Source organism: Pezoporus flaviventris, unplaced genomic scaffold (genome assembly GCF_033815535.1).
Source record: "Pezoporus flaviventris isolate CSIRO_AGI_PZ_B2104156 unplaced genomic scaffold, CSIRO_AGI_Pfla_v1 ptg000078l, whole genome shotgun sequence".
Classification (NCBI taxonomy): Eukaryota; Metazoa; Chordata; class Aves; order Psittaciformes; family Psittacidae; genus Pezoporus; species Pezoporus flaviventris.
This window is the reverse complement of record NW_026892626.1, coordinates 240,426-310,232: the sequence shown is the minus strand read 5'-3', so window position 1 is coordinate 310,232 and position 69,807 is coordinate 240,426.

Here is a 69,807-nt window from a genome sequence, read left to right as displayed (position 1 = left end):
GGATTAGAAGCCAAATTTTCCTACTCTACTCACTGTGCTGCTGGGCAGCAGAGTGCAGGCCTCCGTGAGGTTTCACTCAAATGCTGTTTCAGGTATGAAAGTGAGCAGTGAAAGCAATGATGGAGGCCCCGTTGCAAAGTTGTCTGTGTGGTGAAGAATCCCAGCACCAGCTTTCCCTCCTAGCTCTTCGGCTGTGGGAGTAGAGGCCAAACATTCGTGCTATACTCACGGTGCTGCTGGGCTGCAGAGAGCAGTCTCCGGATGGGTTGCATTCAAATGCACTTTCCTGTATAAAAGTGAGCAGCGAAAGCAATGATGGACGCACCGTTGTAAAGCTGACTAGCAGACTGTGTGCTGAAGATCATTTGCAGCAGCTTTCCTTCCTGGCTCTTCTGCTGTGGGAGCAGAACCCAAACGTTCGTTCTCTACTCACGGTGCTGCAGGGCAGCAGAGAGCAGCCTCTTTAGAGGTTGCATTCAAATGCACTTTTGGGTTTGAAAGCTAGGAGCGACAGCACTGATGGTGACACCGTTGCAAAGCTGACTGTGTGCTGAAGATTCCCAGCACCAACTTTCCCACCTGGCTATTTGGCTGTGAGAACAGAGGCCAAACGTTGGTGTTCCACTCAGTGTGCTGCTGGGCAGCCGAGTGCAGGCTTCAGAGAGGCTGCATTCAAAAGCAGCCTCACGTATGAAAGTGAGCCCTGACAGGACTGATGGAGGTACCGCTGCAAACCTGACTCTGTTCTGGAGATCACTAGGACCATCTTTCCCTCCTGGCTCTGCGGCTCTGGGAGCAAAGGGCAAACGTTTATGCTCGACTCACTGTGTTGATGGCAGCAGAGTGCAGGCTTCGGAGAGGTTTCAATGAAACTCTCTTTCAGGTGTGAAAGTGAGCCGGGACAGCAATGCTGCAGGTACCGTTGCAAAGCTGACTGTATGCTGAAGAGGACAAGCGGGGCTTTCCCTCCTGGCTCTTCTGCTGTGGGTGTTGAGGCCAAACGTTCGTGCTCTTCTCACTGTGCTGCTGCGCAGCTGAGAGCGACCACCAGAGAATTTGTATTCAAATGGTGTTTTAGGTATTAAACGGAGGAGAGACTGCAATGATGGTGACACCGTTGCAAAGCTGACTGTGTGCTGAAGAGCCCAGCACAAGCTTTCCTTCCTGGCTCTTCTGCGGTGGGAGCAGAGGCCAAACGTTCATGCCCTGCTCATAGTGTTGCTGCGCAGCAAAGAGCAAGCTCTGGAGAGATCACATTAAAATGCTTTCCATGTCTGAAAGTGGGCAGTGACACCAATAACGGAGGCACCGTTGCAAAGCTGACGGTGTGCTGAAGAGCCCAGCACAAGCTTTCCTTCCTGGCTCTTCTGCGGTGGGAGCAGAGGCCAAACGTTCATGCCCTGCTCATAGTGTTGCTGCGCAGCAAAGAGCAAGCTCTGGAGAGATCGCATTAAAATGCTTTCCATGTCTGAAAGTGGGCAGTGACACCAGTAACGGAGGCACCGTTGCAAAGCTGACGGTGTGCTGAAGATCACTGGAAGCAGCTTTCCCTCCTGGCTCTTCTGCTGTGGAAGTAGAGCCCAAACGTTCATGCTCTACTCCCTGCGCTGCTGCCTGGCAGCAGCGTGCAGGTTCAGAGGCATTGCATTCAAAAGCTCTTTCAGGTATGAAAGTGAAGGGTGACAGCAAGGATGGTGACCCAGTTGAAAGCTGAGTGTGAGCTGAATAATCCCAGCACAGGTTTCCCTCCTGGCTCTTCTGCCGTGCGAGCAGAGGCCAAACGTTCATACTCTACTCCCTGTGCTGCTGCTGGGGAGCAGAGTGCGGCATTCAGAGACATTGCATTCAAAAGCTCCTTCAGGTATGAAAGTGAACAGTGACAACAATGATTGTGACAGAGTGCAAAACTGAGTATGAGCTGAATAAGCCCAGCACCAGGTTACCCTCCTGGCTCTTCTGCTGTGGAAGCAGAGGCCAAATGTTCGTGCGCTACTCACTGTGTTGCTGGGCAGCAGAGAGCAGGCTTCGGAGAGGTTTCCGCCAAACTCAGGTATGCAAGTGAGCCAAGACAGCACTGATGGAGGCACAGTTGCAAAGCTGTCTGTGTGCTGAAGAAGCCCAGCAACGGCTTTCCCTCCTGGCTCTTCGGCTGTGGAAATAGAGGCCAAAAGTTCGTGCTCTACTCTCTGTGCTGCTGCGCAGCTGAGAGCGACCACCAGAGAATTTGTATTCAAATGGTATTTTAGGTAATAAACGGAGGACTTACGGCAATGACGGTGACGCAAAAAAGTTGAGTGTGAGCTGAATAACGCCAGCAGCAGCTTTTCCTCCTGGTTCTTCCGCTGTGGGATTAGAAGCCAAATTTTCCTACTCTACTCACTGTGCTGCTGGGCAGCAAGAGTGCAGGCCTCCATGAGGTTTCACTCAAATGCTGTTTCAGGTATGAAAGTGAGCAGTGAAAGCAATGATGGAGGCCCCGTTGCAAAGTTGTCTGTGTGGTGAAGAATCCCAGCACCAGCTTTCCCTCCTAGCTCTTCGGCTGTGGGAGTAGAGGCCAAACGTTCGTGCTATACTCACGGTGCTGCTGGGCAGCAGAGAGCAGTCTCCGGATGGGTTGCATTCAAATGCACTTTCCTGTATAAAAGTGAGCAGCGAAAGCAATGATGGACGCACCGTTGTAAAGCTGACTAGCAGACTGTGTGCTGAAGATCATTTGCAGCAGCTTTCCTTCCTGGCTCTTCTGCTGTGGGAGCAGAACCCAAACGTTCGTTCTCTACTCACGGTGCTGCAGGGCAGCAGAGAGCAGCCTCTTTAGAGGTTGCATTCAAATGCACTTTTGGGTTTGAAAGCTAGGAGCGACAGCACTGATGGTGACACCGTTGCAAAGCTGACTGTGTGCTGAAGATTCCCAGCACCAACTTTCCCACCTGGCTATTTGGCTGTGAGAACAGAGGCCAAACGTTGGTGTTCCACTCAGTGTGCTGCTGGGCAGCCGAGTGCAGGCTTCAGAGAGGCTGCATTCAAAAGCAGCCTCACGTATGAAAGTGAGCCCTGACAGGACTGATGGAGGTACCGCTGCAAACCTGACTCTGTTCTGGAGATCACTAGGACCATCTTTCCCTCCTGGCTCTGCGGCTCTGGGAGCAAAGGGCAAACGTTTATGCTCGACTCACTGTGTTGATGGCAGCAGAGTGCAGGCTTCGGAGAGGTTTCAATGAAACTCTCTTTCAGGTGTGAAAGTGAGCCGGGACAGCAATGCTGCAGGTACCGTTGCAAAGCTGACTGTATGCTGAAGAGGACAAGCGGGGCTTTCCCTCCTGGCTCTTCTGCTGTGGGTGTTGAGGCCAAACGTTCTTGCTCTTCTCACTGTGCTGCTGCGCAGCTGAGAGCGACCACCAGAGAATTTGTATTCAAATGGTGTTTTAGGTATTAAACGGAGGAGAGACTGCAATGATGGTGACACCGTTGCAAAGCTGACTGTGTGCTGAAGAGCCCAGCACAAGCTTTCCTTCCTGGCTCTTCTGCGGTGGGAGCAGAGGCCAAACGTTCATGCCCTGCTCATAGTGTTGCTGCGCAGCAAAGAGCAAGCTCTGGAGAGATCACATTAAAATGCTTTCCATGTCTGAAAGTGGGCAGTGACACCAATAACGGAGGCACCGTTGCAAAGCTGACGGTGTGCTGAAGATCACTGGAAGCAGCTTTCCCTCCTGGCTCTTCTGCTGTGGAAGTAGAGCCCAAACGTTCATGCTCTACTCCCTGCGCTGCTGCCTGGCAGCAGCGTGCAGGTTCAGAGGCATTGCATTCAAAAGCTCTTTCAGGTATGAAAGTGAAGGGTGACAGCAAGGATGGTGACCCAGTTGAAAGCTGAGTGTGAGCTGAATAATCCCAGCGCAGGTTTCCCTCCTGGCTCTTCTGCCGTGCGAGCAGAGGCCAAACGTTCATACTCTACTCCCTGTGCTGCTGCTGGGGAGCAGAGTGCGGGATTCAGAGACATTGCATTCAAAAGCTCCTTCAGGTATGAAAGTGAACAGTGACAACAATGATTGTGACAGAGTGCAAAACTGAGTATGAGCTGAATAAGCCCAGCACCAGGTTACCCTCCTGGCTCTTCTGCTGTGGAAGCAGAGGCCAAACGTTCGTGCGCTACTCACTGTGTTGCTGGGCAGCAGAGAGCAGGCTTCGGAGAGGTTTCCGCCAAACTCAGGTATGCAAGTGAGCCAAGACAGCACTGATGGAGGCACAGTTGCAAAGCTGTCTGTGTGCTGAAGAAGCCCAGCAACGGCTTTCCCTCCTGGCTCTTCGGCTGTGGAAATAGAGGCCAAAAGTTTGTGCTCTACTCTCTGTGCTGCTGCGCAGCTGAGAGCGACCACCAGAGAATTTGTATTCAAATGGTATTTTAGGTAATAAACGGAGGACATACGGCAATGACGGTGACGCAAAAAAGTTGAGTGTGAGCTGAATAACGCCAGCAGCAGCTTTTCCTCCTGGTTCTTCCGCTGTGGGATTAGAAGCCAAATTTTCCTACTCTACTCACTGTGCTGCTGGGCAGCAAGAGTGCAGGCCTCCGTGAGGTTTCACTCAAATGCTGTTTCAGGTATGAAAGTGAGCAGTGAAAGCAATGATGGAGGCCCCGTTGCAAAGTTGTCTGTGTGGTGAAGAATCCCAGCACCAGCTTTCCCTCCTAGCTCTTCGGCTGTGGGAGTAGAGGCCAAACATTCGTGCTATACTCACGGTGCTGCTGGGCAGCAGAGAGCAGTCTCCGGATGGGTTGCATTCAAATGCACTTTCCTGTATAAAAGTGAGCAGCGAAAGCAATGATGGACGCACCGTTGTAAAGCTGACTAGCAGACTGTGTGCTGAAGATCATTTGCAGCAGCTTTCCTTCCTGGCTCTTCTGCTGTGGGAGCAGAACCCAAACGTTCGTTCTCTACTCACGGTGCTGCAGGGCAGCAGAGAGCAGCCTCTTTAGAGGTTGCATTCAAATGCACTTTTGGGTTTGAAAGCTAGGAGCGACAGCACTGATGGTGACACCGTTGCAAAGCTGACTGTGTGCTGAAGATTCCCAGCACCAACTTTCCCACCTGGCTATTTGGCTGTGAGAACAGAGGCCAAACGTTGGTGTTCCACTCAGTGTGCTGCTGGGCAGCCGAGTGCAGGCTTCAGAGAGGCTGCATTCAAAAGCAGCCTCACGTATGAAAGTGAGCCCTGACAGGACTGATGGAGGTACCGCTGCAAACCTGACTCTGTTCTGGAGATCACTAGGACCATCTTTCCCTCCTGGCTCTGCGGCTCTGGGAGCAAAGGGCAAACGTTTATGCTCGACTCACTGTGTTGATGGCAGCAGAGTGCAGGCTTCGGAGAGGTTTCAATGAAACTCTCTTTCAGGTGTGAAAGTGAGCCGGGACAGCAATGCTGCAGGTACCGTTGCAAAGCTGACTGTATGCTGAAGAGGACAAGCGGGGCTTTCCCTCCTGGCTCTTCTGCTGTGGGTGTTGAGGCCAAACGTTCGTGCTCTTCTCACTGTGCTGCTGCGCAGCTGAGAGCGACCACCAGAGAATTTGTATTCAAATGGTGTTTTAGGTATTAAACGGAGGAGAGACTGCAATGATGGTGACACCGTTGCAAAGCTGACTGTGTGCTGAAGAGCCCAGCACAAGCTTTCCTTCCTGGCTCTTCTGCGGTGGGAGCAGAGGCCAAACGTTCATGCCCTGCTCATAGTGTTGCTGCGCAGCAAAGAGCAAGCTCTGGAGAGATCACATTAAAATGCTTTCCATGTCTGAAAGTGGGCAGTGACACCAATAACGGAGGCACCGTTGCAAAGCTGACGGTGTGCTGAAGATCACTGGAAGCAGCTTTCCCTCCTGGCTCTTCTGCTGTGGAAGTAGAGCCCAAACGTTCATGCTCTACTCCCTGCGCTGCTGCCTGGCAGCAGCGTGCAGGTTCAGAGGCATTGCATTCAAAAGCTCTTTCAGGTATGAAAGTGAAGGGTGACAGCAAGGATGGTGACCCAGTTGAAAGCTGAGTGTGAGCTGAATAATCCCAGCACAGGTTTCCCTCCTGGCTCTTCTGCCGTGCGAGCAGAGGCCAAACGTTCATACTCTACTCCCTGTGCTGCTGCTGGGGAGCAGAGTGCGGCATTCAGAGACATTGCATTCAAAAGCTCCTTCAGGTATGAAAGTGAACAGTGACAACAATGATTGTGACAGAGTGCAAAACTGAGTATGAGCTGAATAAGCCCAGCACCAGGTTACCCTCCTGGCTCTTCTGCTGTGGAAGCAGAGGCCAAACGTTCGTGCGCTACTCACTGTGTTGCTGGGCAGCAGAGAGCAGGCTTCGGAGAGGTTTCCGCCAAACTCAGGTATGCAAGTGAGCCAAGACAGCACTGATGGAGGCACAGTTGCAAAGCTGTCTGTGTGCTGAAGAAGCCCAGCAACGGCTTTCCCTCCTGGCTCTTCGGCTGTGGAAATAGAGGCCAAAAGTTCGTGCTCTACTCTCTGTGCTGCTGCGCAGCTGAGAGCGACCACCAGAGAATTTGTATTCAAATGGTATTTTAGGTAATAAACGGAGGACTTACGGCAATGACGGTGACGCAAAAAAGTTGAGTGTGAGCTGAATAACGCCAGCAGCAGCTTTTCCTCCTGGTTCTTCCGCTGTGGGATTAGAAGCCAAATTTTCCTACTCTACTCACTGTGCTGCTGGGCAGCAAGAGTGCAGGCCTCCGTGAGGTTTCACTCAAATGCTGTTTCAGGTATGAAAGTGAGCAGTGAAAGCAATGATGGAGGCCCCGTTGCAAAGTTGTCTGTGTGGTGAAGAATCCCAGCACCAGCTTTCCCTCCTAGGTCTTCGGCTGTGGGAGTAGAGGCCAAACGTTCGTGCTATACTCACGGTGCTGCTGGGCAGCAGAGAGCAGTCTCCGGATGGGTTGCATTCAAATGCACTTTCCTGTATAAAAGTGAGCAGCGAAAGCAATGATGGACGCACCGTTGTAAAGCTGACTAGCAGACTGTGTGCTGAAGATCATTTGCAGCAGCTTTCCTTCCTGGCTCTTCTGCTGTGGGAGCAGAACCCAAACGTTCGTTCTCTACTCACGGTGCTGCAGGGCAGCAGAGAGCAGCCTCTTTAGAGGTTGCATTCAAATGCACTTTTGGGTTTGAAAGCTAGGAGCGACAGCACTGATGGTGACACCGTTGCAAAGCTGACTGTGTGCTGAAGATTCCCAGCACCAACTTTCCCACCTGGCTATTTGGCTGTGAGAACAGAGGCCAAACGTTGGTGTTCCACTCAGTGTGCTGCTGGGCAGCCGAGTGCAGGCTTCAGAGAGGCTGCATTCAAAAGCAGCCTCACGTATGAAAGTGAGCCCTGACAGGACTGATGGAGGTACCGCTGCAAACCTGACTCTGTTCTGGAGATCACTAGGACCATCTTTCCCTCCTGGCTCTGCGGCTCTGGGAGCAAAGGGCAAACGTTTATGCTCGACTCACTGTGTTGATGGCAGCAGAGTGCAGGCTTCGGAGAGGTTTCAATGAAACTCTCTTTCAGGTGTGAAAGTGAGCCGGGACAGCAATGCTGCAGGTACCGTTGCAAAGCTGACTGTATGCTGAAGAGGACAAGCGGGGCTTTCCCTCCTGGCTCTTCTGCTGTGGGTGTTGAGGCCAAACGTTCGTGCTCTTCTCACTGTGCTGCTGCGCAGCTGAGAGCGACCACCAGAGAATTTGTATTCAAATGGTGTTTTAGGTATTAAACGGAGGAGAGACTGCAATGATGGTGACACCGTTGCAAAGCTGACTGTGTGCTGAAGAGCCCAGCACAAGCTTTCCTTCCTGGCTCTTCTGCGGTGGGAGCAGAGGCCAAACGTTCATGCCCTGCTCATAGTGTTGCTGCGCAGCAAAGAGCAAGCTCTGGAGAGATCGCATTAAAATGCTTTCCATGTCTGAAAGTGGGCAGTGACACCAATAACGGAGGCACCGTTGCAAAGCTGACGGTGTGCTGAAGATCACTGGAAGCAGCTTTCCCTCCTGGCTCTTCTGCTGTGGAAGTAGAGCCCAAACGTTCATGCTCTACTCCCTGCGCTGCTGCCTGGCAGCAGCGTGCAGGTTCAGAGGCATTGCATTCAAAAGCTCTTTCAGGTATGAAAGTGAAGGGTGACAGCAAGGATGGTGACCCAGTTGAAAGCTGAGTGTGAGCTGAATAATCCCAGCACAGGTTTCCCTCCTGGCTCTTCTGCCGTGCGAGCAGAGGCCAAACGTTCATACTCTACTCCCTGTGCTGCTGCTGGGGAGCAGAGTGCGGGATTCAGAGACATTGCATTCAAAAGCTCCTTCAGGTATGAAAGTGAACAGTGACAACAATGATTGTGACAGAGTGCAAAACTGAGTATGAGCTGAATAAGCCCAGCACCAGGTTACCCTCCTGGCTCTTCTGCTGTGGAAGCAGAGGCCAAACGTTCGTGCGCTACTCACTGTGTTGCTGGGCAGCAGAGAGCAGGCTTCGGAGAGGTTTCCGCCAAACTCAGGTATGCAAGTGAGCCAAGTCAGCACTGATGGAGGCACAGTTGCAAAGCTGTCTGTGTGCTGAAGAAGCCCAGCAACGGCTTTCCCTCCTGGCTCTTCGGCTGTGGAAATAGAGGCCAAAAGTTCGTGCTCTACTCTCTGTGCTGCTGCGCAGCTGAGAGCGACCACCAGAGAATTTGTATTCAAATGGTATTTTAGGTAATAAACGGAGGACTTACGGCAATGACGGTGACGCAAAAAAGTTGAGTGTGAGCTGAATAACGCCAGCAGCAGCTTTTCCTCCTGGTTCTTCCGCTGTGGGATTAGAAGCCAAATTTTCCTACTCTACTCACTGTGCTGCTGGGCAGCAAGAGTGCAGGCCTCCGTGAGGTTTCACTCAAATGCTGTTTCAGGTATGAAAGTGAGCAGTGAAAGCAATGATGGAGGCCCCGTTGCAAAGTTGTCTGTGTGGTGAAGAATCCCAGCACCAGCTTTCCCTCCTAGGTCTTCGGCTGTGGGAGTAGAGGCCAAACGTTCGTGCTATACTCACGGTGCTGCTGGGCAGCAGAGAGCAGTCTCCGGATGGGTTGCATTCAAATGCACTTTCCTGTATAAAAGTGAGCAGCGAAAGCAATGATGGACGCACCGTTGTAAAGCTGACTAGCAGACTGTGTGCTGAAGATCATTTGCAGCAGCTTTCCTTCCTGGCTCTTCTGCTGTGGGAGCAGAACCCAAACGTTCGTTCTCTACTCACGGTGCTGCAGGGCAGCAGAGAGCAGCCTCTTTAGAGGTTGCATTCAAATGCACTTTTGGGTTTGAAAGCTAGGAGCGACAGCACTGATGGTGACACCGTTGCAAAGCTGACTGTGTGCTGAAGATTCCCAGCACCAACTTTCCCACCTGGCTATTTGGCTGTGAGAACAGAGGCCAAACGTTGGTGTTCCACTCAGTGTGCTGCTGGGCAGCCGAGTGCAGGCTTCAGAGAGGCTGCATTCAAAAGCAGCCTCACGTATGAAAGTGAGCCCTGACAGGACTGATGGAGGTACCGCTGCAAACCTGACTCTGTTCTGGAGATCACTAGGACCATCTTTCCCTCCTGGCTCTGCGGCTCTGGGAGCAAAGGGCAAACGTTTATGCTCGACTCACTGTGTTGATGGCAGCAGAGTGCAGGCTTCGGAGAGGTTTCAATGAAACTCTCTTTCAGGTGTGAAAGTGAGCCGGGACAGCAATGCTGCAGGTACCGTTGCAAAGCTGACTGTATGCTGAAGAGGACAAGCGGGGCTTTCCCTCCTGGCTCTTCTGCTGTGGGTGTTGAGGCCAAACGTTCGTGCTCTTCTCACTGTGCTGCTGCGCAGCTGAGAGCGACCACCAGAGAATTTGTATTCAAATGGTGTTTTAGGTATTAAACGGAGGAGAGACTGCAATGATGGTGACACCGTTGCAAAGCTGACTGTGTGCTGAAGAGCCCAGCACAAGCTTTCCTTCCTGGCTCTTCTGCGGTGGGAGCAGAGGCCAAACGTTCATGCCCTGCTCATAGTGTTGCTGCGCAGCAAAGAGCAAGCTCTGGAGAGATCACATTAAAATGCTTTCCATGTCTGAAAGTGGGCAGTGACACCAATAACGGAGGCACCGTTGCAAAGCTGACGGTGTGCTGAAGATCACTGGAAGCAGCTTTCCCTCCTGGCTCTTCTGCTGTGGAAGTAGAGCCCAAACGTTCATGCTCTACTCCCTGCGCTGCTGCCTGGCAGCAGCGTGCAGGTTCAGAGGCATTGCATTCAAAAGCTCTTTCAGGTATGAAAGTGAAGGGTGACAGCAAGGATGGTGACCCAGTTGAAAGCTGAGTGTGAGCTGAATAATCCCAGCACAGGTTTCCCTCCTGGCTCTTCTGCCGTGCGAGCAGAGGCCAAACGTTCATACTCTACTCCCTGTGCTGCTGCTGGGGAGCAGAGTGCGGGATTCAGAGACATTGCATTCAAAAGCTCCTTCAGGTATGAAAGTGAACAGTGACAACAATGATTGTGACAGAGTGCAAAACTGAGTATGAGCTGAATAAGCCCAGCACCAGGTTACCCTCCTGGCTCTTCTGCTGTGGAAGCAGAGGCCAAACGTTCGTGCGCTACTCACTGTGTTGCTGGGCAGCAGAGAGCAGGCTTCGGAGAGGTTTCCGCCAAACTCAGGTATGCAAGTGAGCCAAGACAGCACTGATGGAGGCACAGTTGCAAAGCTGTCTGTGTGCTGAAGAAGCCCAGCAACGGCTTTCCCTCCTGGCTCTTCGGCTGTGGAAATAGAGGCCAAAAGTTCGTGCTCTACTCTCTGTGCTGCTGCGCAGCTGAGAGCGACCACCAGAGAATTTGTATTCAAATGGTATTTTAGGTAATAAACGGAGGACTTACGGCAATGACGGTGACGCAAAAAAGTTGAGTGTGAGCTGAATAACGCCAGCAGCAGCTTTTCCTCCTGGTTCTTCCGCTGTGGGATTAGAAGCCAAATTTTCCTACTCTACTCACTGTGCTGCTGGGCAGCAAGAGTGCAGGCCTCCGTGAGGTTTCACTCAAATGCTGTTTCAGGTATGAAAGTGAGCAGTGAAAGCAATGATGGAGGCCCCGTTGCAAAGTTGTCTGTGTGGTGAAGAATCCCAGCACCAGCTTTCCCTCCTAGGTCTTCGGCTGTGGGAGTAGAGGCCAAACGTTCGTGCTATACTCACGGTGCTGCTGGGCAGCAGAGAGCAGTCTCCGGATGGGTTGCATTCAAATGCACTTTCCTGTATAAAAGTGAGCAGCGAAAGCAATGATGGACGCACCGTTGTAAAGCTGACTAGCAGACTGTGTGCTGAAGATCATTTGCAGCAGCTTTCCTTCCTGGCTCTTCTGCTGTGGGAGCAGAACCCAAACGTTCGTTCTCTACTCACGGTGCTGCAGGGCAGCAGAGAGCAGCCTCTTTAGAGGTTGCATTCAAATGCACTTTTGGGTTTGAAAGCTAGGAGCGACAGCACTGATGGTGACACCGTTGCAAAGCTGACTGTGTGCTGAAGATTCCCAGCACCAACTTTCCCACCTGGCTATTTGGCTGTGAGAACAGAGGCCAAACGTTGGTGTTCCACTCAGTGTGCTGCTGGGCAGCCGAGTGCAGGCTTCAGAGAGGCTGCATTCAAAAGCAGCCTCACGTATGAAAGTGAGCCCTGACAGGACTGATGGAGGTACCGCTGCAAACCTGACTCTGTTCTGGAGATCACTAGGACCATCTTTCCCTCCTGGCTCTGCGGCTCTGGGAGCAAAGGGCAAACGTTTATGCTCGACTCACTGTGTTGATGGCAGCAGAGTGCAGGCTTCGGAGAGGTTTCAATGAAACTCTCTTTCAGGTGTGAAAGTGAGCCGGGACAGCAATGCTGCAGGTACCGTTGCAAAGCTGACTGTATGCTGAAGAGGACAAGCGGGGCTTTCCCTCCTGGCTCTTCTGCTGTGGGTGTTGAGGCCAAACGTTCGTGCTCTTCTCACTGTGCTGCTGCGCAGCTGAGAGCGACCACCAGAGAATTTGTATTCAAATGGTGTTTTAGGTATTAAACGGAGGAGAGACTGCAATGATGGTGACACCGTTGCAAAGCTGACTGTGTGCTGAAGAGCCCAGCACAAGCTTTCCTTCCTGGCTCTTCTGCGGTGGGAGCAGAGGCCAAACGTTCATGCCCTGCTCATAGTGTTGCTGCGCAGCAAAGAGCAAGCTCTGGAGAGATCACATTAAAATGCTTTCCATGTCTGAAAGTGGGCAGTGACACCAATAACGGAGGCACCGTTGCAAAGCTGACGGTGTGCTGAAGATCACTGGAAGCAGCTTTCCCTCCTGGCTCTTCTGCTGTGGAAGTAGAGCCCAAACGTTCATGCTCTACTCCCTGCGCTGCTGCCTGGCAGCAGCGTGCAGGTTCAGAGGCATTGCATTCAAAAGCTCTTTCAGGTATGAAAGTGAAGGGTGACAGCAAGGATGGTGACCCAGTTGAAAGCTGAGTGTGAGCTGAATAATCCCAGCACAGGTTTCCCTCCTGGCTCTTCTGCCGTGCGAGCAGAGGCCAAACGTTCATACTCTACTCCCTGTGCTGCTGCTGGGGAGCAGAGTGCGGGATTCAGAGACATTGCATTCAAAAGCTCCTTCAGGTATGAAAGTGAACAGTGACAACAATGATTGTGACAGAGTGCAAAACTGAGTATGAGCTGAATAAGCCCAGCACCAGGTTACCCTCCTGGCTCTTCTGCTGTGGAAGCAGAGGCCAAACGTTCGTGCGCTACTCACTGTGTTGCTGGGCAGCAGAGAGCAGGCTTCGGAGAGGTTTCCGCCAAACTCAGGTATGCAAGTGAGCCAAGACAGCACTGATGGAGGCACAGTTGCAAAGCTGTCTGTGTGCTGAAGAAGCCCAGCAACGGCTTTCCCTCCTGGCTCTTCGGCTGTGGAAATAGAGGCCAAAAGTTCGTGCTCTACTCTCTGTGCTGCTGCGCAGCTGAGAGCGACCACCAGAGAATTTGTATTCAAATGGTATTTTAGGTAATAAACGGAGGACATACGGCAATGACGGTGACGCAAAAAAGTTGAGTGTGAGCTGAATAACGCCAGCAGCAGCTTTTCCTCCTGGTTCTTCCGCTGTGGGATTAGAAGCCAAATTTTCCTACTCTACTCACTGTGCTGCTGGGCAGCAAGAGTGCAGGCCTCCGTGAGGTTTCACTCAAATGCTGTTTCAGGTATGAAAGTGAGCAGTGAAAGCAATGATGGAGGCCCCGTTGCAAAGTTGTCTGTGTGGTGAAGAATCCCAGCACCAGCTTTCCCTCCTAGCTCTTCGGCTGTGGGAGTAGAGGCCAAACATTCGTGCTATACTCACGGTGCTGCTGGGCTGCAGAGAGCAGTCTCCGGATGGGTTGCATTCAAATGCACTTTCCTGTATAAAAGTGAGCAGCGAAAGCAATGATGGACGCACCGTTGTAAAGCTGACTAGCAGACTGTGTGCTGAAGATCATTTGCAGCAGCTTTCCTTCCTGGCTCTTCTGCTGTGGGAGCAGAACCCAAACGTTCGTTCTCTACTCACGGTGCTGCAGGGCAGCAGAGAGCAGCCTCTTTAGAGGTTGCATTCAAATGCACTTTTGGGTTTGAAAGCTAGGAGCGACAGCACTGATGGTGACACCGTTGCAAAGCTGACTGTGTGCTGAAGATTCCCAGCACCAACTTTCCCACCTGGCTATTTGGCTGTGAGAACAGAGGCCAAACGTTGGTGTTCCACTCAGTGTGCTGCTGGGCAGCCGAGTGCAGGCTTCAGAGAGGCTGCATTCAAAAGCAGCCTCACGTATGAAAGTGAGCCCTGACAGGACTGATGGAGGTACCGCTGCAAACCTGACTCTGTTCTGGAGATCACTAGGACCATCTTTCCCTCCTGGCTCTGCGGCTCTGGGAGCAAAGGGCAAACGTTTATGCTCGACTCACTGTGTTGATGGCAGCAGAGTGCAGGCTTCGGAGAGGTTTCAATGAAACTCTCTTTCAGGTGTGAAGGTGAGCCGGGACAGCAATGCTGCAGGTACCGTTGCAAAGCTGACTGTATGCTGAAGAGGACAAGCGGGGCTTTCCCTCCTGGCTCTTCTGCTGTGGGTGTTGAGGCCAAACGTTCGTGCTCTTCTCACTGTGCTGCTGCGCAGCTGAGAGCGACCACCAGAGAATTTGTATTCAAATGGTGTTTTAGGTATTAAACGGAGGAGAGACTGCAATGATGGTGACACCGTTGCAAAGCTGACTGTGTGCTGAAGAGCCCAGCACAAGCTTTCCTTCCTGGCTCTTCTGCGGTGGGAGCAGAGGCCAAACGTTCATGCCCTGCTCATAGTGTTGCTGCGCAGCAAAGAGCAAGCTCTGGAGAGATCACATTAAAATGCTTTCCATGTCTGAAAGTGGGCAGTGACACCAATAACGGAGGCACCGTTGCAAAGCTGACGGTGTGCTGAAGATCACTGGAAGCAGCTTTCCCTCCTGGCTCTTCTGCTGTGGAAGTAGAGCCCAAACGTTCATGCTCTACTCCCTGCGCTGCTGCCTGGCAGCAGCGTGCAGGTTCAGAGGCATTGCATTCAAAAGCTCTTTCAGGTATGAAAGTGAAGGGTGACAGCAAGGATGGTGACCCAGTTGAAAGCTGAGTGTGAGCTGAATAATCCCAGCACAGGTTTCCCTCCTGGCTCTTCTGCCGTGCGAGCAGAGGCCAAACGTTCATACTCTACTCCCTGTGCTGCTGCTGGGGAGCAGAGTGCGGGATTCAGAGACATTGCATTCAAAAGCTCCTTCAGGTATGAAAGTGAACAGTGACAACAATGATTGTGACAGAGTGCAAAACTGAGTATGAGCTGAATAAGCCCAGCACCAGGTTACCCTCCTGGCTCTTCTGCTGTGGAAGCAGAGGCCAAACGTTCGTGCGCTACTCACTGTGTTGCTGGGCAGCAGAGAGCAGGCTTCGGAGAGGTTTCCGCCAAACTCAGGTATGCAAGTGAGCCAAGACAGCACTGATGGAGGCACAGTTGCAAAGCTGTCTGTGTGCTGAAGAAGCCCAGCAACGGCTTTCCCTCCTGGCTCTTCGGCTGTGGAAATAGAGGCCAAAAGTTCGTGCTCTACTCTCTGTGCTGCTGCGCAGCTGAGAGCGACCACCAGAGAATTTGTATTCAAATGGTATTTTAGGTAATAAACGGAGGACTTACGGCAATGACGGTGACGCAAAAAAGTTGAGTGTGAGCTGAATAACGCCAGCAGCAGCTTTTCCTCCTGGTTCTTCCGCTGTGGGATTAGAAGCCAAATTTTCCTACTCTACTCACTGTGCTGCTGGGCAGCAAGAGTGCAGGCCTCCGTGAGGTTTCACTCAAATGCTGTTTCAGGTATGAAAGTGAGCAGTGAAAGCAATGATGGAGGCCCCGTTGCAAAGTTGTCTGTGTGGTGAAGAATCCCAGCACCAGCTTTCCCTCCTAGCTCTTCGGCTGTGGGAGTAGAGGCCAAACGTTCGTGCTATACTCACGGTGCTGCTGGGCAGCAGAGAGCAGTCTCCGGATGGGTTGCATTCAAATGCACTTTCCTGTATAAAAGTGAGCAGCGAAAGCAATGATGGACGCACCGTTGTAAAGCTGACTAGCAGACTGTGTGCTGAAGATCATTTGCAGCAGCTTTCCTTCCTGGCTCTTCTGCTGTGGGAGCAGAACCCAAACGTTCGTTCTCTACTCACGGTGCTGCAGGGCAGCAGAGAGCAGCCTCTTTAGAGGTTGCATTCAAATGCACTTTTGGGTTTGAAAGCTAGGAGCGACAGCACTGATGGTGACACCGTTGCAAAGCTGACTGTGTGCTGAAGATTCCCAGCACCAACTTTCCCACCTGGCTATTTGGCTGTGAGAACAGAGGCCAAACGTTGGTGTTCCACTCAGTGTGCTGCTGGGCAGCCGAGTGCAGGCTTCAGAGAGGCTGCATTCAAAAGCAGCCTCACGTATGAAAGTGAGCCCTGACAGGACTGATGGAGGTACCGCTGCAAACCTGACTCTGTTCTGGAGATCACTAGGACCATCTTTCCCTCCTGGCTCTGCGGCTCTGGGAGCAAAGGGCAAACGTTTATGCTCGACTCACTGTGTTGATGGCAGCAGAGTGCAGGCTTCGGAGAGGTTTCAATGAAACTCTCTTTCAGGTGTGAAGGTGAGCCGGGACAGCAATGCTGCAGGTACCGTTGCAAAGCTGACTGTATGCTGAAGAGGACAAGCGGGGCTTTCCCTCCTGGCTCTTCTGCTGTGGGTGTTGAGGCCAAACGTTCGTGCTCTTCTCACTGTGCTGCTGCGCAGCTGAGAGCGACCACCAGAGAATTTGTATTCAAATGGTGTTTTAGGTATTAAACGGAGGAGAGACTGCAATGATGGTGACACCGTTGCAAAGCTGACTGTGTGCTGAAGAGCCCAGCACAAGCTTTCCTTCCTGGCTCTTCTGCGGTGGGAGCAGAGGCCAAACGTTCATGCCCTGCTCATAGTGTTGCTGCGCAGCAAAGAGCAAGCTCTGGAGAGATCACATTAAAATGCTTTCCATGTCTGAAAGTGGGCAGTGACACCAATAACGGAGGCACCGTTGCAAAGCTGACGGTGTGCTGAAGATCACTGGAAGCAGCTTTCCCTCCTGGCTCTTCTGCTGTGGAAGTAGAGCCCAAACGTTCATGCTCTACTCCCTGCGCTGCTGCCTGGCAGCAGCGTGCAGGTTCAGAGGCATTGCATTCAAAAGCTCTTTCAGGTATGAAAGTGAAGGGTGACAGCAAGGATGGTGACCCAGTTGAAAGCTGAGTGTGAGCTGAATAATCCCAGCACAGGTTTCCCTCCTGGCTCTTCTGCCGTGCGAGCAGAGGCCAAACGTTCATACTCTACTCCCTGTGCTGCTGCTGGGGAGCAGAGTGCGGGATTCAGAGACATTGCATTCAAAAGCTCCTTCAGGTATGAAAGTGAACAGTGACAACAATGATTGTGACAGAGTGCAAAACTGAGTATGAGCTGAATAAGCCCAGCACCAGGTTACCCTCCTGGCTCTTCTGCTGTGGAAGCAGAGGCCAAACGTTCGTGCGCTACTCACTGTGTTGCTGGGCAGCAGAGAGCAGGCTTCGGAGAGGTTTCCGCCAAACTCAGGTATGCAAGTGAGCCAAGACAGCACTGATGGAGGCACAGTTGCAAAGCTGTCTGTGTGCTGAAGAAGCCCAGCAACGGCTTTCCCTCCTGGCTCTTCGGCTGTGGAAATAGAGGCCAAAAGTTCGTGCTCTACTCTCTGTGCTGCTGCGCAGCTGAGAGCGACCACCAGAGAATTTGTATTCAAATGGTATTTTAGGTAATAAACGGAGGACTTACGGCAATGACGGTGACGCAAAAAAGTTGAGTGTGAGCTGAATAACGCCAGCAGCAGCTTTTCCTCCTGGTTCTTCCGCTGTGGGATTAGAAGCCAAATTTTCCTACTCTACTCACTGTGCTGCTGGGCAGCAAGAGTGCAGGCCTCCGTGAGGTTTCACTCAAATGCTGTTTCAGGTATGAAAGTGAGCAGTGAAAGCAATGATGGAGGCCCCGTTGCAAAGTTGTCTGTGTGGTGAAGAATCCCAGCACCAGCTTTCCCTCCTAGCTCTTCGGCTGTGGGAGTAGAGGCCAAACGTTCGTGCTATACTCACGGTGCTGCTGGGCAGCAGAGAGCAGTCTCCGGATGGGTTGCATTCAAATGCACTTTCCTGTATAAAAGTGAGCAGCGAAAGCAATGATGGACGCACCGTTGTAAAGCTGACTAGCAGACTGTGTGCTGAAGATCATTTGCAGCAGCTTTCCTTCCTGGCTCTTCTGCTGTGGGAGCAGAACCCAAACGTTCGTTCTCTACTCACGGTGCTGCAGGGCAGCAGAGAGCAGCCTCTTTAGAGGTTGCATTCAAATGCACTTTTGGGTTTGAAAGCTAGGAGCGACAGCACTGATGGTGACACCGTTGCAAAGCTGACTGTGTGCTGAAGATTCCCAGCACCAACTTTCCCACCTGGCTATTTGGCTGTGAGAACAGAGGCCAAACGTTGGTGTTCCACTCAGTGTGCTGCTGGGCAGCCGAGTGCAGGCTTCAGAGAGGCTGCATTCAAAAGCAGCCTCACGTATGAAAGTGAGCCCTGACAGGACTGATGGAGGTACCGCTGCAAACCTGACTCTGTTCTGGAGATCACTAGGACCATCTTTCCCTCCTGGCTCTGCGGCTCTGGGAGCAAAGGGCAAACGTTTATGCTCGACTCACTGTGTTGATGGCAGCAGAGTGCAGGCTTCGGAGAGGTTTCAATGAAACTCTCTTTCAGGTGTGAAGGTGAGCCGGGACAGCAATGCTGCAGGTACCGTTGCAAAGCTGACTGTATGCTGAAGAGGACAAGCGGGGCTTTCCCTCCTGGCTCTTCTGCTGTGGGTGTTGAGGCCAAACGTTCGTGCTCTTCTCACTGTGCTGCTGCGCAGCTGAGAGCGACCACCAGAGAATTTGTATTCAAATGGTGTTTTAGGTATTAAACGGAGGAGAGACTGCAATGATGGTGACACCGTTGCAAAGCTGACTGTGTGCTGAAGAGCCCAGCACAAGCTTTCCTTCCTGGCTCTTCTGCGGTGGGAGCAGAGGCCAAACGTTCATGCCCTGCTCATAGTGTTGCTGCGCAGCAAAGAGCAAGCTCTGGAGAGATCACATTAAAATGCTTTCCATGTCTGAAAGTGGGCAGTGACACCAATAACGGAGGCACCGTTGCAAAGCTGACGGTGTGCTGAAGATCACTGGAAGCAGCTTTCCCTCCTGGCTCTTCTGCTGTGGAAGTAGAGCCCAAACGTTCATGCTCTACTCCCTGCGCTGCTGCCTGGCAGCAGCGTGCAGGTTCAGAGGCATTGCATTCAAAAGCTCTTTCAGGTATGAAAGTGAAGGGTGACAGCAAGGATGGTGACCCAGTTGAAAGCTGAGTGTGAGCTGAATAATCCCAGCACAGGTTTCCCTCCTGGCTCTTCTGCCGTGCGAGCAGAGGCCAAACGTTCATACTCTACTCCCTGTGCTGCTGCTGGGGAGCAGAGTGCGGGATTCAGAGACATTGCATTCAAAAGCTCCTTCAGGTATGAAAGTGAACAGTGACAACAATGATTGTGACAGAGTGCAAAACTGAGTATGAGCTGAATAAGCCCAGCACCAGGTTACCCTCCTGGCTCTTCTGCTGTGGAAGCAGAGGCCAAACGTTCGTGCGCTACTCACTGTGTTGCTGGGCAGCAGAGAGCAGGCTTCGGAGAGGTTTCCGCCAAACTCAGGTATGCAAGTGAGCCAAGACAGCACTGATGGAGGCACAGTTGCAAAGCTGTCTGTGTGCTGAAGAAGCCCAGCAACGGCTTTCCCTCCTGGCTCTTCGGCTGTGGAAATAGAGGCCAAAAGTTCGTGCTCTACTCTCTGTGCTGCTGCGCAGCTGAGAGCGACCACCAGAGAATTTGTATTCAAATGGTATTTTAGGTAATAAACGGAGGACTTACGGCAATGACGGTGACGCAAAAAAGTTGAGTGTGAGCTGAATAACGCCAGCAGCAGCTTTTCCTCCTGGTTCTTCCGCTGTGGGATTAGAAGCCAAATTTTCCTACTCTACTCACTGTGCTGCTGGGCAGCAAGAGTGCAGGCCTCCGTGAGGTTTCACTCAAATGCTGTTTCAGGTATGAAAGTGAGCAGTGAAAGCAATGATGGAGGCCCCGTTGCAAAGTTGTCTGTGTGGTGAAGAATCCCAGCACCAGCTTTCCCTCCTAGCTCTTCGGCTGTGGGAGTAGAGGCCAAACGTTCGTGCTATACTCACGGTGCTGCTGGGCAGCAGAGAGCAGTCTCCGGATGGGTTGCATTCAAATGCACTTTCCTGTATAAAAGTGAGCAGCGAAAGCAATGATGGACGCACCGTTGTAAAGCTGACTAGCAGACTGTGTGCTGAAGATCATTTGCAGCAGCTTTCCTTCCTGGCTCTTCTGCTGTGGGAGCAGAACCCAAACGTTCGTTCTCTACTCACGGTGCTGCAGGGCAGCAGAGAGCAGCCTCTTTAGAGGTTGCATTCAAATGCACTTTTGGGTTTGAAAGCTAGGAGCGACAGCACTGATGGTGACACCGTTGCAAAGCTGACTGTGTGCTGAAGATTCCCAGCACCAACTTTCCCACCTGGCTATTTGGCTGTGAGAACAGAGGCCAAACGTTGGTGTTCCACTCAGTGTGCTGCTGGGCAGCCGAGTGCAGGCTTCAGAGAGGCTGCATTCAAAAGCAGCCTCACGTATGAAAGTGAGCCCTGACAGGACTGATGGAGGTACCGCTGCAAACCTGACTCTGTTCTGGAGATCACTAGGACCATCTTTCCCTCCTGGCTCTGCGGCTCTGGGAGCAAAGGGCAAACGTTTATGCTCGACTCACTGTGTTGATGGCAGCAGAGTGCAGGCTTCGGAGAGGTTTCAATGAAACTCTCTTTCAGGTGTGAAAGTGAGCCGGGACAGCAATGCTGCAGGTACCGTTGCAAAGCTGACTGTATGCTGAAGAGGACAAGCGGGGCTTTCCCTCCTGGCTCTTCTGCTGTGGGTGTTGAGGCCAAACGTTCGTGCTCTTCTCACTGTGCTGCTGCGCAGCTGAGAGCGACCACCAGAGAATTTGTATTCAAATGGTGTTTTAGGTATTAAACGGAGGAGAGACTGCAATGATGGTGACACCGTTGCAAAGCTGACTGTGTGCTGAAGAGCCCAGCACAAGCTTTCCTTCCTGGCTCTTCTGCGGTGGGAGCAGAGGCCAAACGTTCATGCCCTGCTCATAGTGTTGCTGCGCAGCAAAGAGCAAGCTCTGGAGAGATCGCATTAAAATGCTTTCCATGTCTGAAAGTGGGCAGTGACACCAATAACGGAGGCACCGTTGCAAAGCTGACGGTGTGCTGAAGATCACTGGAAGCAGCTTTCCCTCCTGGCTCTTCTGCTGTGGAAGTAGAGCCCAAACGTTCATGCTCTACTCCCTGCGCTGCTGCCTGGCAGCAGCGTGCAGGTTCAGAGGCATTGCATTCAAAAGCTCTTTCAGGTATGAAAGTGAAGGGTGACAGCAAGGATGGTGACCCAGTTGAAAGCTGAGTGTGAGCTGAATAATCCCAGCACAGGTTTCCCTCCTGGCTCTTCTGCCGTGCGAGCAGAGGCCAAACGTTCATACTCTACTCCCTGTGCTGCTGCTGGGGAGCAGAGTGCGGGATTCAGAGACATTGCATTCAAAAGCTCCTTCAGGTATGAAAGTGAACAGTGACAACAATGATTGTGACAGAGTGCAAAACTGAGTATGAGCTGAATAAGCCCAGCACCAGGTTACCCTCCTGGCTCTTCTGCTGTGGAAGCAGAGGCCAAACGTTCGTGCGCTACTCACTGTGTTGCTGGGCAGCAGAGAGCAGGCTTCGGAGAGGTTTCCGCCAAACTCAGGTATGCAAGTGAGCCAAGACAGCACTGATGGAGGCACAGTTGCAAAGCTGTCTGTGTGCTGAAGAAGCCCAGCAACGGCTTTCCCTCCTGGCTCTTCGGCTGTGGAAATAGAGGCCAAAAGTTCGTGCTCTACTCTCTGTGCTGCTGCGCAGCTGAGAGCGACCACCAGAGAATTTGTATTCAAATGGTATTTTAGGTAATAAACGGAGGACTTACGGCAATGACGGTGACGCAAAAAAGTTGAGTGTGAGCTGAATAACGCCAGCAGCAGCTTTTCCTCCTGGTTCTTCCGCTGTGGGATTAGAAGCCAAATTTTCCTACTCTACTCACTGTGCTGCTGGGCAGCAAGAGTGCAGGCCTCCGTGAGGTTTCACTCAAATGCTGTTTCAGGTATGAAAGTGAGCAGTGAAAGCAATGATGGAGGCCCCGTTGCAAAGTTGTCTGTGTGGTGAAGAATCCCAGCACCAGCTTTCCCTCCTAGCTCTTCGGCTGTGGGAGTAGAGGCCAAACGTTCGTGCTATACTCACGGTGCTGCTGGGCAGCAGAGAGCAGTCTCCGGATGGGTTGCATTCAAATGCACTTTCCTGTATAAAAGTGAGCAGCGAAAGCAATGATGGACGCACCGTTGTAAAGCTGACTAGCAGACTGTGTGCTGAAGATCATTTGCAGCAGCTTTCCTTCCTGGCTCTTCTGCTGTGGGAGCAGAACCCAAACGTTCGTTCTCTACTCACGGTGCTGCAGGGCAGCAGAGAGCAGCCTCTTTAGAGGTTGCATTCAAATGCACTTTTGGGTTTGAAAGCTAGGAGCGACAGCACTGATGGTGACACCGTTGCAAAGCTGACTGTGTGCTGAAGATTCCCAGCACCAACTTTCCCACCTGGCTATTTGGCTGTGAGAACAGAGGCCAAACGTTGGTGTTCCACTCAGTGTGCTGCTGGGCAGCCGAGTGCAGGCTTCAGAGAGGCTGCATTCAAAAGCAGCCTCACGTATGAAAGTGAGCCCTGACAGGACTGATGGAGGTACCGCTGCAAACCTGACTCTGTTCTGGAGATCACTAGGACCATCTTTCCCTCCTGGCTCTGCGGCTCTGGGAGCAAAGGGCAAACGTTTATGCTCGACTCACTGTGTTGATGGCAGCAGAGTGCAGGCTTCGGAGAGGTTTCAATGAAACTCTCTTTCAGGTGTGAAAGTGAGCCGGGACAGCAATGCTGCAGGTACCGTTGCAAAGCTGACTGTATGCTGAAGAGGACAAGCGGGGCTTTCCCTCCTGGCTCTTCTGCTGTGGGTGTTGAGGCCAAACGTTCGTGCTCTTCTCACTGTGCTGCTGCGCAGCTGAGAGCGACCACCAGAGAATTTGTATTCAAATGGTGTTTTAGGTATTAAACGGAGGAGAGACTGCAATGATGGTGACACCGTTGCAAAGCTGACTGTGTGCTGAAGAGCCCAGCACAAGCTTTCCTTCCTGGCTCTTCTGCGGTGGGAGCAGAGGCCAAATGTTCATGCCCTGCTCATAGTGTTGCTGCGCAGCAAAGAGCAAGCTCTGGAGAGATCGCATTAAAATGCTTTCCATGTCTGAAAGTGGGCAGTGACACCAATAACGGAGGCACCGTTGCAAAGCTGACGGTGTGCTGAAGATCACTGGAAGCAGCTTTCCCTCCTGGCTCTTCTGCTGTGGAAGTAGAGCCCAAACGTTCATGCTCTACTCCCTGCGCTGCTGCCTGGCAGCAGCGTGCAGGTTCAGAGGCATTGCATTCAAAAGCTCTTTCAGGTATGAAAGTGAAGGGTGACAGCAAGGATGGTGACCCAGTTGAAAGCTGAGTGTGAGCTGAATAATCCCAGCACAGGTTTCCCTCCTGGCTCTTCTGCCGTGCGAGCAGAGGCCAAACGTTCATACTCTACTCCCTGTGCTGCTGCTGGGGAGCAGAGTGCGGGATTCAGAGACATTGCATTCAAAAGCTCCTTCAGGTATGAAAGTGAACAGTGACAACAATGATTGTGACAGAGTGCAAAACTGAGTATGAGCTGAATAAGCCCAGCACCAGGTTACCCTCCTGGCTCTTCTGCTGTGGAAGCAGAGGCCAAACGTTCGTGCGCTACTCACTGTGTTGCTGGGCAGCAGAGAGCAGGCTTCGGAGAGGTTTCCGCCAAACTCAGGTATGCAAGTGAGCCAAGACAGCACTGATGGAGGCACAGTTGCAAAGCTGTCTGTGTGCTGAAGAAGCCCAGCAACGGCTTTCCCTCCTGGCTCTTCGGCTGTGGAAATAGAGGCCAAAAGTTCGTGCTCTACTCTCTGTGCTGCTGCGCAGCTGAGAGCGACCACCAGAGAATTTGTATTCAAATGGTATTTTAGGTAATAAACGGAGGACTTACGGCAATGACGGTGACGCAAAAAAGTTGAGTGTGAGCTGAATAACGCCAGCAGCAGCTTTTCCTCCTGGTTCTTCCGCTGTGGGATTAGAAGCCAAATTTTCCTACTCTACTCACTGTGCTGCTGGGCAGCAAGAGTGCAGGCCTCCGTGAGGTTTCACTCAAATGCTGTTTCAGGTATGAAAGTGAGCAGTGAAAGCAATGATGGAGGCCCCGTTGCAAAGTTGTCTGTGTGGTGAAGAATCCCAGCACCAGCTTTCCCTCCTAGGTCTTCGGCTGTGGGAGTAGAGGCCAAACGTTTGTGCTATACTCACGGTGCTGCTGGGCAGCAGAGAGCAGTCTCCGGATGGGTTGCATTCAAATGCACTTTCCTGTATAAAAGTGAGCAGCGAAAGCAATGATGGACGCACCGTTGTAAAGCTGACTAGCAGACTGTGTGCTGAAGATCATTTGCAGCAGCTTTCCTTCCTGGCTCTTCTGCTGTGGGAGCAGAACCCAAACGTTCGTTCTCTACTCACGGTGCTGCAGGGCAGCAGAGAGCAGCCTCTTTAGAGGTTGCATTCAAATGCACTTTTGGGTTTGAAAGCTAGGAGCGACAGCACTGATGGTGACACCGTTGCAAAGCTGACTGTGTGCTGAAGATTCCCAGCACCAACTTTCCCACCTGGCTATTTGGCTGTGAGAACAGAGGCCAAACGTTGGTGTTCCACTCAGTGTGCTGCTGGGCAGCCGAGTGCAGGCTTCAGAGAGGCTGCATTCAAAAGCAGCCTCACGTATGAAAGTGAGCCCTGACAGGACTGATGGAGGTACCGCTGCAAACCTGACTCTGTTCTGGAGATCACTAGGACCATCTTTCCCTCCTGGCTCTGCGGCTCTGGGAGCAAAGGGCAAACGTTTATGCTCGACTCACTGTGTTGATGGCAGCAGAGTTCAGGCTTCGGAGAGGTTTCAATGAAACTCTCTTTCAGGTGTGAAAGTGAGCCGGGACAGCAATGCTGCAGGTACCGTTGCAAAGCTGACTGTATGCTGAAGAGGACAAGCGGGGCTTTTTCTCCTGGCTCTTCTGCTGTGGGTGTTGAGGCCAAACGTTCGTGCTCTTCTCACTGTGCTGCTGCGCAGCTGAGAGCGACCACCAGAGAATTTGTATTCAAATGGTGTTTTAGGTATTAAACGGAGGAGAGACTGCAATGATGGTGACACCGTTGCAAAGCTGACTGTGTGCTGAAGAGCCCAGCACAAGCTTTCCTTCCTGGCTCTTCTGCGGTGGGAGCAGAGGCCAAACGTTCATGCCCTGCTCATAGTGTTGCTGCGCAGCAAAGAGCAAGCTCTGGAGAGATCACATTAAAATGCTTTCCATGTCTGAAAGTGGGCAGTGACACCAATAACGGAGGCACCGTTGCAAAGCTGACGGTGTGCTGAAGATCACTGGAAGCAGCTTTCCCTCCTGGCTCTTCTGCTGTGGAAGTAGAGCCCAAACGTTCATGCTCTACTCCCTGCGCTGCTGCCTGGCAGCAGCGTGCAGGTTCAGAGGCATTGCATTCAAAAGCTCTTTCAGGTATGAAAGTGAAGGGTGACAGCAAGGATGGTGACCCAGTTGAAAGCTGAGTGTGAGCTGAATAATCCCAGCACAGGTTTCCCTCCTGGCTCTTCTGCCGTGCGAGCAGAGGCCAAACGTTCATACTCTACTCCCTGTGCTGCTGCTGGGGAGCAGAGTGCGGGATTCAGAGACATTGCATTCAAAAGCTCCTTCAGGTATGAAAGTGAACAGTGACAACAATGATTGTGACAGAGTGCAAAACTGAGTATGAGCTGAATAAGCCCAGCACCAGGTTACCCTCCTGGCTCTTCTGCTGTGGAAGCAGAGGCCAAACGTTCGTGCGCTACTCACTGTGTTGCTGGGCAGCAGAGAGCAGGCTTCGGAGAGGTTTCCGCCAAACTCAGGTATGCAAGTGAGCCAAGACAGCACTGATGGAGGCACAGTTGCAAAGCTGTCTGTGTGCTGAAGAAGCCCAGCAACGGCTTTCCCTCCTGGCTCTTCGGCTGTGGAAATAGAGGCCAAAAGTTCGTGCTCTACTCTCTGTGCTGCTGCGCAGCTGAGAGCGACCACCAGAGAATTTGTATTCAAATGGTATTTTAGGTAATAAACGGAGGACTTACGGCAATGACGGTGACGCAAAAAAGTTGAGTGTGAGCTGAATAACGCCAGCAGCAGCTTTTCCTCCTGGTTCTTCCGCTGTGGGATTAGAAGCCAAATTTTCCTACTCTACTCACTGTGCTGCTGGGCAGCAAGAGTGCAGGCCTCCGTGAGGTTTCACTCAAATGCTGTTTCAGGTATGAAAGTGAGCAGTGAAAGCAATGATGGAGGCCCCGTTGCAAAGTTGTCTGTGTGGTGAAGAATCCCAGCACCAGCTTTCCCTCCTAGCTCTTCGGCTGTGGGAGTAGAGGCCAAACGTTCGTGCTATACTCACGGTGCTGCTGGGCAGCAGAGAGCAGTCTCCGGATGGGTTGCATTCAAATGCACTTTCCTGTATAAAAGTGAGCAGCGAAAGCAATGATGGACGCACCGTTGTAAAGCTGACTAGCAGACTGTGTGCTGAAGATCATTTGCAGCAGCTTTCCTTCCTGGCTCTTCTGCTGTGGGAGCAGAACCCAAACGTTCGTTCTCTACTCACGGTGCTGCAGGGCAGCAGAGAGCAGCCTCTTTAGAGGTTGCATTCAAATGCACTTTTGGGTTTGAAAGCTAGGAGCGACAGCACTGATGGTGACACCGTTGCAAAGCTGACTGTGTGCTGAAGATTCCCAGCACCAACTTTCCCACCTGGCTATTTGGCTGTGAGAACAGAGGCCAAACGTTGGTGTTCCACTCAGTGTGCTGCTGGGCAGCCGAGTGCAGGCTTCAGAGAGGCTGCATTCAAAAGCAGCCTCACGTATGAAAGTGAGCCCTGACAGGACTGATGGAGGTACCGCTGCAAACCTGACTCTGTTCTGGAGATCACTAGGACCATCTTTCCCTCCTGGCTCTGCGGCTCTGGGAGCAAAGGGCAAACGTTTATGCTCGACTCACTGTGTTGATGGCAGCAGAGTGCAGGCTTCGGAGAGGTTTCAATGAAACTCTCTTTCAGGTGTGAAGGTGAGCCGGGACAGCAATGCTGCAGGTACCGTTGCAAAGCTGACTGTATGCTGAAGAGGACAAGCGGGGCTTTCCCTCCTGGCTCTTCTGCTGTGGGTGTTGAGGCCAAACGTTCGTGCTCTTCTCACTGTGCTGCTGCGCAGCTGAGAGCGACCACCAGAGAATTTGTATTCAAATGGTGTTTTAGGTATTAAACGGAGGAGAGACTGCAATGATGGTGACACCGTTGCAAAGCTGACTGTGTGCTGAAGAGCCCAGCACAAGCTTTCCTTCCTGGCTCTTCTGCGGTGGGAGCAGAGGCCAAACGTTCATGCCCTGCTCATAGTGTTGCTGCGCAGCAAAGAGCAAGCTCTGGAGAGATCGCATTAAAATGCTTTCCATGTCTGAAAGTGGGCAGTGACACCAATAACGGAGGCACCGTTGCAAAGCTGACGGTGTGCTGAAGATCACTGGAAGCAGCTTTCCCTCCTGGCTCTTCTGCTGTGGAAGTAGAGCCCAAACGTTCATGCTCTACTCCCTGCGCTGCTGCCTGGCAGCAGCGTGCAGGTTCAGAGGCATTGCATTCAAAAGCTCTTTCAGGTATGAAAGTGAAGGGTGACAGCAAGGATGGTGACCCAGTTGAAAGCTGAGTGTGAGCTGAATAATCCCAGCGCAGGTTTCCCTCCTGGCTCTTCTGCCGTGCGAGCAGAGGCCAAACGTTCATACTCTACTCCCTGTGCTGCTGCTGGGGAGCAGAGTGCGGGATTCAGAGACATTGCATTCAAAAGCTCCTTCAGGTATGAAAGTGAACAGTGACAACAATGATTGTGACAGAGTGCAAAACTGAGTATGAGCTGAATAAGCCCAGCACCAGGTTACCCTCCTGGCTCTTCTGCTGTGGAAGCAGAGGCCAAACGTTCGTGCGCTACTCACTGTGTTGCTGGGCAGCAGAGAGCAGGCTTCGGAGAGGTTTCCGCCAAACTCAGGTATGCAAGTGAGCCAAGACAGCACTGATGGAGGCACAGTTGCAAAGCTGTCTGTGTGCTGAAGAAGCCCAGCAACGGCTTTCCCTCCTGGCTCTTCGGCTGTGGAAATAGAGGCCAAAAGTTCGTGCTCTACTCTCTGTGCTGCTGCGCAGCTGAGAGCGACCACCAGAGAATTTGTATTCAAATGGTATTTTAGGTAATAAACGGAGGACTTACGGCAATGACGGTGACGCAAAAAAGTTGAGTGTGAGCTGAATAACGCCAGCAGCAGCTTTTCCTCCTGGTTCTTCCGCTGTGGGATTAGAAGCCAAATTTTCCTACTCTACTCACTGTGCTGCTGGGCAGCAAGAGTGCAGGCCTCCGTGAGGTTTCACTCAAATGCTGTTTCAGGTATGAAAGTGAGCAGTGAAAGCAATGATGGAGGCCCCGTTGCAAAGTTGTCTGTGTGGTGAAGAATCCCAGCACCAGCTTTCCCTCCTAGCTCTTTGGCTGTGGGAGTAGAGGCCAAACGTTCGTGCTATACTCACGGTGCTGCTGGGCAGCAGAGAGCAGTCTCCGGATGGGTTGCATTCAAATGCACTTTCCTGTATAAAAGTGAGCAGCGAAAGCAATGATGGACGCACCGTTGTAAAGCTGACTAGCAGACTGTGTGCTGAAGATCATTTGCAGCAGCTTTCCTTCCTGGCTCTTCTGCTGTGGGAGCAGAACCCAAACGTTCGTTCTCTACTCACGGTGCTGCAGGGCAGCAGAGAGCAGCCTCTTTAGAGGTTGCATTCAAATGCACTTTTGGGTTTGAAAGCTAGGAGCGACAGCACTGATGGTGACACCGTTGCAAAGCTGACTGTGTGCTGAAGATTCCCAGCACCAACTTTCCCACCTGGCTATTTGGCTGTGAGAACAGAGGCCAAACGTTGGTGTTCCACTCAGTGTGCTGCTGGGCAGCCGAGTGCAGGCTTCAGAGAGGCTGCATTCAAAAGCAGCCTCACGTATGAAAGTGAGCCCTGACAGGACTGATGGAGGTACCGCTGCAAACCTGACTCTGTTCTGGAGATCACTAGGACCATCTTTCCCTCCTGGCTCTGCGGCTCTGGGAGCAAAGGGCAAACGTTTATGCTCGACTCACTGTGTTGATGGCAGCAGAGTGCAGGCTTCGGAGAGGTTTCAATGAAACTCTCTTTCAGGTGTGAAAGTGAGCCGGGACAGCAATGCTGCAGGTACCGTTGCAAAGCTGACTGTATGCTGAAGAGGACAAGCGGGGCTTTCCCTCCTGGCTCTTCTGCTGTGGGTGTTGAGGCCAAACGTTCGTGCTCTTCTCACTGTGCTGCTGCGCAGCTGAGAGCGACCACCAGAGAATTTGTATTCAAATGGTGTTTTAGGTATTAAACGGAGGAGAGACTGCAATGATGGTGACACCGTTGCAAAGCTGACTGTGTGCTGAAGAGCCCAGCACAAGCTTTCCTTCCTGGCTCTTCTGCGGTGGGAGCAGAGGCCAAACGTTCATGCCCTGCTCATAGTGTTGCTGCGCAGCAAAGAGCAAGCTCTGGAGAGATCACATTAAAATGCTTTCCATGTCTGAAAGTGGGCAGTGACACCAATAACGGAGGCACCGTTGCAAAGCTGACGGTGTGCTGAAGATCACTGGAAGCAGCTTTCCCTCCTGGCTCTTCTGCTGTGGAAGTAGAGCCCAAACGTTCATGCTCTACTCCCTGCGCTGCTGCCTGGCAGCAGCGTGCAGGTTCAGAGGCATTGCATTCAAAAGCTCTTTCAGGTATGAAAGTGAAGGGTGACAGCAAGGATGGTGACCCAGTTGAAAGCTGAGTGTGAGCTGAATAATCCCAGCACAGGTTTCCCTCCTGGCTCTTCTGCCGTGCGAGCAGAGGCCAAACGTTCATACTCTACTCCCTGTGCTGCTGCTGGGGAGCAGAGTGCGGGATTCAGAGACATTGCATTCAAAAGCTCCTTCAGGTATGAAAGTGAACAGTGACAACAATGATTGTGACAGAGTGCAAAACTGAGTATGAGCTGAATAAGCCCAGCACCAGGTTACCCTCCTGGCTCTTCTGCTGTGGAAGCAGAGGCCAAACGTTCGTGCGCTACTCACTGTGTTGCTGGGCAGCAGAGAGCAGGCTTCGGAGAGGTTTCCGCCAAGCTCAGGTATGCAAGTGAGCCAAGACAGCACTGATGGAGGCACAGTTGCAAAGCTGTCTGTGTGCTGAAGAAGCCCAGCAACGGCTTTCCCTCCTGGCTCTTCGGCTGTGGAAATAGAGGCCAAAAGTTCGTGCTCTACTCTCTGTGCTGCTGCGCAGCTGAGAGCGACCACCAGAGAATTTGTATTCAAATGGTATTTTAGGTAATAAACGGAGGACTTACGGCAATGACGGTGACGCAAAAAAGTTGAGTGTGAGCTGAATAACGCCAGCAGCAGCTTTTCCTCCTGGTTCTTCCGCTGTGGGATTAGAAGCCAAATTTTCCTACTCTACTCACTGTGCTGCTGGGCAGCAAGAGTGCAGGCCTCCGTGAGGTTTCACTCAAATGCTGTTTCAGGTATGAAAGTGAGCAGTGAAAGCAATGATGGAGGCCCCGTTGCAAAGTTGTCTGTGTGGTGAAGAATCCCAGCACCAGCTTTCCCTCCTAGCTCTTCGGCTGTGGGAGTAGAGGCCAAACGTTCGTGCTATACTCACGGTGCTGCTGGGCAGCAGAGAGCAGTCTCCGGATGGGTTGCATTCAAATGCACTTTCCTGTATAAAAGTGAGCAGCGAAAGCAATGATGGACGCACCGTTGTAAAGCTGACTAGCAGACTGTGTGCTGAAGATCATTTGCAGCAGCTTTCCTTCCTGGCTCTTCTGCTGTGGGAGCAGAACCCAAACGTTCGTTCTCTACTCACGGTGCTGCAGGGCAGCAGAGAGCAGCCTCTTTAGAGGTTGCATTCAAATGCACTTTTGGGTTTGAAAGCTAGGAGCGACAGCACTGATGGTGACACCGTTGCAAAGCTGACTGTGTGCTGAAGATTCCCAGCACCAACTTTCCCACCTGGCTATTTGGCTGTGAGAACAGAGGCCAAACGTTGGTGTTCCACTCAGTGTGCTGCTGGGCAGCCGAGTGCAGGCTTCAGAGAGGCTGCATTCAAAAGCAGCCTCACGTATGAAAGTGAGCCCTGACAGGACTGATGGAGGTACCGCTGCAAACCTGACTCTGTTCTGGAGATCACTAGGACCATCTTTCCCTCCTGGCTCTGCGGCTCTGGGAGCAAAGGGCAAACGTTTATGCTCGACTCACTGTGTTGATGGCAGCAGAGTGCAGGCTTCGGAGAGGTTTCAATGAAACTCTCTTTCAGGTGTGAAAGTGAGCCGGGACAGCAATGCTGCAGGTACCGTTGCAAAGCTGACTGTATGCTGAAGAGGACAAGCGGGGCTTTCCCTCCTGGCTCTTCTGCTGTGGGTGTTGAGGCCAAACGTTCGTGCTCTTCTCACTGTGCTGCTGCGCAGCTGAGAGCGACCACCAGAGAATTTGTATTCAAATGGTGTTTTAGGTATTAAACGGAGGAGAGACTGCAATGATGGTGACACCGTTGCAAAGCTGACTGTGTGCTGAAGAGCCCAGCACAAGCTTTCCTTCCTGGCTCTTCTGCGGTGGGAGCAGAGGCCAAACGTTCATGCCCTGCTCATAGTGTTGCTGCGCAGCAAAGAGCAAGCTCTGGAGAGATCGCATTAAAATGCTTTCCATGTCTGAAAGTGGGCAGTGACACCAATAACGGAGGCACCGTTGCAAAGCTGACGGTGTGCTGAAGATCACTGGAAGCAGCTTTCCCTCCTGGCTCTTCTGCTGTGGAAGTAGAGCCCAAACGTTCATGCTCTACTCCCTGCGCTGCTGCCTGGCAGCAGCGTGCAGGTTCAGAGGCATTGCATTCAAAAGCTCTTTCAGGTATGAAAGTGAAGGGTGACAGCAAGGATGGTGACCCAGTTGAAAGCTGAGTGTGAGCTGAATAATCCCAGCGCAGGTTTCCCTCCTGGCTCTTCTGCCGTGCGAGCAGAGGCCAAACGTTCATACTCTACTCCCTGTGCTGCTGCTGGGGAGCAGAGTGCGGGATTCAGAGACATTGCATTCAAAAGCTCCTTCAGGTATGAAAGTGAACAGTGACAACAATGATTGTGACAGAGTGCAAAACTGAGTATGAGCTGAATAAGCCCAGCACCAGGTTACCCTCCTGGCTCTTCTGCTGTGGAAGCAGAGGCCAAACGTTCGTGCGCTACTCACTGTGTTGCTGGGCAGCAGAGAGCAGGCTTCGGAGAGGTTTCCGCCAAACTCAGGTATGCAAGTGAGCCAAGACAGCACTGATGGAGGCACAGTTGCAAAGCTGTCTGTGTGCTGAAGAAGCCCAGCAACGGCTTTCCCTCCTGGCTCTTCGGCTGTGGAAATAGAGGCCAAAAGTTCGTGCTCTACTCTCTGTGCTGCTGCGCAGCTGAGAGCGACCACCAGAGAATTTGTATTCAAATGGTATTTTAGGTAATAAACGGAGGACTTACGGCAATGACGGTGACGCAAAAAAGTTGAGTGTGAGCTGAATAACGCCAGCAGCAGCTTTTCCTCCTGGTTCTTCCGCTGTGGGATTAGAAGCCAAATTTTCCTACTCTACTCACTGTGCTGCTGGGCAGCAAGAGTGCAGGCCTCCGTGAGGTTTCACTCAAATGCTGTTTCAGGTATGAAAGTGAGCAGTGAAAGCAATGATGGAGGCCCCGTTGCAAAGTTGTCTGTGTGGTGAAGAATCCCAGCACCAGCTTTCCCTCCTAGGTCTTCGGCTGTGGGAGTAGAGGCCAAACGTTCGTGCTATACTCACGGTGCTGCTGGGCAGCAGAGAGCAGTCTCCGGATGGGTTGCATTCAAATGCACTTTCCTGTATAAAAGTGAGCAGCGAAAGCAATGATGGACGCACCGTTGTAAAGCTGACTAGCAGACTGTGTGCTGAAGATCATTTGCAGCAGCTTTCCTTCCTGGCTCTTCTGCTGTGGGAGCAGAACCCAAACGTTCGTTCTCTACTCACGGTGCTGCAGGGCAGCAGAGAGCAGCCTCTTTAGAGGTTGCATTCAAATGCACTTTTGGGTTTGAAAGCTAGGAGCGACAGCACTGATGGTGACACCGTTGCAAAGCTGACTGTGTGCTGAAGATTCCCAGCACCAACTTTCCCACCTGGCTATTTGGCTGTGAGAACAGAGGCCAAACGTTGGTGTTCCACTCAGTGTGCTGCTGGGCAGCCGAGTGCAGGCTTCAGAGAGGCTGCATTCAAAAGCAGCCTCACGTATGAAAGTGAGCCCTGACAGGACTGATGGAGGTACCGCTGCAAACCTGACTCTGTTCTGGAGATCACTAGGACCATCTTTCCCTCCTGGCTCTGCGGCTCTGGGAGCAAAGGGCAAACGTTTATGCTCGACTCACTGTGTTGATGGCAGCAGAGTGCAGGCTTCGGAGAGGTTTCAATGAAACTCTCTTTCAGGTGTGAAAGTGAGCCGGGACAGCAATGCTGCAGGTACCGTTGCAAAGCTGACTGTATGCTGAAGAGGACAAGCGGGGCTTTCCCTCCTGGCTCTTCTGCTGTGGGTGTTGAGGCCAAACGTTCGTGCTCTTCTCACTGTGCTGCTGCGCAGCTGAGAGCGACCACCAGAGAATTTGTATTCAAATGGTGTTTTAGGTATTAAACGGAGGAGAGACTGCAATGATGGTGACACCGTTGCAAAGCTGACTGTGTGCTGAAGAGCCCAGCACAAGCTTTCCTTCCTGGCTCTTCTGCGGTGGGAGCAGAGGCCAAACGTTCATGCCCTGCTCATAGTGTTGCTGCGCAGCAAAGAGCAAGCTCTGGAGAGATCGCATTAAAATGCTTTCCATGTCTGAAAGTGGGCAGTGACACCAATAACGGAGGCACCGTTGCAAAGCTGACGGTGTGCTGAAGATCACTGGAAGCAGCTTTCCCTCCTGGCTCTTCTGCTGTGGAAGTAGAGCCCAAACGTTCATGCTCTACTCCCTGCGCTGCTGCCTGGCAGCAGCGTGCAGGTTCAGAGGCATTGCATTCAAAAGCTCTTTCAGGTATGAAAGTGAAGGGTGACAGCAAGGATGGTGACCCAGTTGAAAGCTGAGTGTGAGCTGAATAATCCCAGCGCAGGTTTCCCTCCTGGCTCTTCTGCCGTGCGAGCAGAGGCCAAACGTTCATACTCTACTCCCTGTGCTGCTGCTGGGGAGCAGAGTGCGGGATTCAGAGACATTGCATTCAAAAGCTCCTTCAGGTATGAAAGTGAACAGTGACAACAATGATTGTGACAGAGTGCAAAACTGAGTATGAGCTGAATAAGCCCAGCACCAGGTTACCCTCCTGGCTCTTCTGCTGTGGAAGCAGAGGCCAAACGTTCGTGCGCTACTCACTGTGTTGCTGGGCAGCAGAGAGCAGGCTTCGGAGAGGTTTCCGCCAAACTCAGGTATGCAAGTGAGCCAAGACAGCACTGATGGAGGCACAGTTGCAAAGCTGTCTGTGTGCTGAAGAAGCCCAGCAACGGCTTTCCCTCCTGGCTCTTCGGCTGTGGAAATAGAGGCCAAAAGTTCGTGCTCTACTCTCTGTGCTGCTGCGCAGCTGAGAGCGACCACCAGAGAATTTGTATTCAAATGGTATTTTAGGTAATAAACGGAGGACTTACGGCAATGACGGTGACGCAAAAAAGTTGAGTGTGAGCTGAATAACGCCAGCAGCAGCTTTTCCTCCTGGTTCTTCCGCTGTGGGATTAGAAGCCAAATTTTCCTACTCTACTCACTGTGCTGCTGGGCAGCAAGAGTGCAGGCCTCCGTGAGGTTTCACTCAAATGCTGTTTCAGGTATGAAAGTGAGCAGTGAAAGCAATGATGGAGGCCCCGTTGCAAAGTTGTCTGTGTGGTGAAGAATCCCAGCACCAGCTTTCCCTCCTAGCTCTTCGGCTGTGGGAGTAGAGGCCAAACGTTCGTGCTATACTCACGGTGCTGCTGGGCAGCAGAGAGCAGTCTCCGGATGGGTTGCATTCAAATGCACTTTCCTGTATAAAAGTGAGCAGCGAAAGCAATGATGGACGCACCGTTGTAAAGCTGACTAGCAGACTGTGTGCTGAAGATCATTTGCAGCAGCTTTCCTTCCTGGCTCTTCTGCTGTGGGAGCAGAACCCAAACGTTCGTTCTCTACTCACGGTGCTGCAGGGCAGCAGAGAGCAGCCTCTTTAGAGGTTGCATTCAAATGCACTTTTGGGTTTGAAAGCTAGGAGCGACAGCACTGATGGTGACACCGTTGCAAAGCTGACTGTGTGCTGAAGATTCCCAGCACCAACTTTCCCACCTGGCTATTTGGCTGTGAGAACAGAGGCCAAACGTTGGTGTTCCACTCAGTGTGCTGCTGGGCAGCCGAGTGCAGGCTTCAGAGAGGCTGCATTCAAAAGCAGCCTCACGTATGAAAGTGAGCCCTGACAGGACTGATGGAGGTACCGCTGCAAACCTGACTCTGTTCTGGAGATCACTAGGACCATCTTTCCCTCCTGGCTCTGCGGCTCTGGGAGCAAAGGGCAAACGTTTATGCTCGACTCACTGTGTTGATGGCAGCAGAGTGCAGGCTTCGGAGAGGTTTCAATGAAACTCTCTTTCAGGTGTGAAAGTGAGCCGGGACAGCAATGCTGCAGGTACCGTTGCAAAGCTGACTGTATGCTGAAGAGGACAAGCGGGGCTTTCCCTCCTGGCTCTTCTGCTGTGGGTGTTGAGGCCAAACGTTCGTGCTCTTCTCACTGTGCTGCTGCGCAGCTGAGAGCGACCACCAGAGAATTTGTATTCAAATGGTGTTTTAGGTATTAAACGGAGGAGAGACTGCAATGATGGTGACACCGTTGCAAAGCTGACTGTGTGCTGAAGAGCCCAGCACAAGCTTTCCTTCCTGGCTCTTCTGCGGTGGGAGCAGAGGCCAAACGTTCATGCCCTGCTCATAGTGTTGCTGCGCAGCAAAGAGCAAGCTCTGGAGAGATCGCATTAAAATGCTTTCCATGTCTGAAAGTGGGCAGTGACACCAATAACGGAGGCACCGTTGCAAAGCTGACGGTGTGCTGAAGATCACTGGAAGCAGCTTTCCCTCCTGGCTCTTCTGCTGTGGAAGTAGAGCCCAAACGTTCATGCTCTACTCCCTGCGCTGCTGCCTGGCAGCAGCGTGCAGGTTCAGAGGCATTGCATTCAAAAGCTCTTTCAGGTATGAAAGTGAAGGGTGACAGCAAGGATGGTGACCCAGTTGAAAGCTGAGTGTGAGCTGAATAATCCCAGCGCAGGTTTCCCTCCTGGCTCTTCTGCCGTGCGAGCAGAGGCCAAACGTTCATACTCTACTCCCTGTGCTGCTGCTGGGGAGCAGAGTGCGGGATTCAGAGACATTGCATTCAAAAGCTCCTTCAGGTATGAAAGTGAACAGTGACAACAATGATTGTGACAGAGTGCAAAACTGAGTATGAGCTGAATAAGCCCAGCACCAGGTTACCCTCCTGGCTCTTCTGCTGTGGAAGCAGAGGCCAAACGTTCGTGCGCTACTCACTGTGTTGCTGGGCAGCAGAGAGCAGGCTTCGGAGAGGTTTCCGCCAAACTCAGGTATGCAAGTGAGCCAAGACAGCACTGATGGAGGCACAGTTGCAAAGCTGTCTGTGTGCTGAAGAAGCCCAGCAACGGCTTTCCCTCCTGGCTCTTCGGCTGTGGAAATAGAGGCCAAAAGTTCGTGCTCTACTCTCTGTGCTGCTGCGCAGCTGAGAGCGACCACCAGAGAATTTGTATTCAAATGGTATTTTAGGTAATAAACGGAGGACTTACGGCAATGACGGTGACGCAAAAAAGTTGAGTGTGAGCTGAATAACGCCAGCAGCAGCTTTTCCTCCTGGTTCTTCCGCTGTGGGATTAGAAGCCAAATTTTCCTACTCTACTCACTGTGCTGCTGGGCAGCAAGAGTGCAGGCCTCCGTGAGGTTTCACTCAAATGCTGTTTCAGGTATGAAAGTGAGCAGTGAAAGCAATGATGGAGGCCCCGTTGCAAAGTTGTCTGTGTGGTGAAGAATCCCAGCACCAGCTTTCCCTCCTAGCTCTTCGGCTGTGGGAGTAGAGGCCAAACGTTCGTGCTATACTCACGGTGCTGCTGGGCAGCAGAGAGCAGTCTCCGGATGGGTTGCATTCAAATGCACTTTCCTGTATAAAAGTGAGCAGCGAAAGCAATGATGGACGCACCGTTGTAAAGCTGACTAGCAGACTGTGTGCTGAAGATCATTTGCAGCAGCTTTCCTTCCTGGCTCTTCTGCTGTGGGAGCAGAACCCAAACGTTCGTTCTCTACTCACGGTGCTGCAGGGCAGCAGAGAGCAGCCTCTTTAGAGGTTGCATTCAAATGCACTTTTGGGTTTGAAAGCTAGGAGCGACAGCACTGATGGTGACACCGTTGCAAAGCTGACTGTGTGCTGAAGATTCCCAGCACCAACTTTCCCACCTGGCTATTTGGCTGTGAGAACAGAGGCCAAACGTTGGTGTTCCACTCAGTGTGCTGCTGGGCAGCCGAGTGCAGGCTTCAGAGAGGCTGCATTCAAAAGCAGCCTCACGTATGAAAGTGAGCCCTGACAGGACTGATGGAGGTACCGCTGCAAACCTGACTCTGTTCTGGAGATCACTAGGACCATCTTTCCCTCCTGGCTCTGCGGCTCTGGGAGCAAAGGGCAAACGTTTATGCTCGACTCACTGTGTTGATGGCAGCAGAGTGCAGGCTTCGGAGAGGTTTCAATGAAACTCTCTTTCAGGTGTGAAAGTGAGCCGGGACAGCAATGCTGCAGGTACCGTTGCAAAGCTGACTGTATGCTGAAGAGGACAAGCGGGGCTTTCCCTCCTGGCTCTTCTGCTGTGGGTGTTGAGGCCAAACGTTCGTGCTCTTCTCACTGTGCTGCTGCGCAGCTGAGAGCGACCACCAGAGAATTTGTATTCAAATGGTGTTTTAGGTATTAAACGGAGGAGAGACTGCAATGATGGTGACACCGTTGCAAAGCTGACTGTGTGCTGAAGAGCCCAGCACAAGCTTTCCTTCCTGGCTCTTCTGCGGTGGGAGCAGAGGCCAAACGTTCATGCCCTGCTCATAGTGTTGCTGCGCAGCAAAGAGCAAGCTCTGGAGAGATCGCATTAAAATGATTTCCATGTCTGAAAGTGGGCAGTGACACCAATAACGGAGGCACCGTTGCAAAGCTGACGGTGTGCTGAAGATCACTGGAAGCAGCTTTCCCTCCTGGCTCTTCTGCTGTGGAAGTAGAGCCCAAACGTTCATGCTCTACTCCCTGCGCTGCTGCCTGGCAGCAGCGTGCAGGTTCAGAGGCATTGCATTCAAAAGCTCTTTCAGGTATGAAAGTGAAGGGTGACAGCAAGGATGGTGACCCAGTTGAAAGCTGAGTGTGAGCTGAATAATCCCAGCGCAGGTTTCCCTCCTGGCTCTTCTGCCGTGCGAGCAGAGGCCAAACGTTCATACTCTACTCCCTGTGCTGCTGCTGGGGAGCAGAGTGCGGGATTCAGAGACATTGCATTCAAAAGCTCCTTCAGGTATGAAAGTGAACAGTGACAACAATGATTGTGACAGAGTGCAAAACTGAGTATGAGCTGAATAAGCCCAGCACCAGGTTACCCTCCTGGCTCTTCTGCTGTGGAAGCAGAGGCCAAACGTTCGTGCGCTACTCACTGTGTTGCTGGGCAGCAGAGAGCAGGCTTCGGAGAGGTTTCCGCCAAACTCAGGTATGCAAGTGAGCCAAGACAGCACTGATGGAGGCACAGTTGCAAAGCTGTCTGTGTGCTGAAGAAGCCCAGCAACGGCTTTCCCTCCTGGCTCTTCGGCTGTGGAAATAGAGGCCAAAAGTTCCTGCTCTACTCTCTGTGCTGCTGCGCAGCTGAGAGCGACCACCAGAGAATTTGTATTCAAATGGTATTTTAGGTAATAAACGGAGGACTTACGGCAATGACGGTGACGCAAAAAAGTTGAGTGTGAGCTGAATAACGCCAGCAGCAGCTTTTCCTCCTGGTTCTTCCGCTGTGGGATTAGAAGCCAAATTTTCCTACTCTACTCACTGTGCTGCTGGGCAGCAAGAGTGCAGGCCTCCGTGAGGTTTCACTCAAATGCTGTTTCAGGTATGAAAGTGAGCAGTGAAAGCAATGATGGAGGCCCCGTTGCAAAGTTGTCTGTGTGGTGAAGAATCCCAGCACCAGCTTTCCCTCCTAGCTCTTCGGCTGTGGGAGTAGAGGCCAAACGTTCGTGCTATACTCACGGTGCTGCTGGGCAGCAGAGAGCAGCCTCTTTAGAGGTTGCATTCAAATGCACTTTTGGGTTTGAAAGCTAGGAGCGACAGCACTGATGGTGACACCGTTGCAAAGCTGACTGTGTGCTGAAGATTCCCAGCACCAACTTTCCCACCTGGCTATTTGGCTGTGAGAACAGAGGCCAAACGTTGGTGTTCCACTCAGTGTGCTGCTGTTCAGCCGAGTGCAGGCTTCAGAGAGGCTGCATTCAAAAGCAGCCTCACGTATGAAAGTGAGCCCTGACAGGACTGATGGAGGTACCGCTGCAAACCTGACTCTGTTCTGGAGATCACTAGGACCATCTTTCCCTCCTGGCTCTGCGGCTCTGGGAGCAAAGGGCAAACGTTTATGCTCGACTCACTGTGTTGATGGCAGCAGAGTGCAGGCTTCGGAGAGGTTTCAATGAAACTCTCTTTCAGGTGTGAAAGTGAGCCGGGACAGCAGTGCTGCAGGTACCGTTGCAAAGCTGACTGTATGCTGAAGAGGACAAGCGGGGCTTTCCCTCCTGGCTCTTCTGCTGTGGGTGTTGAGGCCAAACGTTCGTGCTCTTCTCACTGTGCTGCTGCGCAGCTGAGAGCGACCACCAGAGAATTTGTATTCAAATGGTGTTTTAGGTATTAAACGGAGGAGAGACTGCAATGATGGTGACACCGTTGCAAAGCTGACTGTGTGCTGAAGAGCCCAGCACAAGCTTTCCTTCCTGGCTCTTCTGCGGTGGGAGCAGAGGCCAAACGTTCATGCCCTGCTCATAGTGTTGCTGCGCAGCAAAGAGCAAGCTCTGGAGAGATCACATTAAAATGCTTTCCATGTCTGAAAGTGGGCAGTGACACCAATAACGGAGGCACCGTTGCAAAGCTGACGGTGTGCTGAAGATCACTGGAAGCAGCTTTCCCTCCTGGCTCTACTGCTGTGGAAGTAGAGCCCAAACGTTCATGCTCTACTCCCTGCGCTGCTGCCTGGCAGCAGCGTGCAGGTTCAGAGGCATTGCATTCAAAAGCTCTTTCAGGTATGAAAGTGAAGGGTGACAGCAAGGATGGTGACCCAGTTGAAAGCTGAGTGTGAGCTGAATAATCCCAGCACAGGTTTCCCTCCTGGCTCTTCTGCCGTGCGAGCAGAGGCCAAACGTTCATACTCTACTCCCTGTGCTGCTGCTGGGGAGCAGAGTGCGGGATTCAGAGACATTGCATTCAAAAGCTCCTTCAGGTATGAAAGTGAACAGTGACAACAATGATTGTGACAGAGTGCAAAACTGAGTATGAGCTGAATAAGCCCAGCACCAGGTTACCCTCCTGGCTCTTCTGCTGTGGAAGCAGAGGCCAAACGTTCGTGCGCTACTCACTGTGTTGCTGGGCAGCAGAGAGCAGGCTTCGGAGAGGTTTCCGCCAAACTCAGGTATGCAAGTGAGCCAAGACAGCACTGATGGAGGCACAGTTGCAAAGCTGTCTGTGTGCTGAAGAAGCCCAGCAACGGCTTTCCCTCCTGGCTCTTCGGCTGTGGAAATAGAGGCCAAAAGTTCGTGCTCTACTCTCTGTGCTGCTGCGCAGCTGAGAGCGACCACCAGAGAATTTGTATTCAAATGGTATTTTAGGTAATAAACGGAGGACTTACGGCAATGACGGTGACGCAAAAAAGTTGAGTGTGAGCTGAATAACGCCAGCAGCAGCTTTTCCTCCTGGTTCTTCCGCTGTGGGATTAGAAGCCAAATTTTCCTACTCTACTCACTGTGCTGCTGGGCAGCAAGAGTGCAGGCCTCCGTGAGGTTTCACTCAAATGCTGTTTCAGGTATGAAAGTGAGCAGTGAAAGCAATGATGGAGGCCCCGTTGCAAAGTTGTCTGTGTGGTGAAGAATCCCAGCACCAGCTTTCCCTCCTAGCTCTTCGGCTGTGGGAGTAGAGGCCAAACGTTCGTGCTATACTCACGGTGCTGCTGGGCAGCAGAGAGCAGTCTCCGGATGGGTTGCATTCAAATGCACTTTCCTGTATAAAAGTGAGCAGCGAAAGCAATGATGGACGCACCGTTGTAAAGCTGACTAGCAGACTGTGTGCTGAAGATCATTTGCAGCAGCTTTCCTTCCTGGCTCTTCTGCTGTGGGAGCAGAACCCAAACGTTCGTTCTCTACTCACGGTGCTGCAGGGCAGCAGAGAGCAGCCTCTTTAGAGGTTGCATTCAAATGCACTTTTGGGTTTGAAAGCTAGGAGCGACAGCACTGATGGTGACACCGTTGCAAAGCTGACTGTGTGCTGAAGATTCCCAGCACCAACTTTCCCACCTGGCTATTTGGCTGTGAGAACAGAGGCCAAACGTTGGTGTTCCACTCAGTGTGCTGCTGGGCAGCCGAGTGCAGGCTTCAGAGAGGCTGCATTCAAAAGCAGCCTCACGTATGAAAGTGAGCCCTGACAGGACTGATGGAGGTACCGCTGCAAACCTGACTCTGTTCTGGAGATCACTAGGACCATCTTTCCCTCCTGGCTCTGCGGCTCTGGGAGCAAAGGGCAAACGTTTATGCTCGACTCACTGTGTTGATGGCAGCAGAGTGCAGGCTTCGGAGAGGTTTCAATGAAACTCTCTTTCAGGTGTGAAAGTGAGCCGGGACAGCAATGCTGCAGGTACCGTTGCAAAGCTGACTGTATGCTGAAGAGGACAAGCGGGGCTTTCCCTCCTGGCTCTTCTGCTGTGGGTGTTGAGGCCAAACGTTCGTGCTCTTCTCACTGTGCTGCTGCGCAGCTGAGAGCGACCACCAGAGAATTTGTATTCAAATGGTGTTTTAGGTATTAAACGGAGGAGAGACTGCAATGATGGTGACACCGTTGCAAAGCTGACTGTGTGCTGAAGAGCCCAGCACAAGCTTTCCTTCCTGGCTCTTCTGCGGTGGGAGCAGAGGCCAAACGTTCATGCCCTGCTCATAGTGTTGCTGCGCAGCAAAGAGCAAGCTCTGGAGAGATCGCATTAAAATGCTTTCCATGTCTGAAAGTGGGCAGTGACACCAATAACGGAGGCACCGTTGCAAAGCTGACGGTGTGCTGAAGATCACTGGAAGCAGCTTTCCCTCCTGGCTCTTCTGCTGTGGAAGTAGAGCCCAAACGTTCATGCTCTACTCCCTGCGCTGCTGCCTGGCAGCAGCGTGCAGGTTCAGAGGCATTGCATTCAAAAGCTCTTTCAGGTATGAAAGTGAAGGGTGACAGCAAGGATGGTGACCCAGTTGAAAGCTGAGTGTGAGCTGAATAATCCCAGCACAGGTTTCCCTCCTGGCTCTTCTGCCGTGCGAGCAGAGGCCAAACGTTCATACTCTACTCCCTGTGCTGCTGCTGGGGAGCAGAGTGCGGGATTCAGAGACATTGCATTCAAAAGCTCCTTCAGGTATGAAAGTGAACAGTGACAACAATGATTGTGACAGAGTGCAAAACTGAGTATGAGCTGAATAAGCCCAGCACCAGGTTACCCTCCTGGCTCTTCTGCTGTGGAAGCAGAGGCCAAACGTTCGTGCGCTACTCACTGTGTTGCTGGGCAGCAGAGAGCAGGCTTCGGAGAGGTTTCCGCCAAACTCAGGTATGCAAGTGAGCCAAGACAGCACTGATGGAGGCACAGTTGCAAAGCTGTCTGTGTGCTGAAGAAGCCCAGCAACGGCTTTCCCTCCTGGCTCTTCGGCTGTGGAAATAGAGGCCAAAAGTTCCTGCTCTACTCTCTGTGCTGCTGCGCAGCTGAGAGCGACCACCAGAGAATTTGTATTCAAATGGTATTTTAGGTAATAAACGGAGGACTTACGGCAATGACGGTGACGCAAAAAAGTTGAGTGTGAGCTGAATAACGCCAGCAGCAGCTTTTCCTCCTGGTTCTTCCGCTGTGGGATTAGAAGCCAAATTTTCCTACTCTACTCACTGTGCTGCTGGGCAGCAAGAGTGCAGGCCTCCGTGAGGTTTCACTCAAATGCTGTTTCAGGTATGAAAGTGAGCAGTGAAAGCAATGATGGAGGCCCCGTTGCAAAGTTGTCTGTGTGGTGAAGAATCCCAGCACCAGCTTTCCCTCCTAGGTCTTCGGCTGTGGGAGTAGAGGCCAAACGTTCGTGCTATACTCACGGTGCTGCTGGGCAGCAGAGAGCAGCCTCTTTAGAGGTTGCATTCAAATGCACTTTTGGGTTTGAAAGCTAGGAGCGACAGCACTGATGGTGACACCGTTGCAAAGCTGACTGTGTGCTGAAGATTCCCAGCACCAACTTTCCCACCTGGCTATTTGGCTGTGAGAACAGAGGCCAAACGTTGGTGTTCCACTCAGTGTGCTGCTGGGCAGCCGAGTGCAGGCTTCAGAGAGGCTGCATTCAAAAGCAGCCTCACGTATGAAAGTGAGCCCTGACAGGACTGATGGAGGTACCGCTGCAAACCTGACTCTGTTCTGGAGATCACTAGGACCATCTTTCCCTCCTGGCTCTGCGGCTCTGGGAGCAAAGGGCAAACGTTTATGCTCGACTCACTGTGTTGATGGCAGCAGAGTGCAGGCTTCGGAGAGGTTTCAATGAAACTCTCTTTCAGGTGTGAAAGTGAGCCGGGACAGCAATGCTGCAGGTACCGTTGCAAAGCTGACTGTATGCTGAAGAGGACAAGCGGGGCTTTCCCTCCTGGCTCTTCTGCTGTGGGTGTTGAGGCCAAACGTTCGTGCTCTTCTCACTGTGCTGCTGCGCAGCTGAGAGCGACCACCAGAGAATTTGTATTCAAATGGTGTTTTAGGTATTAAACGGAGGAGAGACTGCAATGATGGTGACACCGTTGCAAAGCTGACTGTGTGCTGAAGAGCCCAGCACAAGCTTTCCTTCCTGGCTCTTCTGCGGTGGGAGCAGAGGCCAAACGTTCATGCCCTGCTCATAGTGTTGCTGCGCAGCAAAGAGCAAGCTCTGGAGAGATCGCATTAAAATGCTTTCCATGTCTGAAAGTGGGCAGTGACACCAATAACGGAGGCACCGTTGCAAAGCTGACGGTGTGCTGAAGATCACTGGAAGCAGCTTTCCCTCCTGGCTCTTCTGCTGTGGAAGTAGAGCCCAAACGTTCATGCTCTACTCCCTGCGCTGCTGCCTGGCAGCAGCGTGCAGGTTCAGAGGCATTGCATTCAAAAGCTCTTTCAGGTATGAAAGTGAAGGGTGACAGCAAGGATGGTGACCCAGTTGAAAGCTGAGTGTGAGCTGAATAATCCCAGCGCAGGTTTCCCTCCTGGCTCTTCTGCCGTGCGAGCAGAGGCCAAACGTTCATACTCTACTCCCTGTGCTGCTGCTGGGGAGCAGAGTGCGGGATTCAGAGACATTGCATTCAAAAGCTCCTTCAGGTATGAAAGTGAACAGTGACAACAATGATTGTGACAGAGTGCAAAACTGAGTATGAGCTGAATAAGCCCAGCACCAGGTTACCCTCCTGGCTCTTCTGCTGTGGAAGCAGAGGCCAAACGTTCGTGCGCTACTCACTGTGTTGCTGGGCAGCAGAGAGCAGGCTTCGGAGAGGTTTCCGCCAAACTCAGGTATGCAAGTGAGCCAAGACAGCACTGATGGAGGCACAGTTGCAAAGCTGTCTGTGTGCTGAAGAAGCCCAGCAACGGCTTTCCCTCCTGGCTCTTCGGCTGTGGAAATAGAGGCCAAAAGTTCCTGCTCTACTCTCTGTGCTGCTGCGCAGCTGAGAGCGACCACCAGAGAATTTGTATTCAAATGGTATTTTAGGTAATAAACGGAGGACTTACGGCAATGACGGTGACGCAAAAAAGTTGAGTGTGAGCTGAATAACGCCAGCAGCAGCTTTTCCTCCTGGTTCTTCCGCTGTGGGATTAGAAGCCAAATTTTCCTACTCTACTCACTGTGCTGCTGGGCAGCAAGAGTGCAGGCCTCCGTGAGGTTTCACTCAAATGCTGTTTCAGGTATGAAAGTGAGCAGTGAAAGCAATGATGGAGGCCCCGTTGCAAAGTTGTCTGTGTGGTGAAGAATCCCAGCACCAGCTTTCCCTCCTAGGTCTTCGGCTGTGGGAGTAGAGGCCAAACGTTCGTGCTATACTCACGGTGCTGCTGGGCAGCAGAGAGCAGCCTCTTTAGAGGTTGCATTCAAATGCACTTTTGGGTTTGAAAGCTAGGAGCGACAGCACTGATGGTGACACCGTTGCAAAGCTGACTGTGTGCTGAAGATTCCCAGCACCAACTTTCCCACCTGGCTATTTGGCTGTGAGAACAGAGGCCAAACGTTGGTGTTCCACTCAGTGTGCTGCTGGGCAGCCGAGTGCAGGCTTCAGAGAGGCTGCATTCAAAAGCAGCCTCACGTATGAAAGTGAGCCCTGACAGGACTGATGGAGGTACCGCTGCAAACCTGACTCTGTTCTGGAGATCACTAGGACCATCTTTCCCTCCTGGCTCTGCGGCTCTGGGAGCAAAGGGCAAACGTTTATGCTCGACTCACTGTGTTGATGGCAGCAGAGTGCAGGCTTCGGAGAGGTTTCAATGAAACTCTCTTTCAGGTGTGAAAGTGAGCCGGGACAGCAATGCTGCAGGTACCGTTGCAAAGCTGACTGTATGCTGAAGAGGACAAGCGGGGCTTTCCCTCCTGGCTCTTCTGCTGTGGGTGTTGAGGCCAAACGTTCGTGCTCTTCTCACTGTGCTGCTGCGCAGCTGAGAGCGACCACCAGAGAATTTGTATTCAAATGGTGTTTTAGGTATTAAACGGAGGAGAGACTGCAATGATGGTGACACCGTTGCAAAGCTGACTGTGTGCTGAAGAGCCCAGCACAAGCTTTCCTTCCTGGCTCTTCTGCGGTGGGAGCAGAGGCCAAACGTTCATGCCCTGCTCATAGTGTTGCTGCGCAGCAAAGAGCAAGCTCTGGAGAGATCACATTAAAATGCTTTCCATGTCTGAAAGTGGGCAGTGACACCAATAACGGAGGCACCGTTGCAAAGCTGACGGTGTGCTGAAGATCACTGGAAGCAGCTTTCCCTCCTGGCTCTACTGCTGTGGAAGTAGAGCCCAAACGTTCATGCTCTACTCCCTGCGCTGCTGCCTGGCAGCAGCGTGCAGGTTCAGAGGCATTGCATTCAAAAGCTCTTTCAGGTATGAAAGTGAAGGGTGACAGCAAGGATGGTGACCCAGTTGAAAGCTGAGTGTGAGCTGAATAATCCCAGCACAGGTTTCCCTCCTGGCTCTTCTGCCGTGCGAGCAGAGGCCAAACGTTCATACTCTACTCCCTGTGCTGCTGCTGGGGAGCAGAGTGCGGGATTCAGAGACATTGCATTCAAAAGCTCCTTCAGGTATGAAAGTGAACAGTGACAACAATGATTGTGACAGAGTGCAAAACTGAGTATGAGCTGAATAAGCCCAGCACCAGGTTACCCTCCTGGCTCTTCTGCTGTGGAAGCAGAGGCCAAACGTTCGTGCGCTACTCACTGTGTTGCTGGGCAGCAGAGAGCAGGCTTCGGAGAGGTTTCCGCCAAACTCAGGTATGCAAGTGAGCCAAGACAGCACTGATGGAGGCACAGTTGCAAAGCTGTCTGTGTGCTGAAGAAGCCCAGCAACGGCTTTCCCTCCTGGCTCTTCGGCTGTGGAAATAGAGGCCAAAAGTTCGTGCTCTACTCTCTGTGCTGCTGCGCAGCTGAGAGCGACCACCAGAGAATTTGTATTCAAATGGTATTTTAGGTAATAAACGGAGGACTTACGGCAATGATGGTGACGCAAAAAAGTTGAGTGTGAGCTGAATAACGCCAGCAGCAGCTTTTCCTCCTGGTTCTTCCGCTGTGGGATTAGAAGCCAAATTTTCCTACTCTACTCACTGTGCTGCTGGGCAGCAAGAGTGCAGGCCTCCGTGAGGTTTCACTCAAATGCTGTTTCAGGTATGAAAGTGAGCAGTGAAAGCAATGATGGAGGCCCCGTTGCAAAGTTGTCTGTGTGGTGAAGAATCCCAGCACCAGCTTTCCCTCCTAGGTCTTCGGCTGTGGGAGTAGAGGCCAAACGTTCGTGCTATACTCACGGTGCTGCTGGGCAGCAGAGAGCAGCCTCTTTAGAGGTTGCATTCAAATGCACTTTTGGGTTTGAAAGCTAGGAGCGACAGCACTGATGGTGACACCGTTGCAAAGCTGACTGTGTGCTGAAGATTCCCAGCACCAACTTTCCCACCTGGCTATTTGGCTGTGAGAACAGAGGCCAAACGTTGGTGTTCCACTCAGTGTGCTGCTGTTCAGCCGAGTGCAGGCTTCAGAGAGGCTGCATTCAAAAGCAGCCTCACGTATGAAAGTGAGCCCTGACAGGACTGATGGAGGTACCGCTGCAAACCTGACTCTGTTCTGGAGATCACTAGGACCATCTTTCCCTCCTGGCTCTGCGGCTCTGGGAGCAAAGGGCAAACGTTTATGCTCGACTCACTGTGTTGATGGCAGCAGAGTGCAGGCTTCGGAGAGGTTTCAATGAAACTCTCTTTCAGGTGTGAAAGTGAGCCGGGACAGCAATGCTGCAGGTACCGTTGCAAAGCTGACTGTATGCTGAAGAGGACAAGCGGGGCTTTCCCTCCTGGCTCTTCTGCTGTGGGTGTTGAGGCCAAACGTTCGTGCTCTTCTCACTGTGCTGCTGCGCAGCTGAGAGCGACCACCAGAGAATTTGTATTCAAATGGTGTTTTAGGTATTAAACGGAGGAGAGACTGCAATGATGGTGACACCGTTGCAAAGCTGACTGTGTGCTGAAGAGCCCAGCACAAGCTTTCCTTCCTGGCTCTTCTGCGGTGGGAGCAGAGGCCAAACGTTCATGCCCTGCTCATAGTGTTGCTGCGCAGCAAAGAGCAAGCTCTGGAGAGATCACATTAAAATGCTTTCCATGTCTGAAAGTGGGCAGTGACACCAATAACGGAGGCACCGTTGCAAAGCTGACGGTGTGCTGAAGATCACTGGAAGCAGCTTTCCCTCCTGGCTCTACTGCTGTGGAAGTAGAGCCCAAACGTTCATGCTCTACTCCCTGCGCTGCTGCCTGGCAGCAGCGTGCAGGTTCAGAGGCATTGCATTCAAAAGCTCTTTCAGGTATGAAAGTGAAGGGTGACAGCAAGGATGGTGACCCAGTTGAAAGCTGAGTGTGAGCTGAATAATCCCAGCGCAGGTTTCCCTCCTGGCTCTTCTGCCGTGCGAGCAGAGGCCAAACGTTCATACTCTACTCCCTGTGCTGCTGCTGGGGAGCAGAGTGCGGGATTCAGAGACATTGCATTCAAAAGCTCCTTCAGGTATGAAAGTGAACAGTGACAACAATGATTGTGACAGAGTGCAAAACTGAGTATGAGCTGAATAAGCCCAGCACCAGGTTACCCTCCTGGCTCTTCTGCTGTGGAAGCAGAGGCCAAACGTTCGTGCGCTACTCACTGTGTTGCTGGGCAGCAGAGAGCAGGCTTCGGAGAGGTTTCCGCCAAACTCAGGTATGCAAGTGAGCCAAGACAGCACTGATGGAGGCACAGTTGCAAAGCTGTCTGTGTGCTGAAGAAGCCCAGCAACGGCTTTCCCTCCTGGCTCTTCGGCTGTGGAAATAGAGGCCAAAAGTTCGTGCTCTACTCTCTGTGCTGCTGCGCAGCTGAGAGCGACCACCAGAGAATTTGTATTCAAATGGTATTTTAGGTAATAAACGGAGGACTTACGGCAATGACGGTGACGCAAAAAAGTTGAGTGTGAGCTGAATAACGCCAGCAGCAGCTTTTCCTCCTGGTTCTTCCGCTGTGGGATTAGAAGCCAAATTTTCCTACTCTACTCACTGTGCTGCTGGGCAGCAAGAGTGCAGGCCTCCGTGAGGTTTCACTCAAATGCTGTTTCAGGTATGAAAGTGAGCAGTGAAAGCAATGATGGAGGCCCCGTTGCAAAGTTGTCTGTGTGGTGAAGAATCCCAGCACCAGCTTTCCCTCCTAGCTCTTCGGCTGTGGGAGTAGAGGCCAAACGTTCGTGCTATACTCACGGTGCTGCTGGGCAGCAGAGAGCAGTCTCCGGATGGGTTGCATTCAAATGCACTTTCCTGTATAAAAGTGAGCAGCGAAAGCAATGATGGACGCACCGTTGTAAAGCTGACTAGCAGACTGTGTGCTGAAGATCATTTGCAGCAGCTTTCCTTCCTGGCTCTTCTGCTGTGGGAGCAGAACCCAAACGTTCGTTCTCTACTCACGGTGCTGCAGGGCAGCAGAGAGCAGCCTCTTTAGAGGTTGCATTCAAATGCACTTTTGGGTTTGAAAGCTAGGAGCGACAGCACTGATGGTGACACCGTTGCAAAGCTGACTGTGTGCTGAAGATTCCCAGCACCAACTTTCCCACCTGGCTATTTGGCTGTGAGAACAGAGGCCAAACGTTGGTGTTCCACTCAGTGTGCTGCTGGGCAGCCGAGTGCAGGCTTCAGAGAGGCTGCATTCAAAAGCAGCCTCACGTATGAAAGTGAGCCCTGACAGGACTGATGGAGGTACCGCTGCAAACCTGACTCTGTTCTGGAGATCACTAGGACCATCTTTCCCTCCTGGCTCTGCGGCTCTGGGAGCAAAGGGCAAACGTTTATGCTCGACTCACTGTGTTGATGGCAGCAGAGTGCAGGCTTCGGAGAGGTTTCAATGAAACTCTCTTTCAGGTGTGAAAGTGAGCCGGGACAGCAATGCTGCAGGTACCGTTGCAAAGCTGACTGTATGCTGAAGAGGACAAGCGGGGCTTTCCCTCCTGGCTCTTCTGCTGTGGGTGTTGAGGCCAAACGTTCGTGCTCTTCTCACTGTGCTGCTGCGCAGCTGAGAGCGACCACCAGAGAATTTGTATTCAAATGGTGTTTTAGGTATTAAACGGAGGAGAGACTGCAATGATGGTGACACCGTTGCAAAGCTGACTGTGTGCTGAAGAGCCCAGCACAAGCTTTCCTTCCTGGCTCTTCTGCGGTGGGAGCAGAGGCCAAACGTTCATGCCCTGCTCATAGTGTTGCTGCGCAGCAAAGAGCAAGCTCTGGAGAGATCGCATTAAAATGCTTTCCATGTCTGAAAGTGGGCAGTGACACCAATAACGGAGGCACCGTTGCAAAGCTGACGGTGTGCTGAAGATCACTGGAAGCAGCTTTCCCTCCTGGCTCTTCTGCTGTGGAAGTAGAGCCCAAACGTTCATGCTCTACTCCCTGCGCTGCTGCCTGGCAGCAGCGTGCAGGTTCAGAGGCATTGCATTCAAAAGCTCTTTCAGGTATGAAAGTGAAGGGTGACAGCAAGGATGGTGACCCAGTTGAAAGCTGAGTGTGAGCTGAATAATCCCAGCGCAGGTTTCCCTCCTGGCTCTTCTGCCGTGCGAGCAGAGGCCAAACGTTCATACTCTACTCCCTGTGCTGCTGCTGGGGAGCAGAGTGCGGGATTCAGAGACATTGCATTCAAAAGCTCCTTCAGGTATGAAAGTGAACAGTGACAACAATGATTGTGACAGAGTGCAAAACTGAGTATGAGCTGAATAAGCCCAGCACCAGGTTACCCTCCTGGCTCTTCTGCTGTGGAAGCAGAGGCCAAACGTTCGGGCGCTACTCACTGTGTTGCTGGGCAGCAGAGAGCAGGCTTCGGAGAGGTTTCCGCCAAACTCAGGTATGCAAGTGAGCCAAGACAGCACTGATGGAGGCACAGTTGCAAAGCTGTCTGTGTGCTGAAGAAGCCCAGCAACGGCTTTCCCTCCTGGCTCTTCGGCTGTGGAAATAGAGGCCAAAAGTTCGTGCTCTACTCTCTGTGCTGCTGCGCAGCTGAGAGCGACCACCAGAGAATTTGTATTCAAATGGTATTTTAGGTAATAAACAGAGGACTTACGGCAATGACGGTGACGCAAAAAAGTTGAGTGTGAGCTGAATAACGCCAGCAGCAGCTTTTCCTCCTGGTTCTTCCGCTGTGGGATTAGAAGCCAAATTTTCCTACTCTACTCACTGTGCTGCTGGGCAGCAAGAGTGCAGGCCTCCGTGAGGTTTCACTCAAATGCTGTTTCAGGTATGAAAGTGAGCAGTGAAAGCAATGATGGAGGCCCCGTTGCAAAGTTGTCTGTGTGGTGAAGAATCCCAGCACCAGCTTTCCCTCCTAGGTCTTCGGCTGTGGGAGTAGAGGCCAAACGTTCGTGCTATACTCACGGTGCTGCTGGGCAGCAGAGAGCAGCCTCTTTAGAGGTTGCATTCAAATGCACTTTTGGGTTTGAAAGCTAGGAGCGACAGCACTGATGGTGACACCGTTGCAAAGCTGACTGTGTGCTGAAGATTCCCAGCACCAACTTTCCCACCTGGCTATTTGGCTGTGAGAACAGAGGCCAAACGTTGGTGTTCCACTCAGTGTGCTGCTGTGCAGCCGAGTGCAGGCTTCAGAGAGGCTGCATTCAAAAGCAGCCTCACGTATGAAAGTGAGCCCTGACAGGACTGATGGAGGTACCGCTGCAAACCTGACTCTGTTCTGGAGATCACTAGGACCATCTTTCCCTCCTGGCTCTGCGGCTCTGGGAGCAAAGGGCAAACGTTTATGCTCGACTCACTGTGTTGATGGCAGCAGAGTGCAGGCTTCGGAGAGGTTTCAATGAAACTCTCTTTCAGGTGTGAAAGTGAGCCGGGACAGCAATGCTGCAGGTACCGTTGCAAAGCTGACTGTATGCTGAAGAGGACAAGCGGGGCTTTCCCTCCTGGCTCTTCTGCTGTGGGTGTTGAGGCCAAACGTTCGTGCTCTTCTCACTGTGCTGCTGCGCAGCTGAGAGCGACCACCAGAGAATTTGTATTCAAATGGTGTTTTAGGTATTAAACGGAGGAGAGACTGCAATGATGGTGACACCGTTGCAAAGCTGACTGTGTGCTGAAGAGCCCAGCACAAGCTTTCCTTCCTGGCTCTTCTGCGGTGGGAGCAGAGGCCAAACGTTCATGCCCTGCTCATAGTGTTGCTGCGCAGCAAAGAGCAAGCTCTGGAGAGATCGCATTAAAATGCTTTCCATGTCTGAAAGTGGGCAGTGACACCAATAACGGAGGCACCGTTGCAAAGCTGACGGTGTGCTGAAGATCACTGGAAGCAGCTTTCCCTCCTGGCTCTTCTGCTGTGGAAGTAGAGCCCAAACGTTCATGCTCTACTCCCTGCGCTGCTGCCTGGCAGCAGCGTGCAGGTTCAGAGGCATTGCATTCAAAAGCTCTTTCAGGTATGAAAGTGAAGGGTGACAGCAAGGATGGTGACCCAGTTGAAAGCTGAGTGTGAGCTGAATAATCCCAGCACAGGTTTCCCTCCTGGCTCTTCTGCCGTGCGAGCAGAGGCCAAACGTTCATACTCTACTCCCTGTGCTGCTGCTGGGGAGCAGAGTGCGGGATTCAGAGACATTGCATTCAAAAGCTCCTTCAGGTATGAAAGTGAACAGTGACAACAATGATTGTGACAGAGTGCAAAACTGAGTATGAGCTGAATAAGCCCAGCACCAGGTTACCCTCCTGGCTCTTCTGCTGTGGAAGCAGAGGCCAAACGTTCGTGCGCTACTCACTGTGTTGCTGGGCAGCAGAGAGCAGGCTTCGGAGAGGTTTCCGCCAAACTCAGGTATGCAAGTGAGCCAAGACAGCACTGATGGAGGCACAGTTGCAAAGCTGTCTGTGTGCTGAAGAAGCCCAGCAACGGCTTTCCCTCCTGGCTCTTCGGCTGTGGAAATAGAGGCCAAAAGTTCGTGCTCTACTCTCTGTGCTGCTGCGCAGCTGAGAGCGACCACCAGAGAATTTGTATTCAAATGGTATTTTAGGTAATAAACGGAGGACTTACGGCAATGACGGTGACGCAAAAAAGTTGAGTGTGCGCTGAATAACGCCAGAAGCAGCTTTTCCTCCTGGTTCTTCCGCTGTGGGATTAGAAGCCAAATTTTCCTACTCTACTCACTGTGCTGCTGGGCAGCAAGAGTGCAGGCCTCCGTGAGGTTTCACTCAAATGCTGTTTCAGGTATGAAAGTGAGCAGTGAAAGCAATGATGGAGGCCCCGTTGCAAAGTTGTCTGTGTGGTGAAGAATCCCAGCACCAGCTTTCCCTCCTAGGTCTTCGGCTGTGGGAGTAGAGGCCAAACGTTCGTGCTATACTCACGGTGCTGCTGGGCAGCAGAGAGCAGTCTCCGGAGGGGTTGCATTCAAATGCACTTTCCTGTATAAAAGTGAGCAGCGAAAGCAATGATGGACGCACCGTTGTAAAGCTGACTAGCAGACTGTGTGCTGAAGATCATTTGCAGCAGCTTTCCTTCCTGGCTCTTCTGCTGTGGGAGCAGAACCCAAACGTTCGTTCTCTACTCACGGTGCTGCAGGGCAGCAGAGAGCAGCCTCTTTAGAGGTTGCATTCAAATGCACTTTTGGGTTTGAAAGCTAGGAGCGACAGCACTGATGGTGACACCGTTGCAAAGCTGACTGTGTGCCGAAGATTCCCAGCACCAACTTTCCCACCTGGCTATTTGGCTGTGAGAACAGAGGCCAAACGTTGGTGTTCCACTCAGTGTGCTGCTGGGCAGCCGAGTGCAGGCTTCAGAGAGGCTGCATTCAAAAGCAGCCTCACGTATGAAAGTGAGCCCTGACAGGACTGATGGAGGTACCGCTGCAAACCTGACTCTGTTCTGGAGATCACTAGGACCATCTTTCCCTCCTGGCTCTGCGGCTCTGGGAGCAAAGGGCAAACGTTTATGCTCGACTCACTGTGTTGATGGCAGCAGAGTGCAGGCTTCGGAGAGGTTTCAATGAAACTCTCTTTCAGGTGTGAAAGTGAGCCGGGACAGCAATGCTGCAGGTACCGTTGCAAAGCTGACTGTATGCTGAAGAGGACAAGCGGGGCTTTCCCTCCTGGCTCTTCTGCTGTGGGTGTTGAGGCCAAACGTTCGTGCTCTTCTCACTGTGCTGCTGCGCAGCTGAGAGCGACCACCAGAGAATTTGTATTCAAATGGTGTTTTAGGTATTAAACGGAGGAGAGACTGCAATGATGGTGACACCGTTGCAAAGCTGACTGTGTGCTGAAGAGCCCAGCACAAGCTTTCCTTCCTGGCTCTTCTGCGGTGGGAGCAGAGGCCAAACGTTCATGCCCTGCTCATAGTGTTGCTGCGCAGCAAAGAGCAAGCTCTGGAGAGATCGCATTAAAATGCTTTCCATGTCTGAAAGTGGGCAGTGACACCAATAACGGAGGCACCGTTGCAAAGCTGACGGTGTGCTGAAGATCACTGGAAGCAGCTTTCCCTCCTGGCTCTTCTGCTGTGGAAGTAGAGCCCAAACGTTCATGCTCTACTCCCTGCGCTGCTGCCTGGCAGCAGCGTGCAGGTTCAGAGGCATTGCATTCAAAAGCTCTTTCAGGTATGAAAGTGAAGGGTGACAGCAAGGATGGTGACCCAGTTGAAAGCTGAGTGTGAGCTGAATAATCCCAGCACAGGTTTCCCTCCTGGCTCTTCTGCCGTGCGAGCAGAGGCCAAACGTTCATACTCTACTCCCTGTGCTGCTGCTGGGGAGCAGAGTGCGGGATTCAGAGACATTGCATTCAAAAGCTCCTTCAGGTATGAAAGTGAACAGTGACAACAATGATTGTGACAGAGTGCAAAACTGAGTATGAGCTGAATAAGCCCAGCACCAGGTTACCCTCCTGGCTCTTCTGCTGTGGAAGCAGAGGCCAAACGTTCGTGCGCTACTCACTGTGTTGCTGGGCAGCAGAGAGCAGGCTTCGGAGAGGTTTCCGCCAAACTCAGGTATGCAAGTGAGCCAAGACAGCACTGATGGAGGCACAGTTGCAAAGCTGTCTGTGTGCTGAAGAAGCCCAGCAACGGCTTTCCCTCCTGGCTCTTCGGCTGTGGAAATAGAGGCCAAAAGTTCGTGCTCTACTCTCTGTGCTGCTGCGCAGCTGAGAGCGACCACCAGAGAATTTGTATTCAAATGGTATTTTAGGTAATAAACGGAGGACTTACGGCAATGACGGTGACGCAAAAAAGTTGAGTGTGAGCTGAATAACGCCAGCAGCAGCTTTTCCTCCTGGTTCTTCCGCTGTGGGATTAGAAGCCAAATTTTCCTACTCTACTCACTGTGCTGCTGGGCAGCAAGAGTGCAGGCCTCCGTGAGGTTTCACTCAAATGCTGTTTCAGGTATGAAAGTGAGCAGTGAAAGCAATGATGGAGGCCCCGTTGCAAAGTTGTCTGTGTGGTGAAGAATCCCAGCACCAGCTTTCCCTCCTAGGTCTTCGGCTGTGGGAGTAGAGGCCAAACGTTCGTGCTATACTCACGGTGCTGCTGGGCAGCAGAGAGCAGTCTCCGGATGGGTTGCATTCAAATGCACTTTCCTGTATAAAAGTGAGCAGCGAAAGCAATGATGGACGCACCGTTGTAAAGCTGACTAGCAGACTGTGTGCTGAAGATCATTTGCAGCAGCTTTCCTTCCTGGCTCTTCTGCTGTGGGAGCAGAACCCAAACGTTCGTTCTCTACTCACGGTGCTGCAGGGCAGCAGAGAGCAGCCTCTTTAGAGGTTGCATTCAAATGCACTTTTGGGTTTGAAAGCTAGGAGCGACAGCACTGATGGTGACACCGTTGCAAAGCTGACTGTGTGCCGAAGATTCCCAGCACCAACTTTCCCACCTGGCTATTTGGCTGTGAGAACAGAGGCCAAACGTTGGTGTTCCACTCAGTGTGCTGCTGGGCAGCCGAGTGCAGGCTTCAGAGAGGCTGCATTCAAAAGCAGCCTCACGTATGAAAGTGAGCCCTGACAGGACTGATGGAGGTACCGCTGCAAACCTGACTCTGTTCTGGAGATCACTAGGACCATCTTTCCCTCCTGGCTCTGCGGCTCTGGGAGCAAAGGGCAAACGTTTATGCTCGACTCACTGTGTTGATGGCAGCAGAGTGCAGGCTTCGGAGAGGTTTCAATGAAACTCTCTTTCAGGTGTGAAAGTGAGCCGGGACAGCAATGCTGCAGGTACCGTTGCAAAGCTGACTGTATGCTGAAGAGGACAAGCGGGGCTTTCCCTCCTGGCTCTTCTGCTGTGGGTGTTGAGGCCAAACGTTCGTGCTCTTCTCACTGTGCTGCTGCGCAGCTGAGAGCGACCACCAGAGAATTTGTATTCAAATGGTGTTTTAGGTATTAAACGGAGGAGAGACTGCAATGATGGTGACACCGTTGCAAAGCTGACTGTGTGCTGAAGAGCCCAGCACAAGCTTTCCTTCCTGGCTCTTCTGCGGTGGGAGCAGAGGCCAAACGTTCATGCCCTGCTCATAGTGTTGCTGCGCAGCAAAGAGCAAGCTCTGGAGAGATCGCATTAAAATGCTTTCCATGTCTGAAAGTGGGCAGTGACACCAATAACGGAGGCACCGTTGCAAAGCTGACGGTGTGCTGAAGATCACTGGAAGCAGCTTTCCCTCCTGGCTCTTCTGCTGTGGAAGTAGAGCCCAAACGTTCATGCTCTACTCCCTGCGCTGCTGCCTGGCAGCAGCGTGCAGGTTCAGAGGCATTGCATTCAAAAGCTCTTTCAGGTATGAAAGTGAAGGGTGACAGCAAGGATGGTGACCCAGTTGAAAGCTGAGTGTGAGCTGAATAATCCCAGCACAGGTTTCCCTCCTGGCTCTTCTGCCGTGCGAGCAGAGGCCAAACGTTCATACTCTACTCCCTGTGCTGCTGCTGGGGAGCAGAGTGCGGGATTCAGAGACATTGCATTCAAAAGCTCCTTCAGGTATGAAAGTGAACAGTGACAACAATGATTGTGACAGAGTGCAAAACTGAGTATGAGCTGAATAAGCCCAGCACCAGGTTACCCTCCTGGCTCTTCTGCTGTGGAAGCAGAGGCCAAACGTTCGTGCGCTACTCACTGTGTTGCTGGGCAGCAGAGAGCAGGCTTCGGAGAGGTTTCCGCCAAACTCAGGTATGCAAGTGAGCCAAGACAGCACTGATGGAGGCACAGTTGCAAAGCTGTCTGTGTGCTGAAGAAGCCCAGCAACGGCTTTCCCTCCTGGCTCTTCGGCTGTGGAAATAGAGGCCAAAAGTTCGTGCTCTACTCTCTGTGCTGCTGAGCAGCTGAGAGCGACCACCAGAGAATTTGTATTCAAATGGTATTTTAGGTAATAAACGGAGGACTTACGGCAATGACGGTGACGCAAAAAAGTTGAGTGTGCGCTGAATAACGCCAGCAGCAGCTTTTCCTCCTGGTTCTTCCGCTGTGGGATTAGAAGCCAAATTTTCCTACTCTACTCACTGTGCTGCTGGGCAGCAAGAGTGCAGGCCTCCGTGAGGTTTCACTCAAATGCTGTTTCAGGTATGAAAGTGAGCAGTGAAAGCAATGATGGAGGCCCCGTTGCAAAGTTGTCTGTGTGGTGAAGAATCCCAGCACCAGCTTTCCCTCCTAGGTCTTCGGCTGTGGGAGTAGAGGCCAAACGTTCGTGCTATACTCACGGTGCTGCAGGGCAGCAGAGAGCAGCCTCTTTAGAGGTTGCATTCAAATGCACTTTTGGGTTTGAAAGCTAGGAGCGACAGCACTGATGGTGACACCGTTGCAAAGCTGACTGTGTGCCGAAGATTCCCAGCACCAACTTTCCCACCTGGCTATTTGGCTGTGAGAACAGAGGCCAAACGTTGGTGTTCCACTCAGTGTGCTGCTGGGCAGCCGAGTGCAGGCTTCAGAGAGGCTGCATTCAAAAGCAGCCTCACGTATGAAAGTGAGCCCTGACAGGACTGATGGAGGTACCGCTGCAAACCTGACTCTGTTCTGGAGATCACTAGGACCATCTTTCCCTCCTGGCTCTGCGGCTCTGGGAGCAAAGGGCAAACGTTTATGCTCGACTCACTGTGTTGATGGCAGCAGAGTGCAGGCTTCGGAGAGGTTTCAATGAAACTCTCTTTCAGGTGTGAAAGTGAGCCGGGACAGCAATGCTGCAGGTACCGTTGCAAAGCTGACTGTATGCTGAAGAGGACAAGCGGGGCTTTCCCTCCTGGCTCTTCTGCTGTGGGTGTTGAGGCCAAACGTTCGTGCTCTTCTCACTGTGCTGCTGCGCAGCTGAGAGCGACCACCAGAGAATTTGTATTCAAATGGTGTTTTAGGTATTAAACGGAGGAGAGACTGCAATGATGGTGACACCGTTGCAAAGCTGACTGTGTGCTGAAGAGCCCAGCACAAGCTTTCCTTCCTGGCTCTTCTGCGGTGGGAGCAGAGGCCAAACGTTCATGCCCTGCTCATAGTGTTGCTGCGCAGCAAAGAGCAAGCTCTGGAGAGATCGCATTAAAATGCTTTCCATGTCTGAAAGTGGGCAGTGACACCAATAACGGAGGCACCGTTGCAAAGCTGACGGTGTGCTGAAGATCACTGGAAGCAGCTTTCCCTCCTGGCTCTTCTGCTGTGGAAGTAGAGCCCAAACGTTCATGCTCTACTCCCTGCGCTGCTGCCTGGCAGCAGCGTGCAGGTTCAGAGGCATTGCATTCAAAAGCTCTTTCAGGTATGAAAGTGAAGGGTGACAGCAAGGATGGTGACCCAGTTGAAAGCTGAGTGTGAGCTGAATAATCCCAGCACAGGTTTCCCTCCTGGCTCTTCTGCCGTGCGAGCAGAGGCCAAACGTTCATACTCTACTCCCTGTGCTGCTGCTGGGGAGCAGAGTGCGGGATTCAGAGACATTGCATTCAAAAGCTCCTTCAGGTATGAAAGTGAACAGTGACAACAATGATTGTGACAGAGTGCAAAACTGAGTATGAGCTGAATAAGCCCAGCACCAGGTTACCCTCCTGGCTCTTCTGCTGTGGAAGCAGAGGCCAAACGTTCGTGCGCTACTCACTGTGTTGCTGGGCAGCAGAGAGCAGGCTTCGGAGAGGTTTCCGCCAAACTCAGGTATGCAAGTGAGCCAAGACAGCACTGATGGAGGCACAGTTGCAAAGCTGTCTGTGTGCTGAAGAAGCCCAGCAACGGCTTTCCCTCCTGGCTCTTCGGCTGTGGAAATAGAGGCCAAAAGTTCGTGCTCTACTCTCTGTGCTGCTGAGCAGCTGAGAGCGACCACCAGAGAATTTGTATTCAAATGGTATTTTAGGTAATAAACGGAGGACTTACGGCAATGACGGTGACGCAAAAAAGTTGAGTGTGAGCTGAATAACGCCAGCAGCAGCTTTTCCTCCTGGTTCTTCCGCTGTGGGATTAGAAGCCAAATTTTCCTACTCTACTCACTGTGCTGCTGGGCAGCAAGAGTGCAGGCCTCCGTGAGGTTTCACTCAAATGCTGTTTCAGGTATGAAAGTGAGCAGTGAAAGCAATGATGGAGGCCCCGTTGCAAAGTTGTCTGTGTGGTGAAGAATCCCAGCACCAGCTTTCCCTCCTAGGTCTTCGGCTGTGGGAGTAGAGGCCAAACGTTCGTGCTATACTCACGGTGCTGCTGGGCAGCAGAGAGCAGTCTCCGGATGGGTTGCATTCAAATGCACTTTCCTGTATAAAAGTGAGCAGCGAAAGCAATGATGGACGCACCGTTGTAAAGCTGACTAGCAGACTGTGTGCTGAAGATCATTTGCAGCAGCTTTCCTTCCTGGCTCTTCTGCTGTGGGAGCAGAACCCAAACGTTCGTTCTCTACTCACGGTGCTGCAGGGCAGCAGAGAGCAGCCTCTTTAGAGGTTGCATTCAAATGCACTTTTGGGTTTGAAAGCTAGGAGCGACAGCACTGATGGTGACACCGTTGCAAAGCTGACTGTGTGCTGAAGATTCCCAGCACCAACTTTCCCACCTGGCTATTTGGCTGTGAGAACAGAGGCCAAACGTTGGTGTTCCACTCAGTGTGCTGCTGGGCAGCCGAGTGCAGGCTTCAGAGAGGCTGCATTCAAAAGCAGCCTCACGTATGAAAGTGAGCCCTGACAGGACTGATGGAGGTACCGCTGCAAACCTGACTCTGTTCTGGAGATCACTAGGACCATCTTTCCCTCCTGGCTCTGCGGCTCTGGGAACAAAGGGCAAACGTTTATGCTCGACTCACTGTGTTGATGGCAGCAGAGTGCAGGCTTCGGAGAGGTTTCAATGAAACTCTCTTTCAGGTGTGAAAGTGAGCCGGGACAGCAATGCTGCAGGTACCGTTGCAAAGCTGACTGTATGCTGAAGAGGACAAGCGGGGCTTTCCCTCCTGGCTCTTCTGCTGTGGGTGTTGAGGCCAAACGTTCGTGCTCTTCTCACTGTGCTGCTGCGCAGCTGAGAGCGACCACCAGAGAATTTGTATTCAAATGGTGTTTTAGGTATTAAACGGAGGAGAGACTGCAATGATGGTGACACCGTTGCAAAGCTGACTGTGTGCTGAAGAGCCCAGCACAAGCTTTCCTTCCTGGCTCTTCTGCGGTGGGAGCAGAGGCCAAACGTTCATGCCCTGCTCATAGTGTTGCTGCGCAGCAAAGAGCAAGCTCTGGAGAGATCGCATTAAAATGCTTTCCATGTCTGAAAGTGGGCAGTGACACCAATAACGGAGGCACCGTTGCAAAGCTGACGGTGTGCTGAAGATCACTGGAAGCAGCTTTCCCTCCTGGCTCTTCTGCTGTGGAAGTAGAGCCCAAACGTTCATGCTCTACTCCCTGCGCTGCTGCCTGGCAGCAGCGTGCAGGTTCAGAGGCATTGCATTCAAAAGCTCTTTCAGGTATGAAAGTGAAGGGTGACAGCAAGGATGGTGACCCAGTTGAAAGCTGAGTGTGAGCTGAATAATCCCAGCACAGGTTTCCCTCCTGGCTCTTCTGCCGTGCGAGCAGAGGCCAAACGTTCATACTCTACTCCCTGTGCTGCTGCTGGGGAGCAGAGTGCGGGATTCAGAGACATTGCATTCAAAAGCTCCTTCAGGTATGAAAGTGAACAGTGACAACAATGATTGTGACAGAGTGCAAAACTGAGTATGAGCTGAATAAGCCCAGCACCAGGTTACCCTCCTGGCTCTTCTGCTGTGGAAGCAGAGGCCAAACGTTCGTGCGCTACTCACCGTGTTGCTGGGCAGCAGAGAGCAGGCTTCGGAGAGGTTTCCGCCAAACTCAGGTATGCAAGTGAGCCAAGACAGCACTGATGGAGGCACAGTTGCAAAGCTGTCTGTGTGCTGAAGAAGCCCAGCAACGGCTTTCCCTCCTGGCTCTTCGGCTGTGGAAATAGAGGCCAAAAGTTCCTGCTCTACTCTCTGTGCTGCTGCGCAGCTGAGAGCGACCACCAGAGAATTTGTATTCAAATGGTATTTTAGGTAATAAACGGAGGACTTACGGCAATGACGGTGACGCAAAAAAGTTGAGTGTGAGCTGAATAACGCCAGCAGCAGCTTTTCCTCCTGGTTCTTCCGCTGTGGGATTAGAAGCCAAATTTTCCTACTCTACTCACTGTGCTGCTGGGCAGCAAGAGTGCAGGCCTCCGTGAGGTTTCACTCAAATGCTGTTTCAGGTATGAAAGTGAGCAGTGAAAGCAATGATGGAGGCCCCGTTGCAAAGTTGTCTGTGTGGTGAAGAATCCCAGCACCAGCTTTCCCTCCTAGGTCTTCGGCTGTGGGAGTAGAGGCCAAACGTTCGTGCTATACTCACGGTGCTGCTGGGCAGCAGAGAGCAGTCTCCGGATGGGTTGCATTCAAATGCACTGTCCTGTATAAAAGTGAGCAGCGAAAGCAATGATGGACGCACCGTTGTAAAGCTGACTAGCAGACTGTGTGCTGAAGATCATTTGCAGCAGCTTTCCTTCCTGGCTCTTCTGCTGTGGGAGCAGAACCCAAACGTTCGTTCTCTACTCACGGTGCTGCAGGGCAGCAGAGAGCAGCCTCTTTAGAGGTTGCATTCAAATGCACTTTTGGGTTTGAAAGCTAGGAGCGACAGCACTGATGGTGACACCGTTGCAAAGCTGACTGTGTGCTGAAGATTCCCAGCACCAACTTTCCCACCTGGCTATTTGGCTGTGAGAACAGAGGCCAAACGTTGGTGTTCCACTCAGGGTGCTGCTGGGCAGCCGAGTGCAGGCTTCAGAGAGGCTGCATTCAAAAGCAGCCTCACGTATGAAAGTGAGCCCTGACAGGACTGATGGAGGTACCGCTGCAAACCTGACTCTGTTCTGGAGATCACTAGGACCATCTTTCCCTCCTGGCTCTGCGGCTCTGGGAGCAAAGGGCAAACGTTTATGCTCGACTCACTGTGTTGATGGCAGCAGAGTGCAGGCTTCGGAGAGGTTTCAATGAAACTCTCTTTCAGGTGTGAAAGTGAGCCGGGACAGCAATGCTGCAGGTACCGTTGCAAAGCTGACTGTATGCTGAAGAGGACAAGCGGGGCTTTCCCTCCTGGCTCTTCTGCTGTGGGTGTTGAGGCCAAACGTTCGTGCTCTTCTCACTGTGCTGCTGCGCAGCTGAGAGCGACCACCAGAGAATTTGTATTCAAATGGTGTTTTAGGTATTAAACGGAGGAGAGACTGCAATGATGGTGACACCGTTGCAAAGCTGACTGTGTGCTGAAGAGCCCAGCACAAGCTTTCCTTCCTGGCTCTTCTGCGGTGGGAGCAGAGGCCAAACGTTCATGCCCTGCTCATAGTGTTGCTGCGCAGCAAAGAGCAAGCTCTGGAGAGATCGCATTAAAATGCTTTCCATGTCTGAAAGTGGGCAGTGACACCAATAACGGAGGCACCGTTGCAAAGCTGACGGTGTGCTGAAGATCACTGGAAGCAGCTTTCCCTCCTGGCTCTTCTGCTGTGGAAGTAGAGCCCAAACGTTCATGCTCTACTCCCTGCGCTGCTGCCTGGCAGCAGCGTGCAGGTTCAGAGGCATTGCATTCAAAAGCTCTTTCAGGTATGAAAGTGAAGGGTGACAGCAAGGATGGTGACCCAGTTGAAAGCTGAGTGTGAGCTGAATAATCCCAGCACAGGTTTCCCTCCTGGCTCTTCTGCCGTGCGAGCAGAGGCCAAACGTTCATACTCTACTCCCTGTGCTGCTGCTGGGGAGCAGAGTGCGGGATTCAGAGACATTGCATTCAAAAGCTCCTTCAGGTATGAAAGTGAACAGTGACAACAATGATTGTGACAGAGTGCAAAACTGAGTATGAGCTGAATAAGCCCAGCACCAGGTTACCCTCCTGGCTCTTCTGCTGTGGAAGCAGAGGCCAAACGTTCGTGCGCTACTCACTGTGTTGCTGGGCAGCAGAGAGCAGGCTTCGGAGAGGTTTCCGCCAAACTCAGGTATGCAAGTGAGCCAAGACAGCACTGATGGAGGCACAGTTGCAAAGCTGTCTGTGTGCTGAAGAAGCCCAGCAACGGCTTTCCCTCCTGGCTCTTCGGCTGTGGAAATAGAGGCCAAAAGTTCCTGCTCTACTCTCTGTGCTGCTGCGCAGCTGAGAGCGACCACCAGAGAATTTGTATTCAAATGGTATTTTAGGTAATAAACGGAGGACTTACGGCAATGACGGTGACGCAAAAAAGTTGAGTGTGAGCTGAATAACGCCAGCAGCAGCTTTTCCTCCTGGTTCTTCCGCTGTGGGATTAGAAGCCAAATTTTCCTACTCTACTCACTGTGCTGCTGGGCAGCAAGAGTGCAGGCCTCCGTGAGGTTTCACTCAAATGCTGTTTCAGGTATGAAAGTGAGCAGTGAAAGCAATGATGGAGGCCCCGTTGCAAAGTTGTCTGTGTGGTGAAGAATCCCAGCACCAGCTTTCCCTCCTAGGTCTTCGGCTGTGGGAGTAGAGGCCAAACGTTCGTGCTATACTCACGGTGCTGCTGGGCAGCAGAGAGCAGCCTCTTTAGAGGTTGCATTCAAATGCACTTTTGGGTTTGAAAGCTAGGAGCGACAGCACTGATGGTGACACCGTTGCAAAGCTGACTGTGTGCTGAAGATTCCCAGCACCAACTTTCCCACCTGGCTATTTGGCTGTGAGAACAGAGGCCAAACGTTGGTGTTCCACTCAGGGTGCTGCTGTTCAGCCGAGTGCAGGCTTCAGAGAGGCTGCATTCAAAAGCAGCCTCACGTATGAAAGTGAGCCCTGACAGGACTGATGGAGGTACCGCTGCAAACCTGACTCTGTTCTGGAGATCACTAGGACCATCTTTCCCTCCTGGCTCTGCGGCTCTGGGAGCAAAGGGCAAACGTTTATGCTCGACTCACTGTGTTGATGGCAGCAGAGTGCAGGCTTCGGAGAGGTTTCAATGAAACTCTCTTTCAGGTGTGAAAGTGAGCCGGGACAGCAATGCTGCAGGTACCGTTGCAAAGCTGACTGTATGCTGAAGAGGACAAGCGGGGCTTTCCCTCCTGGCTCTTCTGCTGTGGGTGTTGAGGCCAAACGTTCGTGCTCTTCTCACTGTGCTGCTGCGCAGCTGAGAGCGACCACCAGAGAATTTGTATTCAAATGGTGTTTTAGGTATTAAACGGAGGAGAGACTGCAATGATGGTGACACCGTTGCAAAGCTGACTGTGTGCTGAAGAGCCCAGCACAAGCTTTCCTTCCTGGCTCTTCTGCGGTGGGAGCAGAGGCCAAACGTTCATGCCCTGCTCATAGTGTTGCTGCGCAGCAAAGAGCAAGCTCTGGAGAGATCGCATTAAAATGCTTTCCATGTCTGAAAGTGGGCAGTGACACCAATAACGGAGGCACCGTTGCAAAGCTGACGGTGTGCTGAAGATCACTGGAAGCAGCTTTCCCTCCTGGCTCTTCTGCTGTGGAAGTAGAGCCCAAACGTTCATGCTCTACTCCCTGCGCTGCTGCCTGGCAGCAGCGTGCAGGTTCAGAGGCATTGCATTCAAAAGCTCTTTCAGGTATGAAAGTGAAGGGTGACAGCAAGGATGGTGACCCAGTTGAAAGCTGAGTGTGAGCTGAATAATCCCAGCACAGGTTTCCCTCCTGGCTCTTCTGCCGTGCGAGCAGAGGCCAAACGTTCATACTCTACTCCCTGTGCTGCTGCTGGGGAGCAGAGTGCGGGATTCAGAGACATTGCATTCAAAAGCTCCTTCAGGTATGAAAGTGAACAGTGACAACAATGATTGTGACAGAGTGCAAAACTGAGTATGAGCTGAATAAGCCCAGCACCAGGTTACCCTCCTGGCTCTTCTGCTGTGGAAGCAGAGGCCAAACGTTCGTGCGCTACTCACTGTGTTGCTGGGCAGCAGAGAGCAGGCTTCGGAGAGGTTTCCGCCAAACTCAGGTATGCAAGTGAGCCAAGACAGCACTGATGGAGGCACAGTTGCAAAGCTGTCTGTGTGCTGAAGAAGCCCAGCAACGGCTTTCCCTCCTGGCTCTTCGGCTGTGGAAATAGAGGCCAAAAGTTCCTGCTCTACTCTCTGTGCTGCTGCGCAGCTGAGAGCGACCACCAGAGAATTTGTATTCAAATGGTATTTTAGGTAATAAACGGAGGACTTACGGCAATGACGGTGACGCAAAAAAGTTGAGTGTGAGCTGAATAACGCCAGAAGCAGCTTTTCCTCCTGGTTCTTCCGCTGTGGGATTAGAAGCCAAATTTTCCTACTCTACTCACTGTGCTGCTGGGCAGCAAGAGTGCAGGCCTCCGTGAGGTTTCACTCAAATGCTGTTTCAGGTATGAAAGTGAGCAGTGAAAGCAATGATGGAGGCCCCGTTGCAAAGTTGTCTGTGTGGTGAAGAATCCCAGCACCAGCTTTCCCTCCTAGGTCTTCGGCTGTGGGAGTAGAGGCCAAACGTTCGTGCTATACTCACGGTGCTGCAGGGCAGCAGAGAGCAGCCTCTTTAGAGGTTGCATTCAAATGCACTTTTGGGTTTGAAAGCTAGGAGCGACAGCACTGATGGTGACACCGTTGCAAAGCTGACTGTGTGCCGAAGATTCCCAGCACCAACTTTCCCACCTGGCTATTTGGCTGTGAGAACAGAGGCCAAACGTTGGTGTTCCACTCAGTGTGCTGCTGGGCAGCCGAGTGCAGGCTTCAGAGAGGCTGCATTCAAAAGCAGCCTCACGTATGAAAGTGAGCCCTGACAGGACTGATGGAGGTACCGCTGCAAACCTGACTCTGTTCTGGAGATCACTAGGACCATCTTTCCCTCCTGGCTCTGCGGCTCTGGGAGCAAAGGGCAAACGTTTATGCTCGACTCACTGTGTTGATGGCAGCAGAGTGCAGGCTTCGGAGAGGTTTCAATGAAACTCTCTTTCAGGTGTGAAAGTGAGCCGGGACAGCAATGCTGCAGGTACCGTTGCAAAGCTGACTGTATGCTGAAGAGGACAAGCGGGGCTTTCCCTCCTGGCTCTTCTGCTGTGGGTGTTGAGGCCAAACGTTCGTGCTCTTCTCACTGTGCTGCTGCGCAGCTGAGAGCGACCACCAGAGAATTTGTATTCAAATGGTGTTTTAGGTATTAAACGGAGGAGAGACTGCAATGATGGTGACACCGTTGCAAAGCTGACTGTGTGCTGAAGAGCCCAGCACAAGCTTTCCTTCCTGGCTCTTCTGCGGTGGGAGCAGAGGCCAAACGTTCATGCCCTGCTCATAGTGTTGCTGCGCAGCAAAGAGCAAGCTCTGGAGAGATCGCATTAAAATGCTTTCCATGTCTGAAAGTGGGCAGTGACACCAATAACGGAGGCACCGTTGCAAAGCTGACGGTGTGCTGAAGATCACTGGAAGCAGCTTTCCCTCCTGGCTCTTCTGCTGTGGAAGTAGAGCCCAAACGTTCATGCTCTACTCCCTGCGCTGCTGCCTGGCAGCAGCGTGCAGGTTCAGAGGCATTGCATTCAAAAGCTCTTTCAGGTATGAAAGTGAAGGGTGACAGCAAGGATGGTGACCCAGTTGAAAGCTGAGTGTGAGCTGAATAATCCCAGCACAGGTTTCCCTCCTGGCTCTTCTGCCGTGCGAGCAGAGGCCAAACGTTCATACTCTACTCCCTGTGCTGCTGCTGGGGAGCAGAGTGCGGGATTCAGAGACATTGCATTCAAAAGCTCCTTCAGGTATGAAAGTGAACAGTGACAACAATGATTGTGACAGAGTGCAAAACTGAGTATGAGCTGAATAAGCCCAGCACCAGGTTACCCTCCTGGCTCTTCTGCTGTGGAAGCAGAGGCCAAACGTTCGTGCGCTACTCACCGTGTTGCTGGGCAGCAGAGAGCAGGCTTCGGAGAGGTTTCCGCCAAACTCAGGTATGCAAGTGAGCCAAGACAGCACTGATGGAGGCACAGTTGCAAAGCTGTCTGTGTGCTGAAGAAGCCCAGCAACGGCTTTCCCTCCTGGCTCTTCGGCTGTGGAAATAGAGGCCAAAAGTTCGTGCTCTACTCTCTGTGCTGCTGCGCAGCTGAGAGCGACCACCAGAGAATTTGTATTCAAATGGTATTTTAGGTAATAAACGGAGGACTTACGGCAATGACGGTGACGCAAAAAAGTTGAGTGTGAGCTGAATAACGCCAGCAGCAGCTTTTCCTCCTGGTTCTTCCGCTGTGGGATTAGAAGCCAAATTTTCCTACTCTACTCACTGTGCTGCTGGGCAGCAAGAGTGCAGGCCTCCGTGAGGTTTCACTCAAATGCTGTTTCAGGTATGAAAGTGAGCAGTGAAAGCAATGATGGAGGCCCCGTTGCAAAGTTGTCTGTGTGGTGAAGAATCCCAGCACCAGCTTTCCCTCCTAGGTCTTCGGCTGTGGGAGTAGAGGCCAAACGTTCGTGCTATACTCACGGTGCTGCTGGGCAGCAGAGAGCAGTCTCCGGATGGGTTGCATTCAAATGCACTTTCCTGTATAAAAGTGAGCAGCGAAAGCAATGATGGACGCACCGTTGTAAAGCTGACTAGCAGACTGTGTGCTGAAGATCATTTGCAGCAGCTTTCCTTCCTGGCTCTTCTGCTGTGGGAGCAGAACCCAAACGTTCGTTCTCTACTCACGGTGCTGCAGGGCAGCAGAGAGCAGCCTCTTTAGAGGTTGCATTCAAATGCACTTTTGGGTTTGAAAGCTAGGAGCGACAGCACTGATGGTGACACCGTTGCAAAGCTGACTGTGTGCTGAAGATTCCCAGCACCAACTTTCCCACCTGGCTATTTGGCTGTGAGAACAGAGGCCAAACGTTGGTGTTCCACTCAGTGTGCTGCTGGGCAGCCGAGTGCAGGCTTCAGAGAGGCTGCATTCAAAAGCAGCCTCACGTATGAAAGTGAGCCCTGACAGGACTGATGGAGGTACCGCTGCAAACCTGACTCTGTTCTGGAGATCACTAGGACCATCTTTCCCTCCTGGCTCTGCGGCTCTGGGAACAAAGGGCAAACGTTTATGCTCGACTCACTGTGTTGATGGCAGCAGAGTGCAGGCTTCGGAGAGGTTTCAATGAAACTCTCTTTCAGGTGTGAAAGTGAGCCGGGACAGCAATGCTGCAGGTACCGTTGCAAAGCTGACTGTATGCTGAAGAGGACAAGCGGGGCTTTCCCTCCTGGCTCTTCTGCTGTGGGTGTTGAGGCCAAACGTTCGTGCTCTTCTCACTGTGCTGCTGCGCAGCTGAGAGCGACCACCAGAGAATTTGTATTCAAATGGTGTTTTAGGTATTAAACGGAGGAGAGACTGCAATGATGGTGACACCGTTGCAAAGCTGACTGTGTGCTGAAGAGCCCAGCACAAGCTTTCCTTCCTGGCTCTTCTGCGGTGGGAGCAGAGGCCAAACGTTCATGCCCTGCTCATAGTGTTGCTGCGCAGCAAAGAGCAAGCTCTGGAGAGATCGCATTAAAATGCTTTCCATGTCTGAAAGTGGGCAGTGACACCAATAACGGAGGCACCGTTGCAAAGCTGACGGTGTGCTGAAGATCACTGGAAGCAGCTTTCCCTCCTGGCTCTTCTGCTGTGGAAGTAGAGCCCAAACGTTCATGCTCTACTCCCTGCGCTGCTGCCTGGCAGCAGCGTGCAGGTTCAGAGGCATTGCATTCAAAAGCTCTTTCAGGTATGAAAGTGAAGGGTGACAGCAAGGATGGTGACCCAGTTGAAAGCTGAGTGTGAGCTGAATAATCCCAGCACAGGTTTCCCTCCTGGCTCTTCTGCCGTGCGAGCAGAGGCCAAACGTTCATACTCTACTCCCTGTGCTGCTGCTGGGGAGCAGAGTGCGGGATTCAGAGACATTGCATTCAAAAGCTCCTTCAGGTATGAAAGTGAACAGTGACAACAATGATTGTGACAGAGTGCAAAACTGAGTATGAGCTGAATAAGCCCAGCACCAGGTTACCCTCCTGGCTCTTCTGCTGTGGAAGCAGAGGCCAAACGTTCGTGCGCTACTCACTGTGTTGCTGGGCAGCAGAGAGCAGGCTTCGGAGAGGTTTCCGCCAAACTCAGGTATGCAAGTGAGCCAAGACAGCACTGATGGAGGCACAGTTGCAAAGCTGTCTGTGTGCTGAAGAAGCCCAGCAACGGCTTTCCCTCCTGGCTCTTCGGCTGTGGAAATAGAGGCCAAAAGTTCCTGCTCTACTCTCTGTGCTGCTGCGCAGCTGAGAGCGACCACCAGAGAATTTGTATTCAAATGGTATTTTAGGTAATAAACGGAGGACTTACGGCAATGACGGTGACGCAAAAAAGTTGAGTGTGAGCTGAATAACGCCAGCAGCAGCTTTTCCTCCTGGTTCTTCCGCTGTGGGATTAGAAGCCAAATTTTCCTACTCTACTCACTGTGCTGCTGGGCAGCAAGAGTGCAGGCCTCCGTGAGGTTTCACTCAAATGCTGTTTCAGGTATGAAAGTGAGCAGTGAAAGCAATGATGGAGGCCCCGTTGCAAAGTTGTCTGTGTGGTGAAGAATCCCA